The sequence below is a fragment of the Bos mutus genome, chromosome 12 (genome assembly GCF_027580195.1).
Source record: "Bos mutus isolate GX-2022 chromosome 12, NWIPB_WYAK_1.1, whole genome shotgun sequence".
Lineage (NCBI taxonomy): Eukaryota > Metazoa > Chordata > Mammalia > Artiodactyla > Bovidae > Bos > Bos mutus.
Window position 1 is genome coordinate 69060464 of NC_091628.1, and position 72089 is coordinate 69132552.

At 37.7% G+C, this 72089-nt stretch overlaps 2 protein-coding genes across 5 annotated transcripts; one reads left to right on the forward strand and one right to left on the reverse strand.

Annotated features, from left to right (window-relative positions):
- Positions 1–573: 573 nt before the first annotated feature.
- TGDS (TDP-glucose 4,6-dehydratase) lies at positions 574–24462 on the reverse strand. Of its 4 annotated transcripts, none has more exons than XM_070380661.1 (12): positions 24444–24462; positions 18300–18366; positions 17466–17534; positions 16219–16309; positions 11424–11566; positions 10210–10308; positions 8793–8852; positions 7520–7563; positions 6742–6907; positions 4443–4501; positions 3801–3898; positions 574–2227 (listed from the first exon to the last, which is right to left on the reverse strand). In XM_070380661.1, the coding sequence occupies exons 2-12, from the start codon at positions 18354–18356 to the stop codon at positions 2142–2144; spliced, it is 972 nt and encodes a 323-aa protein (XP_070236762.1). In that variant the 5' UTR covers positions 18357–18366; positions 24444–24462; the 3' UTR covers positions 574–2141. The 4 variants fall into 4 exon arrangements, with proteins under 4 accessions (XP_070236762.1, XP_070236761.1, XP_070236760.1 ...); XM_070380660.1 differs by lacking the exon at positions 24444–24462 and adding an exon at positions 23539–23705; XM_005909237.3 differs by lacking the exon at positions 24444–24462 and adding an exon at positions 20577–20789 and having other exon boundaries at positions 575–2227.
- Positions 24093–51761, forward strand: GPR180 (G protein-coupled receptor 180). The gene is made up of 9 exons (XM_005909236.2): positions 24093–24320; positions 26440–26598; positions 33224–33424; positions 39152–39332; positions 39475–39524; positions 42271–42428; positions 46053–46244; positions 48388–48465; positions 49477–51761. Exons 1-9 carry the CDS (start codon positions 24176–24178, stop codon positions 49633–49635), a joined length of 1323 nt encoding a protein of 440 aa, XP_005909298.2. The 5' UTR covers positions 24093–24175; the 3' UTR covers positions 49636–51761.
- Positions 51762–72089: the final 20328 nt, after the last annotated feature.

The window sequence follows — 72089 nt, forward strand, 5'->3', positions numbered from 1 at the left end:
CATGTGGGATCTTCCCTGATCAGGGATTGAACCCAGGCCTCCTGCATTGGCAGGCAGATTCGTAACCATCGGACCACCAGAGAAGTCCCAAAGTTGTTGTTTTTTAAGATGATTTTTTAGAGCAGTTTTTGGTTTACCACAAAACTGAAAGGGAGGAATAAAGATTTCTCATATACTCCCTGAGCCTACATATGTATAGCTCCCTTATTATCAACATGATTCATCAGAATGGTGCTTCTATTTTTTTTTTAACCAAGGATGAATCCAAATAGTTTATCTTAAGGTTCACTCTGGCTCTTACACATTCTCTGGCTTTGAAAGTGAAAGTCAATCTGTCGAGTCCAGCTCTCTGTGACGCCAGGGACTATACAGTCCATGGAATTCTCCTGGCCAGAATACTGGAGCGGGTAGCCTTCCCCTTCTCCAGGGGATCTTCCCAACCCAGGGATCGAACCCAGGTCTCCTGCATGGCAGGCAGATTCTTTACCAACTGAGCTACAAGGGAAGCCCTTGGATAGATATAAATTGACATATGGACATCATACCATCATACAGGGTATTTTCACTGAACGAAAAGATCAGAAACATACGTGCAAGAACAAAGGACACAGAATAAGTGTTTTTATTTTGTCATCCACCCTTAATGACCAAACTCCATCAAAGACAACTTGCTCTCAATTTGTTCCATTTTCTGCCTGTAACTTCCTACAGCCACTTCCCTGAGCTCTTACCCCAACTCCATTTTCTCCAGAGCTCCAAGAAGCACTCCTTCCCTACACAACTAAGACCAGAGGACCATCATGTCGGTTGTTCTCACTCAACTCTCTGGCCCTTGTGCCTCATACTATGCCCAACTCTGGCTCAGTCTATTCTTACAGCTCTAAGAATTCTGAAATGACAGTGTTTTAACTTCAGGGCATGTTTCATTCTTGTTTGGCAAGTGAAAGTGAAAAGTGAAAGTGAAAGTCACTCAGTTGTGTCTGACTCTTTGCGACCCCATGGGTTTAGTCCATGTAATTCTCCAGGTCAGAATACTGGAGTGGGTAGCCTTTTCCTTCTCCAGGGGATCTTCCCAACCCAGGGATTGAACCCAGGTTTCCCTCATTGCAGGTGGATTCTTTACTTGCTGAGCCACGAGGGGAGCTGTTTGGCAAGTCCCCTAACTAATTTTGGATCTGCTTACTACTCTTTTCCCCAGCTTCATGTTCTACACTCCTATTACCCATCCTCGACCACTTCTGAGTTAATAACCTCACTTTCACTCCACAGAGGAAACAAGCCACCACTCATACACTGAAGCCAGAAAGTTGGGCATAGCCTTTGACTCTTCCTTTTCTCGGTGTGATATCCAATCAGTTACCTTTTCCAATCATCTTAAAGACTTTAGGGGAGAGAGGAATTAAAAATACATGATAATCAAGTACTTTTAAAAATTCTGTACAGCAAAACGAAGACATACTTTTAAAAAAGCCACATGATACATTAAATACATGAAAATATTGATAATTTTATAAATAAAATCATTTTAAACAGTTAATACATGGTAAAATTTCTCTGATACAAGATGACTTATATAATTCCATGATCGATTTTGAAACTATAAAAACTATCTCTTTTATAACTTAATTTTATAAAAATTATCAAAAGTTAAAAAGTGCTAGATATGCTTCCATTTGTTCCATTTTTAAAGCAATTGTAGCACAACATCTGACCTTAAAAAGATAAATTAGGGCATAAGGTTCATCCTATATTGCCTAAAAGACTTTAGAGACTTTCTAGGCAGTGGGAAAAGCTGGAGAGTTCAATGTCAGCAAAGGCTGTCATCTGCCCAGAGCTACCTGTCCTTGTTCTCAGAAACAGGAGATTCATCCTTCCCGACCCACATCTACCAAGGAGTCTTTCTATGCATACTGGTTCCTAATTTTCAGGATAAAATGTTTCTGAGAGAATTATGATTATTTAAATCCTATGCTGATACTGAACCTCTTCTAAAGATTGAGGCATTTTACATTTGGATTTTATACACAAAGTCATAATCTAATTCCAAATGAAAAAGAAGATGCTTCATTTGGTCACTTGATTTCATATTACTTGTCGAGGTAGGTAGGATAATTTCCTTCTTTCTCTGAAAACTGTCCCGGCTATACAAATGGTGGTTGTACCGGAAAGGGTTCTAATGCTTTTTCTGCATTCTTCCAGTTGTGAAAATTCTCTCTGTACCACTCAACTGATAAGACAAAAGACAAAACAAATAAAAAAAACTAAACATCAGTTAACCATATTTACTGAGTTCCTACTAAATAAGAAAAGTCTTGCCCATCAGCTAATGTGTAGGCAAAGATTGCCTAATGATGAAAACAATTCGATTTTGAACCAATGATGTTAATCAGGAGATGTTTCATCACCTGGAAACTTAGATTTAAGAATCAACAATTTTGGGGGGAGAATGGATACATGAATATGTATGGCTGAGTCCCTTCGCTGTTCACCTGAAACTTTCACAACATGGTCAATTGGCTGTACCATACAAAATAAAAAGTTTAAATAAAAGAAAAAAAAAAGAATCAACATTTCTTTTTCTCTTTAACTTCAAAAGTCCTTCAATGCTGAATTTGCTGGTTAAAACATTCTGAATTTAGACAATTCAGGGGAAAAGGTAGCTAAGTCACTTGTGCTGGTTTTAAAGTCACAGGAAAAAAGTGTAGTGTTTTGTTCATGTAAATAAATGTCACAATATTGCATGATAGGCATAGTGAGATGACATGAACTTCCTTCTGTTAATATGCAAAATTACTTTATGCTGCTATCTATAACTTTATTAATAAAGTTTTTCAGTTGAAAAAAATGATAAATTATCTTTGAATTTGCTTTTTAGAACTCAATGTAAGTATTTTCTATGTCCAGTTCTGAACCAAGACTTTTTTCCTACACTTGGGTATCTTTTTTCATGAGTTCATTTCTAAACAGAATTTAACAGATATACATACATATACACAGATTTTATATAGACTTATTTTAATATATTTCTGCTGCACACATTAAATTTGTTTCCTATTTGTTTGTTTCAGTATAAAAAGACTCAAGAGACTCAAAGACTGCAACTGTCTCTATTTTACCAAATCTCAGATGCCTGATCTTAAGATGAACCATTACTTTACAGATTAGTAAGAAAGAAAAAAAGTTGAAACAAGAATTATCAGACACTGCTGCTGCTGCTGCTGCTAAGTCACTTCAGTCGTGTCCAACTCTGTGCGACCCCATAGACGGCAGCCCACCAGGCTCCCCCGTCCCTGGGGTTCTCCAGGCAAGAACACTGGAGTGGGTTGCCATTTCCTTCTCCAATGCATGAAACTGAAAAGTGAAAGTGAAGTCGCTCAGTCGTGTCCGACCGACTCTTAGCGACCCCATGGACTGCAGCCCACCAGGCTCCTCCATTCATGGGATTTTCCAGGCAAGAGTACTGGAGTGGGCTGCCATTGCCTTCTCCGTTATCAGACACTAGTGACTGTAAAACACATACCTCTGAAGGAGGTGAAAAAAGTGAAAAATGTGCATCTGAGAATCAATGAAATAGGTATCTGACAAATGCTAATAAGAAGAAGCCTGATCAGAAGTTAGTCTGTGAAGTTCAAGACACTTAATTACTAATGTTAGAAATACATTAAATGCAAAAATTTGAAAAGCGAAAGTGATTTACCATAACATTCTGCCAAATTTGTAGTGTCCTAAAAAACAAATTATTGTGCCTTAAAATTTTTCTGAATCTCCCCCTACCCTCAAAGGATCAATTTATAACATACTTGTTTTTTTTATTCCTTCTTTCCAAGGTACTTTAGGTCTCCATCCCAAGCCATGTATTTTTTCTGACTTCATTGGATATCTCATGTCATTGGTAGGTCTTAGAAAACAAAACAGATTTAAAATGACACTGTGGATATATATTTACAAATCTAAATACTTAAGAGAAATGAGTCCATAATTCAAATTTTTTTCTCAAAAATTTTCCCCTGATGACCCCATTATAGAAAATTTATAAAATAAAGTATATGTTAAAAACCATCTATAATTCAGATGCCTAACCCTCTGTGGCTTATCCTTTACTTATTTCAACCACATATAAACTTGTTAGGACTCTTTATGCTACATGTCCTGGGTCTGGTAGTTTATAGACATTAGAAATTATATTTTAAAATACTGCCATAGCAAGATGTTATTATCCCTATGTCACATTCAAAGAAATCTCAGAGTTGGAAAGGGTCAATAAACTTTAAGTCATACCAGTATTAACGTTATACTTTATTCTTATTACATTTATAGTTAGGAAAAAATATTTTAGCAGAAAACTGAAGAGGAAAACTTTTCTGGGTAAGGACATACATTTATAATCTTATAAGTACCTAAGACTTGAAAACTTTCCCCCAATTTTTTAACTTGTTACTCACCTATCATCAACATAATCAACCCAGTTTTCCATTTCAGACTCTGAATTGGTCTCTTTGATCTGTCAAAAAGGAGAAGACGTTTAAGTCAAATTATAAAATGAGATCAGTGAATAAAAATGGTATTCAACTGATTCAAACTACAAGAAAAACAGCCTCCTCCAAGTGGGGAAGGCAGCTAAGGTGAATAACATTTTTATTAACACTTTCTATACTTTATAATCTAAATTCTAGCTGAAGCTCAGAAAGATTACACTTTATAAAAACTATAGGAAAAAATGAATTTTTTGGCTTTTGATTATTACTGAGTGTGATATTATGATTTAAAATCAGAAACGTCTATGTGATGTTCATCCCTGTTCCTGGCACAGAGCTCCTAAAAATACCTAAGTGATGAAAGATAAAGGTGTTGTTTGCTATTTATAACAAGTCCCTTTCAACTACATCCAGTTTATGTTAATGAGTGATTTTTGGAAAGCCCCTAAGAATGAAGACTGGTTGCCAAGGGAACCAACCCAGCAGTTAGAGGATGGAACTCAGCCTCCCTGCTCCCACCTCCGGGAAGGAGAGGAGACTAGAAGTTGAACTAATCATCAGTGGCCATGATTTAATCCATCATGCCTACTTAATGAAGCCTCCATAAAGACCCCAAGAGGAAAGCTTCCAGGTGCTGGGAGGGCGGCACACACGGAGAGGGTAGGAAGCTCTATCTCCTTTCCCTCGTATCGTGTGCCCTATCAGATCAGATCAGTCGCTCAGTCGTGTCTGACTCTTTGCGACCCCATGAATCGCAGCACGCCAGGCCTCCCTGTCCATTACCAACTCCCGGAGTTCACTCAGACTCACGTCCATCGAGTCAGTGATGCCATCCAGCCATCTCATCCTCTGTCGTTCCCTTCTCCTCCTGCCCCCAATCCCTCCCAGCATCAGAGTCTTTTCCAATGAGTCAACTCTTCACATGAGGTAGCCAAAGTACTGGAGTTTCAGCTTTAGCATCATTCCTTCCAAAGAAATCCCAGGGCTGATCTCCTTCAGAATGGACTGGTTGGATCTCCTTGCAGTCCAAGGGACTCTCAAGAGTCTTCTCCAACACCACAGTTCAAAAGCATCAATTCTTCGGCGCTCAGCCTTCTTCACAGTCCAACTCACATCCATACATGACCACTGGAAAAACCATAGCCTTGACTAGATGAACCTTTGTTGGCAAAGTAATGTCTCTGCTTTTGAATATGCTATCTAGGTTGGTCATAACTTTCCTTCCAAGGAGTAAGCGTCTTTTAATTTCATGGCTGCAGTCACCATCTGCAGTGATCTTGGAGCCCAGAAAAATAAAGTCTGACACTGCTTCCACTGTTTCCCCATCCACTTCCCATGAAGAGATGGGACCGGATGCCATGATCTTTGTTTTCTGAATGTTGGGCTTTAAGCCAACTTTTTCACTCTCCACTTTCACTTTCATCAAGAGGCTTTTTAGTTCCTCTTCACTTTCTGCCATAAGGGTGGTATCATCTGCATATCTGAGGTTATTGATATTTCTCCCGGCAATCTCGATTCCAGCTTGTGTTTCTTCATGCGCCCTAAGGATCTCCTCTATTCTTTGTAATAAACCGGGAATCCAGTGGGCAAACTCTTTTCCTGAGTTCTGTGACTTCCTCTAACAGATTATCTCAGACTTATACCTGGCTGATCAGAAGCACAGGTGAGTCAAGTCTCGGAACTGACATGTGAAGTGAGGGCAGTCTTGTGGGACTGAACCCTTAACCTATGGGATCTGACACCATCTACAGGTAGATAATGTCAGAATTGAGTTAAACTGTAGGACCCTACTAAGCTGGTGTCTGAGAATTGCTGGGTGTGGAAAACCCACACATTTGGAGTATAGAAATGTTCTGTGAGTAGTGCAAAGGAAAACATGCTTTTCCATTTGCTCAGTCACTCTTTCTACTGCATCTTGAGATTTATAATTGATGCTCACTAATACATACAGAACTATTATTTATATATCGTTGTTTCTTGATTCTAGGGCACACGATTTAACATTTGATTTCTTGAACTTGATTATGTCTTATAATGCATATGTACATTTAATATAGTGGAATTTTTTTTCCTGGAAAGCTGTGATTGAATAAGTGATACACTTTCCAAAAATGACACATCTCAGCACATAATTATGAAGTTCTTTCTCTTACCTTTCACTTTTCCAGTGAGTAAATGGTAAATTGCTGATTTTGACAAAATTTGTGATTATTGTCACTAATTCGGTGACTTTTGAAAATATTACCCTTTTATAATATATACATACCAGCTGTATTAGTTCTTTGGCAAGCTGGAGAACTGACATTTCAAAATTGGTTCCAATGTTATAAATTTCACCTGGTTTTCCCTTCTTGAGGACAGTGAGAAATGCTTCTACTACATCAGTAGCATAAAGGAAATTTCTTGTTTGAAGCCCTGTCCCATGAATGCAGCTAAAAAGATGAAATGAAAAAGAGAATCATAAAGTGTAAAAAAGTAAGCTCTCCCAAATCCGGGTAATGCAATGACAGTACAATTTCAGAGAAGCCAATTCCCATAAAGATCCTAGATATCTCTTACTGAAAATACAAATTCTCATGACTTCTAAATTTTATCCATGATTCTTAACACATCTCCAAATCGTCTGTGGGTACTCATTAGGAAAGTGGCAAACACCTAAGTGACCCCTGCAGAAATAGTTATTCATCAATTCTATACCTTAAGTTCATTTTGAAGACTATCTATAGTTCTAGGAATTAAATACATCTTTTGAAAAAAATAAAATTACGTAAAGATAGATGACAAATTGTTTAATGCCATAACTCAAACTTTTAAGGTAGATTATTTAAGGATTAAAATTATTTTAGTAACCAAATTATAAAGATGAATTAACCATTATAATTATTTTAAAAACTATTACTACTAGTTGTAGAAGGCATTGTTAAATTTGTTGTGACACTAAACTCTAAGGCCTCCAACTCTACCGCTTTATGATTTTCAAGAAAGACTGACACTAAATACTCTAACATACCAGAAAAACATGCATATAAAGGTAAATAACATACCATTTCCTGTTGTGTTGTAGTAAAGATATAAATTTTGGAATAACCTAAAAGAATATTTAAATATCATTTCAGACTTTGGAAATTCATTCATAATTATAAACTTGAACTCATCATAACATTAAAAGAATATTATTGTTAAGAAACACACGTAAGGATAAATTTTAATTATCAGTTCACAAAATACCTATTGTAATTTTGATAAGTAAAAGAACTCTAAGATCATTTTCTATTTCATAAAACCAGTTATCGCTAGATTAAAATGAAGATAAAATGATATAAATAGTGAAAAAGAGTTCAGGTAAAGTCTTCACGAACAGTTTATTCTCACTGTAAGCTCACTTTTGTGTTGGTTTTCTATCGGCATGAATCATAGCTTACTTTTTACTTTATATACAGTATCTACACAATAAGTTATTGTGAAATTAATATAAAGCAATTCCAGTGCCACTGTATACAAAGAAAATTCATGTTAAACATGGTGAGACAAGAAATTATTAAATTAATAATATGCATGTTAAGAATATTCTAAAAATTAAGCCAACTATATATTAATATCAGCAAATTATGATATGGCCCTTTTCTTTGGGCACACAGATCAATGCAATAGCTAAGAAGTAAGAAAATCCAGCTCAAATGTTTAGCAGTAAGACTAGTAGTTACTTAACATTGAGCTTTATGTTACAGAATCAACCATATATACATTTTCAGCCTTTTAACAACACGTTGTATTTGCTAAACTACTTTCTGGAAGACTCAGGCCTGCATAGTACAGAGGAGTTGGGGAACAGTTAATCAGCAGACTATAAGACAAATTTATGTACAAGCTTCCTGCATCACTCTCTAACTAGTGTCTACCTTTCTTTACAGCCTGACATATGGCCTGACTGCAGACTAGGAAGGAGTCTTCACCGGCAAGATGTTAATGATGGGAGTATTCTATAGTGCTTTAGAATCCTGCAACGTACAAGGCATGTTCACATACATCATCTCACTGGATCTTTCAAAATTCTTCCTAAATATTATCATTACCCATCAAGTTAAAGATGATGCTCAAAGGGCCTAACTGAGGCCATTCCAGTAAGTATCAAGCTGAGACTTAAATCAAGTTGTCAAACTCCAAACCTACTGAGATTTGCATGTGGCCTATATAGCATTTATAATTATGGTTAATTACAACATAAATTATTTTGTACAAATCACTGAAGTGAGATTATTTTAAATCAGGAGAAGTTAAAATCACTAAAACACAACGTGAATTCAAAGTAAAATGTACCTTTTCTGGATATTGATGTGGTCCATAAACGTTACTGCTTCGTGTGATGACAACTGGAAACTTAAAGAGTATTTGACATTATGGTCACGGAAAGGTCCAATAATTGATTATCTAAAGACAAGTAGCTTTCTCTTTAGATAAAACTAAAAATATGGGCACTTTTGGCTAAATAATTCCACACACCTTTAGGACAGAAGCGAAGGGATTTTTTTCTAATGTAAGGTTCCTGAAAAGACAGGAGAGGATGAGATTCAGAAAAAGACAGAGGCTCCAAGAGAAAGTAGAAGTCTCTTTACTGGGACAAGGGAAGGATGAAAATAGATGGAGGCGGGTTTGTAGGTCTGATTGCAGAAACTAAAGACATTTCCACCTGATTATTTCAAAGACCACCTGAGATGTTAAACTTCCAAGCTGGCTTTCTCTGTGGGACCAGCCCTTACAAATGAAAAGAGCTACAAGACCAACACTACTGGACCACAGGAGGCTAGAGAACCTGAAGTAATTCCTCGCTTCTCCTGTCTGACCCAGTCCCGAATAACTGGAAGATCAGTGGGAAGTGAAGTGCAGGGATTCGAGCTGTTGATTCATAGTAGGCAAGGCTCCCGCAGGGACACTAACACAGCCAAGGGGACAAATCCAGCTCCATTCATGAGGGGCCGAGAGGAGCAGTGGCAGGTAAGGGAATCTCCTCTGCCTCTGTCTCCCTTCACTCTGAGGACTCCTTGGAATCAGGATTTTCCAACAGGGCTTTTCACTCTAGCTGTCATTAGCGAAGTAGAAACAACATATATACGAATTGCTCCTTTATTTTTTTATTTGCTGTTTTGGCCATACTGTGTGGCTTGCAGGATCTTGGTTCCCAGACCAGGGACTGAACCAAGGCCCATGGCAGTGAAAGCGCCAAGTCCTAACCACTGGACTGCCAGGGAAATCCCTAGAAATTGTTCCTTTAAATGACAGACTGGCTAAGAAGAAAGGTCAATGCTTTGTCCACAAAATGTTGAAAATTAGTTTTTTAGATTCCTTAATATATAACTTTTCTCAGTCTATGTCTTCTCATCTTAATTTTATTTTATTGTACTGGTTTTGCCATATATCAAAATGAATCTGCCACAGGTATACATGTGTTCCCCATCCTGAGCCCTCCTCTCTCCTCCCTCCCCATACCATCCCTCTGGGTCGTCCCAGTGCACCAGTCCCAACCATCCAGTATCGTGCATCGAACCTGGACTGGCGACTCGTTTCATATATGATATTATACATATTTCAATGCCATTCTCCCAAATCATCCCACCCTCTCCCTCTCCTACTATGTCTTCTACTCTAAAAATAAAAGGCTGGCTAATGATAACCTGGAGTTTTAATACCTAAGTCCAAAAAAACAAAAATGATTCCAGTTTCTGAAGCCAATTCTTACCTTATACTGTTCCCAATAAGACTGTACAAAACACTCAGCAGCTGCTTTAGATGATGCATAAGGATTTGTAGGTTGTTTGGGTGAAGATTCATCAAATTCCTAATTTTAAAGATATATTAAAAAAGTAAGTATTATGTACACTTGCTAAGTTGAAAAATCAGAGAACATATTACAAACTTGAAACGTTAACCACTTACATTTAAAAGACATTTATTGAAACCCAGCTATGTGCCTGGCACTTTTCTAAGCACTTTGTTTACATGTAATAACTTCTTTATAGTTCACAACAACCCTACAAGGAGGACAGGACAGCAAGTGCAAAGTCCCTGAGACAGAACTGAGTCCAGTGGAACTACAAGGAGGCTGGTGTTGGGGAAGAGAAATGTGAGATAAGGTTGGAAAGCTAGAGGCCAGAGCATGTGGAACCCTGAAGGCCTCTGTCAAAACACTGACGGGTTTTTGATCAGAATAACATCAAGATCTGACTTAGGTTTTAAAAAACATCCTGGCTACTGTGTCATATCTGATGTAGGTCGATGACAGTATAAGAAGGAAGAGGCTTGCTGATAAAAACTGCAGAGAGATTTTGCAAATGGTTGATTCTCAGAAGTGGGATGGGGCATTAAAAAGAAACGGCCAGGTCTGCTTTTTCTCACTATAAGTCTTTTCAAGCTACTTTTTTTTTTTCCATTCTATATGTGTTTTGGTAAATAAATATATTTTAAAAATAAAATGAGGTCACTGTAAACACTATGAAAAATAAAGACTGAACAATGGAGCCACTTTTTGTGTAAAAGTATAATGTTTACAAATGATTAACAGAGAACAGATTCCAGCTTCTATAACAATTTCACACTCACTCCTTGACAGTGCAATGTGCTTTTCTGAGCAGAAGATAAGGGAGACAGGCCTTACGCTGCAGCCTAACTTATACATGTGCTGGCCCATGGGAATGACATTCACGATGTAAGACTGGGTGGGCAGTAAGAGCTCACTTTCAAAACACTGTCAAATTATATAAAATCTGTACCAGACTAGGCTGTTGTTTCCTATGTGGGCTGGTATTACTTGATTTAAACAATGGAGTAACAGTCTGAAGAGTCCCACAAGTGTGTAAAATCAGAGGATTAAAAAAAAGTCTAGAGTATTTTCATCAGACAAGTTTGTATGGTGGTACAGGGTAAGTAGTTGAAACAGACATCTTCTAAGCTCACCTGATCAAGACTGCCTCCATAGACCTCATCCGTGCTGACGTAAATAAACTTCTCCACTCTGGCTTCATGAGCAGCACTTACCAACACATGAGTACCGTAAACATTAACATAGGTAAACTCAAAGGCACGGACAAATGAAAGGTCTAAAAAAAAGAAGAAAAATCCGGAACAGTTCCTTTCAAAGGACAAAGGAAATAGCAACCAGTAGACTCAGGCGTGGGCTTCCCTGGTGGCTCAGATGGTAAAGAATCCACCTGCAATGCGGGAGACTTGGGTTCAATCCTTGGGTTGGGAAGATCCCCTGGAGGAGGGCATGGCAACACACTCCAGTATTCTTGCCTGGAGAATCCCATAGACAGAGGAGCCTGGGGGGCTATAGTCCATGGGGTCTCAAAGAAGAGCTCTATTTACGTTTTTTCATTTACCATAACTGCAACAGTGGTAAAACTAACATAAAGGTGAAATGCTATTTATGACTTCTTCAAGCTTAAATTGCATACTACATGTACATTCTTAGAACCTAGAAAACTATCAGTGCTATTTTTATAGGAAAACCTTTTTGTTTTTAATTCTAAAAAGAAAAAGAAGACATGATACAGCTAAAATCTTAAGTGCTCCTAAATTTTAAAGGTTTTGGACCAACTAAAAGGTAGCAGGGTTTGCTTTGCTGGTATCAAGAATTATTATAAAGTTACAGTAATTAGAGTGTGGTAATGGCATAAGGATAGACAAAGACCAGTGAAACAGAACAGGAGCCCAGAAACAGAACCATGTGTATATGGGTACTTGAAGCTGGTTTTAGAAAAGGCAGAGGAACCAGAGATCAAATTGCCAACATCTGCTGGATCATCAAAAAAGGAAGAGAGTTCCAGAAAAACATCTATTTCTGCTTTCTTGACTATGCCAAAGCCTTTGACTGTGTGGACCACAATAAACTGTGGAAAATTCTGAAAGAGATGGGAATACCAGACCACCTGATCTGTCTCTTGATAAACCTGTATACAGGTCAGGAAACAACAGTTAGAACTGGACATGGAACAACAGACTGGTTCCAAATAGGAAAAGGAGTATGTTAAGGCTGTATATTGTCACCCTGCTTATTTAACTTATATGCAGAGTATAGCATGAGAAACGCTGGGCTGGAAGAAGCACAAGCTGGAATCAAGATTGAGGGGTGAAATATCAATAACCTTGGATAAGCAGATGACACCACCCTTATGGCAGAAAGTGAAGAACTAAAGAGCCTCTTGATGAAAGTGAAAAAGGAGAGTGAAAAATCTGGCTTAAAGCTCAACATTCAGAAAACTAAGATCATGGCATTTGGTCCCATCACTTCATGGGAAATAGATGGGGAAACAGTGGAAACAGTGTCAGACTTTATTTTTGGGGGCTCCAAAATCACTGCAGATGGTGATTGCAGCCATGAAATTAAAAGATGCTTACTCCTTGGAAGGAAATTTATGACCAACCTAGACATATTAAAAAACAGAGACATTACTTTGCCAACAAAGGTCCATCTAGTTAAGGCTATGGTTTTTCCAGTGGTCATGTATGGATGTGAGAGTTGGACTATAAAGAAAGCCAAGCGCAGAAGAATTGATGCTTTTGAACTGTGATGTTGGAGGAGACTCTTGAGAGTCCCTTGGACTGCAAGGAGATCCAACCAGTTCATCCTAAAGGAGATCAGTCCTGGGTGTTCACTGGAAGGACTGATGTTGAAGCTGAAACTCCAATACTTTGGCCACCTGATACAAAGAGATGACTCATTTGAAAAGACCTGATGCTGGGAAACATTGAGGGCAGGAGGAGAAGGGGACGACAGAGGATGAGATGGTTGGATGGCATCACCAACTCAATGGACATGGGTTTGGGTGGACTCCGGGAGTTGGTGATGGACAGGGAGGCCTGGAGTGCTGCAGTTCATGGGGTCGCAAAGAGTCAGACATGATTGAGTGACTGAACTGAACTGATCTCCAATAAAGGGGCAGTGGGAAAAGGCTGAGTCTTTTCAATAAACTGTGTTGGGTCAAACCAATATTGACATGCGGGAAAAAATCTGAATGTAGAAAGCAAAACAATGACTTTTATGAATAGAATATAAGAGAATATCTCCATGACCTTGGAGGTACGAAAAGAATTCTTACACAGATAACAAAGTGAACTAACCCTATAGGAAAAGGTAGACAAATGGACTACACTGAAGTGAAGAATTTCAACTGGTCAAAAGATACCTTTAAGAAAATGAAAAGGCCAATCACAGACTGAAAAACAGTAGTGGCAAAAGGCTTGAATTCAGAGTACATAAAGGACTTATAGAGGAATTCCCTGGTGGTACAGTGGTTAGCAGTAGGTGTTTTCACTGCTGTGGCCCCGGGATTCGATCTCTGGTCAGGGAACTAAGATTCCATAAGCCATGTGGTGAGGTCAGAAGTAAATAAATAAATATATGACTAATAAAAATCTTTAGTGGAAAAAACTGATAATTCTTTAGAAAATGGTATAGAGACTTACACAGAAACTTTCTAAAGACATACGAATAGGAAAGGGAGGAGAATATTCCAATAAACAAATGCAAAGGTTTTAACCTCATTCATAATCAAGGAAACATATAATAAAGTCACCAAACACTGACACGAGGAAGTAATGGTAAGCATCTCATAAACTGCTGGAAGGAAAACTGCTTTGTCATTAATCAAGTAAAAGAATTTGTTCTAACAGATATGAAAGATTAGTCAATATATTGTGTAATCAGCACAGGCACAGACAAATAGACAAATGGGGAGTTGAGAAACAGTTCCTTATATAAAGATACTTGATATATGACAGGGCAGTGAAAACTGATGAACTTTCCCATAAACAGAAGAGGTCCAATTAGTATTCAAAAATAAAACCGGATTCTCATCTTACACTGCATATAAAAATCTATTTCAGATGGATTACAAATCGAAATGTGAAAGGCGAAACTGCAAACCTTTTCAAAAATAATATAGGAGAATATATTCAAGACCTTGGGGTGAAAGAGAATTTCTTAAGACCCCCAAAACATTAACAATAACATAAAAGATACATAAATTAATTAAGAATTTATGTAAGAACATCTGTTCATCAAAACACACTAGCAAAAACATGGAAAGAAAAAAAAAAAAAACATGGAAAGATAAGCCACAGAGTGGGAGAAGATATCTGTAGTACATCCAACAAAGGACTAGCATCCCGTCTATACATATGTGTGTGTGTGTGTGTGTGTGTGTGTGTATACATACATATATGTATGAACAAACGTGAACGCGAATGTGAAGTCGCTCAGTTGTGTCTGACTCTTTGCGACCCCATGGACTGTAGCCTGCTACAGTCCAGGCTCCTCTGTCCATGGGATTTTCCAGGCAATAGTACTGGAGTGGATTGCCATTTCCTTCTCCAAGGGATCTTCCCAACCCAGGGACTGAACCCAGGTCTTCCGCATCATAGACAGACGCTTTACCATCTGAGCCACCAGGGAATATATATGTATATACTCCTAAAAATCAGTGAGAAAAAGGCAACTAACCCAATTTAAAAATAGGCAAAAGATTTCAATAGGATTTCACAAAACAAGAAATTTAAATTATTAAGAAACCTATAAAAGGTACACAGCTTCATTAGTAATCAGGGAAATACAAATTAAAACCATAATGAGATATCACTCTGCACACTACTCAGATCAACAAAAATGGAAAAAACTAACAAAACTAAGATTTGGTGACATCTGGAATAACAGGAGGTTTCCTATACTCCTGGAGAAGAAGAAATTCATACAGTTTCTTTGGGAACTAACTGGAAATTATCTCTACGTTGAAGTGTGCAGATCTTATGATGCCAGTGCTATACTGAGAGAAATGTGTATTAATGTGTACCCAGATGCATGTGTAAGAATGTTTTAATGGTAGTACTGTTCAAAATTCCCCCAAGTGCAAATAATCCAAATGACCAACAAGAGTAAAACAGACACAGGAAGTGTTATATACTTAAAGAGATGAATACTGTATGTCACTGACAGTGAAGAAATTATACCTCCACCTAACTGCAGGGATGAATCTACCAGCATGGAATATCAAGACCAAACACACCTCCATGTTATTTTATGTATGCCTTTTTATAAAATCTAAAAACAGGCAAAACTAACCTAAACTCTTTAGAGATAAATACAGAGATATTTAGAGATAAATAGAGATAGTAAAGCTGCAGAGAACACCAAGGGAGATTGTAACTTAAAAATCAAGTACTAAGGCAGTAGGAATACTACTTCCAAAGAGGGCTCAGCAACATTCTACCTTTTGTTTAGGTGATGGCTACCTGGGTATTTTATTATCATCATTTATTTAACCTTACTTCTAAATTCTTCTGAATATACGTTATATTTCACAATATAAAATACTAGACAAATTATTAGAAGATATCTCAGGACAAAACAGTATGGATAAAAATATAAGGTATCAACCATCCACCTTAAGAAAAACAATATAAAAATACAGCTGAAGGCCCATTTCCCCAGAAGGAATCACTGTTCTGGATTTGGTTAAACTCAGTTTTCAGATAGTGCTCAAGGTTACATTTTACCCTACACTAACACAGGTAATCTGGAAAGCACCAAGTATCCTGATGACAGAGTGACCATGGGCTTTTCTGATAAACACGGTATATGTTCCTTCACGTACGCTGAGTACCTATTTGTTGGACCCCATTACTGGACCTTGATTTTGGCTGGACACTGGAAAAAACTTCGCCTAACATAGCTGCAACATAAAACAGTGCTTACCTACATGTGTTTGTGCGGCAAAATGTAGTACTATGTCTATCTTCTCTGTTTCAAAAAGTAGTTTCACGAAGTGAGAATCACATATGTCACCCTATATTAAAAAGCAAACATGAAAAAACTAAGTTTCATCGAGCATTCTCCATCATAATAACCATTTTATTTCATGAACAAAAAAAATGATAAAAAAAAGGTAATCCCCACCCCAGGCATAGAAAAGAATATCTTGAAAATTCAATTGAAGGGTGAAGTACAGTAATGGGGTATTTCTCCTGCATTTTAGTATACAAGATATTCAATGCAAAATATGTTTTTGTAAGTAAGCATCTAAAACAGTATTTTTTTGAGCACCAACTACTACTATGGACTGTGGTACTTTTTTTTCCTTAATATTCTTGCCAACCTGAGGTAACTATGTTAGCAGGAAAAAATGTAAACATATTTTTAAAAGTTTGAGATAACCATTATTGAAGTATATTTAAAGTAAGTGTAACAACTGGAATTATGGATTTCACCATAAGTAAGTAAGTAAGATTTCACCATAACTAAGTAAATATTTTTAATGTTATATGTACATACTAGTTCTTCTAAAAATATGTATTCTTAACAATTCTTCAGTAACTGAAGGAAACAGTTTCACACAGGAGAAAAAAATTATGAAATGTTTGCCTAGTATAATTTTTATGATCTGCTGTTAAAAAGAGAGTTTGTACAATTACTTAAAAAACATAAATCACAAGGCAGTTCCATTTGACATTAAAATTTTCCTTTCTGAATTAGTGACAGGGTTTATTCTTTGGACTCTTCGAAGAGCGGCTAATAAGAATCAGCCTTCCAGGGCCAATTCATCAACTTCATGGGAAAAAACTACCATGGGCTGTAAGCTGGGCTTTTGATGACTCACTGACCTAAGTAACACCCCACTTTGTATCAGTCTCTTTAAGTCCTAGCAAGGCCTTATTTAGAAGGCTAGTGAGGACCTAAAAATTACATACCATGGAAGTTCAATCAGCTACTCATAGATCTGCCAAGGCACCAAAAATCAAATGTAACTATAATGCAGAATCAGTCTACAAGTATCAGTAATATTCTCTATAGCACATGTGCTTCTGAAATTAAAAAGGTCATGAATAAGCATGCTTTCCAAGCCTATATCACACAGGTTTATAAAGTAGAAAGCTATAGTAATGTCTGAATGACTAAGAGGCACAGTACAAAATAATTATATAATTATAAGAATACTTTCATACCTGTATAAATTTATAATTTTGTTTATTAGAAATGGTTTCAAGATTCTTCAAGCTTGCACAGTAATCCAACTTAAAATAAGTAAGGGGGGCAAAAATAACACAAAAAGTGATAATAAATAGCTTTTCTTATAAAATATCAATTTATTTTAAATACTATAGATCTAACCATAACATTATTAGCAAATCAGTGTATACCAATGGGGGAAAACTTACTGTCTGTGGTAGGCAGGCAAAAATAATTAAGACTTAAAGATTATTTTTTGTCTTTATATTTTTTTACTATTATGCTTTATGAAATTATAGTAACTAATTGTATCTTGTGCTTAAAGTCAACAATGCAATGATTATGAATCGTGGCTTTCAGAATCTCCAGGGAGATTACAATTATTACAGAAATATTCTCAAAACTAAATTAACTACACTTTAGTTTTTAAAATAAATATACAATTTTCAGGAGGTGGCAGTTATAAAACCATATAATAAAATAAAATAATCAGAATACCTTAATGCCAAAAAAGGTTAACAACCACAAGATTACACTAAATATTACACCAAATGTTGAATTTAGAGTGAAGACTTTCTTACAGTAAAAACACCATAGTTAAAACCTTTACATTATGGGCTATGATAACAAATTTAAAAGTATCAAGAGTTTATGTAAGATTAAAAACTTGTATGCTCACATGACTAGGTAGGCTAAGTTGCTAAAAATGACTAAATACAAAACTAAAATATCAGCATGACAGGATTCTAATACTTTTTAAAAATATAAATAAGTTTCAGTACACAGAGTTCATTTTCTTTTTACATGGAGCTCATTTTTGTCAAACTTACCTTGTCTAGATTTATGATCATATAATTTGGATAATCTTCTACTAAAGAGACAATCATATGTGATGCTCTATAGAAAAAAGCATATCTTGTTAGTAGAAATTTAACCTTTTCCTTAAATTTTCAAATGTTACCCTAAGCTATTGAGTATGAGCAAACTATTCAAAGATGCCATCAAATTATTGCAAGATAACAGAAAGAATAACGATGCTGAATATATGATCCACACTTTTCATTAATCTTCTCAACAGTATTGATATACAAGGTCTTACCTTCCCTTTCACACTATGGTGAAGAGAGAATTCATTGGTCCTGGATATAAAAAAATAATTAGCCAAAAGATGCTACCCATGCATGCTTTGAGTATGGGAGTAAAGCAATATCATAAATACAACAGGTGATGGTCAGTACAAATGGACTTAGAACTATAATGTGCTTTTGCAGAGACCGTAGGCATAACTATGCAAAAACTAAGCTCTTACGAGCATGGGAATTGTCCATGTTTAATGTAATCTTATTGCAATTTCTGCATGTCTACAGAAATCCTATTTCTTGATATAAGAATTTGATGGTGTAAAGTAGAATCCTGGGGGTGGGGAGAGAGGAAGGTCCTAGAGAAGTTCTAGGGTAAACCTTGGTTTCCAAGGCTAAGAACTGCTGAAACCATCCTGAGGTGAATATCCATAGTGGCATTATGGGTATCAGAGGACCCTGAAGTGGAGACAGAGGCATCTGTGAGATAATCCACCAGATTTTATCATATGCACCAAAACGTTGGGCTCCTAGGAACAAATTATGAATTCAGAGTTTGTACATGACAGCTCTTTCACATAATTTTCTAGGATGTACCTTTCCTGGGCCAGCACTTTACCACCCTTTTATGCCCACGCTTCCCTTTCACTAAAGAAAACTTGCCTAGTACCCTCCTCCAAGTCACTGACCCATTAGAAGAGGTGATCTAATGTACTAATGCAGTGGGAGCATTCTGCCAGGTGTTGAGGGAACCATAGTCTCTGCCTTCACCAGTTTACATCCTAGGATGCCAGGTGTTGAGGGAACCATAGTCTCTGCCTTCACCAGTTTACATCCTAGGATGTGAATGCAGACACTAAGTAAACACAAATATGCAATATTATTTCAGGTAGTGGTAAGTGTGTTAGTTGGGAGAAGGGCTACTTAGATAGGGTGGGCCAGGTGGAGGTGATGTCTGAGCAAACATCTGAACTGAGTTATGCAAAAACAAAGAGCGTCAGCAAAGAGGAAGCAAGGACCAACGCCTCAAAAAGCTAGCCTTCCATGTTTCAGGGGGTAAGGGTGGCAGGCACAGAAAAGCAAGAGGAAGAAAGACAGGAGATCAGGTTCCAGCTTGGGCCCCTGAGAGTCTTCTAGAAGTAACTAAGAGTCTGGATATTATTTTAAGCCTGAAATGAACCTTTGGAGTGAAATGAGACACCTGTTTACTTAACAAACACAGACTCTGTGCGTGAGAACAAATTCTAAGGGAAAAGGGTGAAAGTGATATGACTAATCAGGAGGTTACAGTAGTAGTCCAGGCAAAAGCAGACAGTAACAGGGTTTAGGGTCAAATGGGGAGGAAGGTGAAATGTGGTCGCTTAGGAAGTAGAGAGAGGACTTGCTGATTAAATACGGGTGTGAGACGGAAAGAGGCTTTCAGACGACTGCTGCTGCTGCCAAGTCACTTCAGTCGTGTCCGACTCTGTGCGACCCCATAGACGGCAGCCCAGCAGCCTCCCTCGTCCCTGGGATTCTCCAGGCAAGAACACTGGAGTGGGTTGCCATTGACTAGTATAGGTCAAAACACCGGCAGAGGATTATTAAGTCGGCTGCATAAATGAAACCTCTCTCACAATCCAAAAACCGTTTCATGAAGCCTACACGTACAAGGCCTGTGTTTCGAGGGGATGAAGGTAGGGTGGGAACCGGACCGGGCTTGGAGCAGTTGATGAGAAGCTTTCTGCAAAGCGGGAGTGCTCAAAAGAGAGACAGGTACATCTCCGGCCAGGTAGAAAGGGGGACAGTACCACGGCACTTCTGTTTTGATTGGGAGACGTTTAAAAGAAGTCGTAGTTTCAAAGGAGCCACGTCTTCGCAGGCCAGGAAAGGAGGAGAAGGTGGAATGATCCAGGTCGTGCGTTAAGACCCTCCCCCTGTCAATCAGATCCCCAAAGCTGGTCCCAAGTTGCCAAGTGCAAGCAGAGGCGCAGGAAAAGGCTGGGGTTTCTGGGGAGCCACTATTCGGCCAGCGGCGCCGTTACCTACATGAAACCAGCACCCCCGGTCACCAGGACCCGCTTCGCAAAGCTGTCGGGAGGACCCAAGGACTCGGCGCGGCCCGCAACCGACATCTCCCAGCTCAGCAGGGATTGGCACCGTAAAGTGCCAGGTCTGTAGATCGTAGGGAAGTTCCACCGCGACTTTTTGCGACGCGTCCCACTCCCCGCGACACGTTAAAGGAGCAGACAGCTGCCGCTTCCGGAGCTTAGACCGACTTGTCCCCGCCCACCGAGGGCTGGGCGGGGCCCTCCTGTGTGCGCGCCCAGGCACAGCCGAGAATCCTAGGACCGAGGAGCCTGGCAGTCTGCAGTCCATAGGGTCGCACAGAGTCAGACAGGACTGAAGCGACTTAGCACGCACGCAAGAAGAATGGGAATACTCAGTATACGTGGAAGGGTCTTTTTGTTACAGCCTTTTGGAGGGAAACAAGTAGTAACATATATGAAAATTTCAAACGCAGAGACGACTCTCAGTTCAGTTCAGTCGATCAGTCGTGTCCGACTCTTTGCTGCTGGACTGCCAGGCTTCCCTGTCCATCACCAACTCCCAGAGCTTACTCAAACTCATGTCCATCCAGTCGGTGATGCCATCCAACCATCTCATCCTTCGTCGTCCCCTCCTCCGCCCGCCTTCAATCTTGCCCGGCATCAGGGTCTTTTCCAATGAGTCAGTTCTTCACATCAGGTCGCCAAAGTATTGGAGTTTCAGCTTCAGCATCAGTCCTTCCAATGAATATTCTGGACTGATTTCCTTTAGGAAGGACTGGTTGGATCTCCTTACAGTCCAAGGGACTCTTAAGAGTCTTTTCCAACACCACAGTTCAAAAGCATCAATTCTTCTACACTCAGCCTTCTTTACAGTCCAACTCTCACATCCAAACATGACTACTGGAAAAACCATAGCTTTGACAGACCACTCTATGATCCCCAAATTTCATGATGTATAATATAGATATTGCAAAAAAAATATGTTCACTTCTATATTGCTTACAGTAACAAAAATCTGGATACAATGTATATACCTACAAGTATTGTCTCACTTTTTAAATGTAATGGGCTGATACAATTTAATGCAATGGGCTCATAAAATTTAATGTAATGCAATTGAATGACACTGCTGCTGCCGCTAAGTCACTTCAGTCGTGTCCGACTCTGTGCGACCCCATGAACTGCAGCCCACCAGGCTCCTCCGTCCATGGGATTTGCCAGGCAAGAGTACTGGAGTGGGGTGCCATTGCCTTCTCCAAATTGAATGATAATGGCCTTTAAAAAGGATGTTCCAACATGGAATGAATGCCAAAATACATTGCAGTGAACACTTATGGTTTTATCTGACCAGACTTCCCTACCTTTTATCATCTTCCCAAGTTACTCACCCAGGCAGCCCATAGAATGTGCATCTGACTCATCATACGCTAACTGAATCCTCTTCCTGGGATTTGGAATTGGGCTAAGGTTTTAGCATAGTCTGGTTGCTCTTATTGAACTCTGATGACCTATAAAAATTTGCGACTTGTTAGCTATACTCATTCAAATGAAATGAGGAAGCAAGAAGCCTGTCTTCAATGAGAGAAATGAAGTTGATCATGAAGATTAGAAAAAGAAGAAATCTCGCAGTATTCAAGGCCCATGTTCAGATTTTTTTCAGGACCAATTTTATTCCTCTCCTTGGTTTACCAACACCACCAATTTGTAAATGTAAGTCGTAAAGGATCCACCCTTAACTATTAACAAGGAGTTACATTTGGTATCAGTATGAGCAGGGAAATGAGGAAGTGAGAACTTCCATTTTTATCTTATACTTTTTGACTGAATTTTTTCTAAGCTGCATGAGTTACTTTTATAATTAAAAATAATGTTATTTTTTAAAACCTCATAATATTAATATCTCCAGTTTATTCCTAGTCGGCCAGAGTTCTAGAAAATGCCGGATACATGACATGAAGTTTTCCCTCAAGGTTTCCTTTTCTAAATTATGAGATCTGTTGTGAGAACTTGCTTATATGTAATAAAAGCTTGCTGTCAAATGAAAATAATTTATATATCTTTATTCATGAAATGATTTTGAGCTTCTACTCTAAAGATATAGTCTCTGACCAGCTGGAGCTTACAATATATTAAGGTATTCAGATAAATCAGTAGATATTTACAATATAGTGTGGTTAAGCATCCAGGTAGGGTAGTAAGAGATTCTGGTTCTTGGGGTATCTAACACAGATCTAAAGGCTTGAGAATGGCTTCTTACTTCTTAACGTGCCTTGGGAAAGTAGAGTAGGAAAATGAGATGAAGTGGGGGTTAAATAGTAGAATATGTGAAGTATTGCAGCCAGAGAGATCTGCAAATGCTATAGGCCCAGAGGGGAGTATTTGGAGTGTGCCTGGCAATCTGACAGTGGCTCCGTATAAGGATGGACCTCAAACATTGAGAGGTGGAAATATGAGAGGCTTGAAAGTCATATTCTGAAGAGTTTGAGTTGTGTGCTAAGGAGAGCGCCTCTGAAGCAAGTGATGCAGTCATACAGTGTTTCCCAAAGCTTTCTGTGGTTCTAGGGTAGAGATGGACTGTGTGTAAGCACTTGAAGAAAACTGTTCTCAGATCAGTTGTCATAGACCAAGTAAATGATGGTAAGGTGGTGGCCTGGGTAGTACAGTGGCTAGTACTTCTTAACCTAATCGTCTGGAAGAGGCGCTAATAAACTGTTTCTTTGAACTGATTGGATGCAGGGAGCTTAGGGATGGAGGTTAGGGTTGGGGTGAGGGGTTGTTACAATTCTCAGCTGTCTGGCCTGCTGGATAATGGCATAACACAAGAAGACAGGAAACCTAGGAGGGAAAAGTCGGTTGGAGGTGCCGAGTGGCCAGGCATGAAGCTGTGGACAGGGACAGTTTCCTGCCTTTGAGACATCAAATTGGGCACATAGGACTTTCTTGGGTGGAGCATTCCTCACCTCACCAGAAATGGTGTTGTTGTGTGTTTCTTCTTTCCGAAACCCACACATCACGGGAAAACCTTGCAGGCCGATGCCACGGGCAGGCGCATGCGCAGTGGCACCACGCGCGCGGCGAAGGCAATGGCACCCGACTCCAGTACTCTTGCCTGGCAAATCCCAGGGACGGGGGAGCCTGGTGGGCTGCCGTCTATGGGGTCTCACAGAGTCGGACACAACTGAAGCGACGCAGCAGCAGCAGCAGCAGCAGCAGCAGCAGCAGCAGCAGCAGCAGCAGCCACGCGCAGGCGCATGCGCAGTGGCACCACGCGCGCGGCGGAGAGGAGGGCAATAATTTTTCCGTAACCAGAAGCAACATCCCCCTGAGTTTCCATAAAAAAGGCGGGAACTAGCCAACAGGCCAGGGAGTGATGGGACTCCCGTATCTGCAGTCCCGCCCATGTTAGCCTCTGATTGGTGAATATCCTAGGCTCGTGGCGGAAGGGCCCACCTCATTTGCTGCTAGTTTCCTGGGGGCGGGCCCGCGATGCCGGTTCTTCTCCCATCATCCCCCTCCTCCCCATCTCAAGCTGTCGACGTGGGGCCGCGGCCGCGGGCGGTTAGGGGTTGGGGTGTGGGTACCGAGCAGGAGGCGGGGATGCGGGGGCTGCGGCTGCTGGCAGTGGCCCTCACCTGCTGCTGGTGGCCACCAGGCAGCCAGGGTAAGACGCTGCGGGGCAGCTTCAGTAGCGCCGCAGCCCGAGACGCTCAGGGCCAGAGCATCGGCCACTTCGAGTTCCACGGTAGGTTCGGGGCCGGGGAGAGGGATGAAGGCGCGTGGGCCATCCCGCGGGCCCTTCTCTCCCCGCCTCCCTTGGGGAGCCTGGAGCTGGCAGCGGCAAGGCTGGGGACTTTAGCCAGCTTACCTGCGCTTCCCCTGTCGCCGGTTGTCTCCCCTACCGCGGCTTCCCGGAATCGTGGGATGCTTTTATAGCCAACCCCTCTGTTGCAGCTCCCCAGATCCTCGTCAGCTCCCTCCCCCATGAGGGATTGTATCCTGCACCTAAAAGACCGTTTCCCCAATCCTCTCTTGCTGACGAATGTGCTGTTCTCTATCCTGCTGCAAGTTTCGAGATCCATCGTTCAAAGAAGCATCGTTTATTCACTCCTGTCAGTTTGATTGTGTACATGTGAACATAAGTTTCAGAACTGAGATTTTCTGGGTTTTGTCCTTTTTGTTGTAGTATAAATTTGCTAAAACCTGCTTGCAGCACAGAAATTTAGGATTCCCCTCCTCAACACGTCTTATAATTGTCACAATTGTGGGAATAGTTTGGTTACTCCCGTAGCTTTACTGTGGACCACGAGGCCTAGAATGAACTTGACAGAAATACACGCAAGTGCATCCTGGAAGCTTCTTAATTTGTATCCTATGTGACCCTTCTAAAATGAGATTGCATTTGATTCTTCACTTCTGGTCTCCCTCAAAAATCCATAGTTATTAAATGAATGAATCTGCTTTCATTCTAATTTTTGCTTCATTTGCACCTTCAAAGTTTGAGTGTTTTTCTTGATACTTACTCTTAGTACTCTTAATTTGACTACTACTATATTTTAAAAAATTATTTGCTTTGATGAGGTTAGGACCCTTATGTTATTTACTCATTTATTTTTTGGCTGTGCCGTGTGCAGCATGCTCAAGTGATAGCAATGTCACTACAATAAATGGCACAATCTGGACAGTGTCGGAAAATCTGGCATGTATGGAAGGTATGACATGGCTTATTCATAATTTGCAAATAGGCTTAGACAGCCCAGATATTTCACTGATGGTTACCTGATAGATACAGAGGAGAAACAAGTAATAAATCCAGATTTCTGAGAAAAGATTGAGGAACAGAGTGTTCCAAGTATATTAACATAGACACTTTCTCTTTTTGTGTGTGTTTTTACTATTATCAGTTTTCAGTGAATTCGAATTCAGTAAAATAATAGTACCAAGACCATACTTAGGAATTGTAATTCAGAACATGATTCAAAATGTTAATAGGGGATAGAATCACTTTTAAGGCTGTTGATAATTTATAATGTGATGAGTTTATGTCAGAGACTTAAATGATTTTTTGATACACACTATACATATAAATTTGTTTAAAATGTTTTGTCAAAGTGATAATAGTATAAAACAATAACAAGAGAATTAAAAGATCTTAAGATGAAAAAATTGTCCCTTGCTTCGCTTTTCCTTACTCAGAGTCCCTTTCCCTAACTCAGAGTCTTTCCCTAGAGGGACCTACTTTTTGCCTTTTTACCTACTTTTTGCCTCTTCTAGGCCTTAAATGTAGTTGTGGTGTGCAACGCAAGGCTCATTGTATAGTTGTCTTACAACATATATTGTTCTGAAAATTCCTATGTAAAAGTCGCAGATGTCAAATGTATCTGAAATTCATTTATTTAAACTTTCTTGCTATATTATATATGTTTGCTTTTTATAGTAAAATAATAATTAAATATTAGCATCCATGTTATATTAAAAACCAAAAGAAACTGGCAGGACATTTCTATAGATAATTTATAAACAAGTGTTACAGATTTGGAGTGGTTGTAAAATGAAGCGAAATTCTATTACAGTGCATGTCTATGTACAGCAGATGTTGCTGTTTATTCAGTGAAAAGCAATCAGTTATCAGCTGAAGTGTAAGGAAACACAACACATTGTTTTGCATAATTAATGTGAATAATCACTTGACTTGTGTCTGAATGGGATGGTCATTCTAATATGAAGTACCTAGTTAAAATGAGATTTAAGAAAAATTGTGCTCTTTCAATTGCCATTTTGATAAATAGAGTTATTGAGTTGTCCTACCATTTCAGTTCCATACAAGATCAAACAAGTTGATAATTTTTGTTTTAACGTCCCAGGTGACCACGCTCTTTTGTGTGTCAGAATCAACAACATAGCAGTAGCTGTTGGAAAGGAAGCTAAACTCTACCTGTTCCAAGCCCAGGAATGGCTGAAGCTGCAGGAAGGAGGTCCTGAGTATAGCTGTAGTGAAAAATTATCCAAAGCTCAGTTGACAAGTGAGTATTTCCCCTTTTCTTTGATCATTTTTTTTTTTTCCTCAATGTTAGGAGTATTTACATATCAAGATGTTTCATGGCACAGCATACACCACACTCTGCCTAATACATTTTAAGTTAAATTTTAAGGAAACTAATCTCTTTGGTCAAAAGATAGAATGCTTTTTTTCCCTCTTACTCAAAATCTTTGAAAAAAATATGCAGATAATTTATAAAGGTATACTTTCATTCATTCAGACTTCTTACAGGCCACATAATTCCTACCAATATGGCAGATGTATTTTGACCCAGTGGCAGCATGGAGTGAATGATTATATTTGTTGAATGCTTATTATCTGGTAGCTCTGAGCTAAAAACTAAGCATGCGTTATCTCAGTTAATTGTATAATTTACCCCAAGTGATGCTGTTTTGCAGTATGCTGTTGGCACACTTGGGACCTAGTCACACGGTGCCACAGTGTGTCATTTTGGACTATCCCAGGACCACATCATTTGTAAACCGCTGGAGAAGGCAATGGCACCCCACTCTAGTACTCTTGCCTGGCAAATCCCATGGATGGAGGAGCCTGGTGGGCTGCAGTCCATGGGGTCGCTGGGAGTCAGACACGACTGAACGACTTTACTTTCACTTTTCACTTTCATGCGTTGGAGAAGGCAATGGCAACCCACTCCAGTGTTCTTGCCTGGAGAATCCCAGGGATGGGGGAGCCTGGTGGGCTGCCGTCTATGGGGTTGCACAGAGTCGGACACGACTGAAGCGACTTAGCAGCAGCAGCAGCAGCAGCAGGTTCACCTCTGGAGAGGCTCTGCTTTTATTGTTCTGGTTACCTGAATCCTTGATCTCTTCTGTTGTCATCAACATTGTCCTGTGCGTTAAGGTGTTTGCCATCCAGAGTGAGTGCAGGTATTTTTAATGCAGAAATGAAGAGTCTATGCCATGCTACCCATCCTACCCCTTGGACGTTAACTGGTTATTAATTAGGAATGTGAAATATCCATGAGAAAAACTGGGAATTATCTTTCTCCCCTTTTGCCCTGTATTTCCTCTACCATGTTCTACATATTGATGAGCTTCTTTTAGTCTAGTCAGTCAAGAACTTCTATTTCTAAACATCCGTTCTTTGTTTATTAGATAACAAGGTCTTATTACACGTTACTAACAGTGATTCTCAGTTTAGCGGCCAGTCAGCAGATATGTGGTTCCCTCGTAGCCTGAGTAGGGATGAGAGTACAAGTCCCATATTATCGCTGCCTATTGTGGGGATCTCTTGTCTAGGTTTCTGAGACGACATTGATAGTCTGCTGAAGAAGCCTGAATGACTAGATTCAGATATCAAAGACACAGTTACTTATTTACCCCAACCCTGAATTATAGAACTTATCTGGGAAGTTCATACAAAAGGTCATTGTCAGTTTTCTTTGCCTTTCTACACCAATTTGCTCAGCTAAGTGTTCCTCACAAGTATAAGAAGTTCTGACCCTCAGCTCCCAGTTCTCGTAATGTCCGCCACCATGCCATCCAAACCTGGTCCTCTTCCAGTGTTCCCTGTTTGAGACACTGGCATCACCCTCTATCTAGTGAGGAAGCTAGAAACCAAGGAGTCTTCCAACACTCCTCTCTTTAACCTCTCTATCCCCTTCCTGTCTAGTAAGTTTCCTCTAAATACCCCCTTCCTGTCTAGGAAGTTTCCTCTAAATAGCTCTTGAATTCATCTACTTTTCTTCATCTTAACCCCATCATATTATTCCAGGAGGCCGTAGTCTCTTGCCTGGCCACTGCAGCTATGTTGCTCCCCCTCTGTAACCAGAGTTACAGAATAGCAGGTTTGATCGTCTCACCTTTACACCCTCACCACACCCTTAAATACTGTAGAAGGTTCCTACTGCTCAAGGAGAGATGACCCTCCTAACCTGATCAGGAAAGCCATCTGAGTCTGGCTGATGATAACCCCGCTACCCCCCAGCTTCATCTCACAGTATTGCCCACTTTGGCCTCATTTTCTTTGTAGTGCTGGTTTTGTTTCAGAGCTCCCCTGGGCCTTTGCACCGGCTTTTCCTCTGTTTGCTCTTCTTCTTTGACTCTTCCATCCACTAAGTTAACACTTGAGGTTTTATAGCCTATTTTTTTCCACAGCACTTGTTATAGTTACAAGTTTATATTTATTTGATATAAAATCAATCAGTGAGAGCAGAAGGACTCTTTTGACCTATTCATTCATTCATTCACAATACTTCCCATACTATGCTAGGCACTAGTGATAAATCAAGGGACCAAAATCCTGACACTCTCCACAGCGCTTAGGCTGCTAAGGGTATGGATCAGGTCACTGTGAGTAAATGCAAAACTGAGGTTGTGATAAGAAGTATGAGTGTTAGTTACTTTTATGATTGAGAGAGGGTAAGAATTTATAATCACCATAGGCTCAGTTAAGCATTGGCTAAGTATTTGTAGGATGAATTGTCACGCAGCTTAGTGCTTGAGGGGTTTTTGGTTAGTAGGTCATTTCCTTTGTATTTGGCACCTTAAAGTCTTTTTGCTTGTCTGTTAAAAATTGATCGGACAGTTTAAAGCTTTGAGCTGTAGGAATCGATTTATTTTCTTATATTACGTGGTCAATGTTATACCATATTGTATATACACTTGCAAAAACATAATTTTTATATCAGTCAAATACCTTCAGTCACAGAACTTACGTATATGGAGAGACTTGGTGCACTGGAAAGACCGCTAAACTGAGAATCACTGTTAGTAACTTGTGATAAGATCTGGTTATCTTTCACCTGCACTTTACCTGTCTGGTCAACAAGGAAGTTGGACTAGTTTTCTCCAAGGTTCCTAAAAGTCTAAAATGCTGTGATTCTAATTATGACCCTTTAGGTGGAGTTGCATGTGTAGAGAGCTATAATTTATAAAACCTCTTGCTGTTGTTTCTTTTTCTATTCTCCCTTCCTCTTCCTTCTCTGTTATGTGAAGGGTATTCTTTGAAATTGCTGGAACGAAAGATCTCAGGAAACAGGAATTTTTGAAGAATGAAGATTGTTTTGTTAAATTTGAAGGTCTGAAATAAATTAAGTACTGATGGCATATATATATTCCTTTCTACATATTTAATCAGTTCTTTTTCCAGTAACGAAAGCCAAGTCTTAACAAAATCTGTATTCTCTTTCGCGTATTATTTTCATATTTATAGTATGTTGTTATCTAGAAGCTTTGATGTATTGAAACAAAAAGCATATCCTTAAATTCATGACAGTGTAGTAGTATCACATATTTGAAGATAATTCCTTGTAAAAAAAATTCTTATTTCCTGACCATTAATGAGACTTTTAAGTATTAATAGCCTTTCACCTGCTTGGTGATGAGCTCATTAACTGTGCCTGATTCCTATGTAAAACCTTATTGCTGCCATGAACTATGAAAAGATTAGTAGATTTGAAAAATCTCAGTGTTGAATGTTGCTTTGATTATACGTTTTCCCCAAATTAATGTTTGAAGAATTATTTTTCAGTCTTCCTTTTTTCTCTTTCAGTAATGACATAAACCATCAGATTTTTTTAAATGGTGAAAAGTATTTTGTAGGGTTTTTTTTTTTAGAGCAACCAAATAAGATATTTAAAGCACAGAAAATGAGTTTTATGCGAAAGAAATTTGCTGTCAGATAAGAATTAAATGTAATTTTGTATATAAAACATTTTCAGTATTGTCTTTTTATATCATATGCATATATTTCCTTTTGTACATTTGATATATTTTATTAATTGCTTAAAAGTGTTAGTATCTTATTATTTTGAGTAATTTTGTGAACAGTATTCATTTCATTTTATAATTCTATTGGGCAATTAGCCATTCAACACCATTCTCTGCAATTCAAGTTTTGTTAATATTTGAGGTACTAATTGCATCAGCATACAATAAGCGTGCTGTGCTGTAGTCTTTTGTTTCAAAAACAATGAACATGCAGTTTTGTCAAGAGGCTTATTTCCTAGGCTTACTGAAAAAGGCAGCAAGACAAAAACTCAAGCCAGTATCTGTTTATGATGTGATAATTTTAAATGAACACATAATTTAAAATGAAGCATCAAAAAGTATATTGATGAAAATATAATGGTTAAATTCTTATATTATTTTATCTAAGAGAAAAAATGGAAGTGATAAAAACTCAACACAGCAGAGCTTTTATATAATAAGCCCAGATTATATAATTGCAAGCTGCACATTTCAAAAGCCTTATTTCTGAACTGCTTATTGATCGTGTATTGAATTCTTATTAAAGGTCTTCAAATATTTAACAGAAATTTGAGTCCTTGCTACTTTTCCCCAGAAGCTGTGCCTTAAGAAAAACAGTATAAATGTCAGCTAAATTAAGACAGCAAAAAAAAAAAACAAACCAATGCTATGGTATTCTTAACAAAATCATCTTGTCCCTTTTAACTACTATTAGTGAAATTCCCAAATGTAAAGTTTTAAGTCCTCCAAATTTGAATCCTGTCTAGATAAGTCCCTGTCTCAGTGATAAAGACAACTTACAAATAATGTTTTTCCAACTTTTTATTAGGAAAATTTTCAGTTATACATACAAATTGAAAACAGTACAACCAGCATCTGAATATTCTTGGCTTAGGTTTAATACTGTTAATATTTTGTTACATTTGCTTTATGTTTGTGTGTGTGTGTGATTTTTGTTTTGAACCGAAATGAAAATAAGCTGTGGGTGTGTTGAGCAATTCACCATATTTCAGCAGACGTCTCATAAGAGTAAGGACATTCTTCTCCATAAATATTACCATAACAATACCATCACTGCATCTAAGAAAATGAACGATTTCATAGTATCCTCTAAAATCTTTTCCATATGCAAATTTCCACAGTTATCTCAAGAAATGTCTTTTATTTATTAAGAAGTTTTGTGTTTTCACTTGAGGAAAAGATCAAGACTAGCTGGCATGCAGTGAGGGCAGTCTGGACTTGGGAATTGGGCCCATCATATATTTTCTATATTTTATGAACATATATATGTTCTATATTTTAAGAACACTTTGTGTAGAATCAGACTCTTCACTTAGGATTTTCATATACCATCTCCTTTGCTCCTCCCAAGGATTCTGAGTCAGACAGGGCAAGTGTCTTTAAGTTTTCTACTGAAGAAACACATGTAGAGAGGTTAAGTGTTGTATTTATATGATGAGTCCCAAGGTTATAAGACTGCTCCTCTAACTCTCCTACTGTCTTTATTACACATGGTGTTTGAGACTTCACTCTCCTACCACACTTACGGTGGTACTGAGTTTCTCTTAGGTCAGAATCATAGTTTTAGATCGAGAAGGGATCTCAGACATCATTTAGTGTTTCTCAAAGGGAGTGCTATTGGCATTTTGGGTAGGAACAAGTCTTTATCATGGGAGACTATGTTGGGTTGCATGAGATTTAGCACTGCCCTGCTTCAAGTACGTTCTCAACTGCTATGACAGCGAAACTGTCCCTATACATTTTCAAATGCTCTACAAGAGAGTACAAGAGTTAGGCACTCAGTCGTGTCCGACTCTTTCCGACCCCATGGACTGTAGCCCTCCAGGCTCCTCTGTCCATGGGATTCTCCAGGCAAGAACACTGGAGTGGGTTGTCATTCCCTTCTCCACAAATGCTCTACAGGGGAATAGAATTACCCTGGATTGAGAACCATTGATTAGTGTAATCACTTTATTTTAAAGAAAGGAAAAGGACAACTTGTATTCAGCAACCATGCTAAGTGTATAACTTAGTGCTTGCATTGGCTCTTTGCTCTAAGTATTATCTTCATTTTATGGATGGAGAAAGTGAGTGTCATTGCTTATGTAACTTGCCCAAAGTCATATAGAAGGTAAATATTGGAGGCAAGATTCAAGCACAGGTCTGTGTGAGGCCAACATTATGTAGATCTGACCCAGTGTAACAACTCTTATATTCCTGTAATTTCTATTTTTCTGCTTTGAGTACCTTTTAAAGGAATAACCAAACAGGAAGAGATTTTGGACAATCTTTTGAAGGTGTTTGTTGGCCATAGTTTTTCGATATAATAGTTTCCAAAGTTTAATGCTCCATATTTAAATATAACTCAAGTAATTTTCAGAAATGTCACCATGATGGTTCACACAGCATTGTGAATATACTTAACACAGAGCCGTACACCTAAAAATGATTAAAATGATAACTTTTGTGTTGTACACATTTTACCACTGCAACAAAAAAATTTTTAGTATTGCTCACTGACTTGAAAACTTTGGAAATATTTAATTGAAATTCAGGATTTCAATGAAAGCTTCCTAGTCAGTTGTGGTATTTCATAGAACGTTTTGCTTTGGAGTATAGCCGATTAACAGTGTTGTGATAGTTTCAGGTGCACAGCAGAGTGACTCAGTGTACATATTTTCATATAACTTTTATAGTGATTCCTTTGGTCGGTTAAATACAATATTTTAACCTGCTTTTTGACTTACAGAATTTATTCCAGTACTACATCAGGGTTTGGATTGCTGAGGCGATCAGAACTAAACAAAAGAATTCTAATTTCAAATTGATTGTGTGACTAAAACAATGAATACATTTGAGAGTTTTGCTTTGAAAGTGCTATTTTTTTTTTCTTTGAAGTGGCCGTGAATCAGACGGAACATAACCTGACAGTGTCCCAGATTCCGTATCCGCAAAAGTGGCACGTGTTCTATGCAGACAAGTACACGTGCAGAGAGGGCGGTGAGGAGTCTCAGATGGAAGATGTCCCATTTGAAATGATGTTACTAAACCCGGATGCTGAAGGGAACCCATTTGATCATTTCAGTGCTGGAGAATCTGGTAAGAATATGTATTTAGATATCCTAAGTGTAGAAAAAGATTTATGCCCAAGAATCTTCATGTTGTGTTATTTGAATACCAAAAAATTAAAAACAACTTGTGTCCAACAGTAGAGAAATGGTTAAATAAACCTTCTTATGGAATTGTAACAGCTGTACTATTAAGTTTAAAAGCAGAACTGGAAATTTTATGTTGTATGATTTCAATTATGTTACAAAATGCAGAGAACAACAGAAAGAAGTACAAAAATATGAACAGATTGTTTCCATACTTTGGCTGGTAGGATTATGGATAGTTTATAGGTTCTGCATTCTAAAATCTGTTTTTATGATAAGCTAGCTTAATTTTTATAAACAGAAGAATGTTGATAAACTGAGCAGTCTAAATTGGCAACCCAGTGATTAAGTAGGATAGAAACTCCATCACTTCATATAGCTGTCCTTCACTAGGGTATTTGAATATTTTTAGGAGTTGCCTTCATTGGAGCTTGCATTCATTTTAGGAATGATCAAAATTGATGGAGTTTTCTGAAATAAAATCTACTCCCATAAAATATTTCGTCAGAATTTTAGGTTGACAGAATTTGAAGTTCTGACTCAGTCCTTACTTAGTCCTGACTCCTTCTGATCTGTCTTCTGCTGTGACTGATTTTGATTTGATACTTACAGTGTGTTTAAAATCTGTCTTTCTTTTGCTCAAGTGGGGAATGTTACTTTGGTCATGTCACCAAGACTATTTAAATGAAGGGGAAAAAAATCTCACTGTAATACGGATTTCCATTAAGCATGGGATTCTTTGCAAGGCTATTATGTGGGGATTGATTTTTAAAAAGTGCCGTAAGTACTTAAAAGTATTCATTGCTAGGTAGCTGGTGTAACTTCCAAGGATCTCATCATTTCTTTCTTTAAATACCTAGATACCTTAAAATCTGAATAATTCTACATTGAGGGATTAATTCATTAATTCTCAACCCACCGCTTGGGTTGTATCTGGAGAGCTTAAGGAAAAATATAGATGTCCACCCCCAGAGACTGAGATAGACTTGATTTTGGAGTGGAAGTGAGGCATTTAGCTAATTCTACTGTGTAGACCCACTTATCTAGAAGTCCATAGTCCGTGTTGTTTTAGAAATGTGTTGGTTTTAACATAAAGCCTGCAGAAGGATTCTTCCTAGTCTGTAGCCTCAGGTATGGAATTTGTTTCCAGGGAATAATTCCCAATTAGTTCGGTTTAGAAACTTTTCCTCATTTGACTAATTTTCTGCCCTGAGTAGAGAAAATTGATTTGCTATGCTTTTTACTCAGAATAGACTGTTAAACCATGTATCTTAGAGGTTCAAGTTAGAATAACCTGGTGCAAAAAGCGACAATTAATGTTACATGTTACTCTGATTAAATTTTATAGTTTCCTTTCAAATCAATTAGGTATTTTATATATCTACCAGACTTCAGTTACTCCTATATTTTACAGACATAGGAACTTAGGGGTTTTTTTTTAATATTGACTGAGGCAAGTTTGATGCTATTTGACAAAACACTACGTAGGAATATCATGCCTCAAGGTAGAATAGAATAAAATCACCTCTTAAAAAATTAGAATCCTTGTTAATTACTTGTAGTTGGTAGAGACCAAAAGAAGTGCACAGAGTCCTGAGAGTTAAATCATCATTGTCTAAAGTAGACTTGATTTTTCTTGGAATAATATTATAGGCTCTTCCACATCTGCCATCTCACTGTCTTTAAGACTTCAGATATGTTTATTTTCTCTTGTTCCTTTTTTTCTCTCTGTTATCGATCTTACTTTTAGCTCTGTAACTTTAATGGGAAACTCTACTGCAAGTAGTATAGACAGTGCTGCTAAGTCGCTTCAGTCGTGTCCGACTCTGTGTGACCCCATAGACGGCAGCCCACCAGGCTCCCCCGTCCCTGGGATTCTCTAGGCAAGAACACTGGAGTGGGTTGCCATTTCCTTTTCCAATGCATGAAAGTGAAAAGTGAAAGTGAAGTCGCTCAGTCGTGTTTGACTGTTCGTGACCCCATGGACTGCAGCCCACCAGACTCCTCCGTCCATGGGATTTTCCAGGCAAGAGTACTGGAGTGGGGTGTCATTGCCTTCTCCAAGTATAGACAGTAAGGAAATTAATTCTCTTGCATAACAATAACATCTGAGATTTCTTCAAAGCAGTTTATATAGCATTTCTCTACCCTCATATCCCCTGACTGTCAGCTTTGTTAGCTCCCTCATATTCACGGTTAACTGCAGTTATCTGGTCCTTGTATCTAGACAATGGCCAAATTTAGTGTCTCTTTGTTAAGAGCAAGGAAACTTTTCCCAGAAGGTCCCTCATCACATTTCATTGGCCAGAACTCTACACATGACCTTGTTATAACATGGTAAGAGAAATGTTAAGTGAAGGTATCAGAAAGGAGATAAAGGTAAACCAACAAGTCAAAGTAAAGGGTTAGGGTTAGGCGTACATATTTGGGCAAAGAGAGTATTGAAATTTCTCTAATTGGTTTACACTCATCAGGAGGTATCTTGAGACCCTGCGGGTGGGATGGACCTTGGGTTCTGAGACCGCAGACATCACTGGTAGGCCAGACTGTTCCAGGGGCTGCCCCGTGACCCACTGACTCTCTCCTTCTCTTACCCTCTTTTTTCCCATCTCCCATCATTTAGCCGGAGGTAAATTTTTTTAAAGCTGTCCTAAAAGTTTTCTTCCCACTGAATTTTACTAATGCTTCTTCCCATTAAGTTTGCCTTAAAATCTACTCATTCCCTTATAAGTCTTTGTCACCCATTGCATGGTGATTTAAGAGTATTTTTCTTCTTTTGTGTATAGGCAAGACTTAATACCTAGTATCCACCTGTTTTAAAATTAGATTTTAGTTTCAAGGTGAACATAAATTGCTCTCCTCTGAGGGATGTTGGCAGAACAAAGTAAAGTTGAAGAGGAAAGAAACAGACTTTTTTCCTCGAGGTGGTTTGTTTAAAAGAAGCCTGAGTGCAAAAGCAGAGTTTTATCTTTAAAGAATTAAAGTCAAGGTAAATAATTTATGCAAAATGCAATGAGCAAAGTATAGGACAAATGTCCTTGTTCAAGTTACTTAATATATTATCTCAATGAAGTAATTTGTTGGTTACAGTGTTAGCTTTTTATGGAAAATACATTTAGTCTTGAATAATCTGAAAACATTTTTTGCTAGTGACATGTCTTATTTTTAAAAGTCCTTTCCTCTATTATTCTGGTCGCAGTTGTTGTTTAGTCTCTGAGTCGTGTCCAACTCTTTTGTGACCCCATGGACTGTAGCCCACCAGTCCATGTTTCTCAGGCAAGATTTCCCACTCTTGCCTGGGAAACCCCATCGGATTCTCCAGGCAAGACTGCTGGAGTGGGTTGCCATTTCCTTCTCCAGGGATCTTCCCGACCCAGGGATTGAACTTGTGTCTCCTGCTTGGCAGGCAGAGTCTTTGCCACAGAGCCACCTGGGAGGCTCACTGTTCTGGTTACTCAATAAATAGTCTGAGAATGTTCTTTTTCTAGTGCATTTCTAACCTAACAGAGCCTGGAACCTTAACTTGTAATGAACATTCTGTAAAGTATTATAAATAAATAAAAATTTAAGTAGAATACCATATTTAATTCTTTATACTAAGAAGGAAAGACAAAAGCAGATTCAGAACACAGGATAGCATCAAGACTTTTACTGACCCACAGTTATAATGCTGTGCTTAGTTGCTCAGTCGTGTCTGACTATTTGCAACCCCATTGACTGTAGCCCACCAGGCTCCTCTGTCCATGGGGATTCTCCAGGCAAGAACACTGGATGGGTTGCCATGCCCTCCAGGGGATCGTCCCAACCCAGGGATCGAATCCAGGTCTCCCTCATTGCAAGTGGATTCTTTACCAACTGAGCTACCAGGGAAGCCCACAGTTATATGTTTAGCTTATTTTCTGCCTTGTTCTATCTATTAGTCTAACAATCGCAGGCTTATGGTCCTATTATTTCTAAAACTAGAATACTCTACTTCTCTATGTCAGGAATCTTAAAAGAACATACACCCATTCTGTTATTTGATATTCTCTTCCTGAAGTCTGAACGTGCTTTCTCACCTGGACTAGCGAAGTGGACGATCAGCATTTATGTACGAAGAGCAGGAGAGACACCCAGTGGCTGAAAGACTTTCTGTTTTCTCCTAACCATGCCTAAAACATGATTGAGATTGAACTGTTTATTGAGTATTTTTCCTACTATTTGTATCTCCTGAATTACTTTTCCAAAATGATTTTCCATATAATGGAAACATTTCCTTCTGTTGTTTCAAGTTTATCCCACATGGGAAATTGGAGCATGTTCAGGGGTCATAGCTGGGTAAAAGTGAGTGCAGTTTAGACTGTTCATTCACAGATTCAATAGAGACAGCTGTCTTCATAGCCACTGTCACGGTGTCCAGTGTTATTTAGATAGAATATAAAAGCCCTAATGTTAGGGACTAACTTTCAGTGTAACCGAGTAAATGTAAACTGTTAAACTCAGAGCTTGCCCTGGTTTGGTATAGAAATTTTCTGAAAGTTCTGAAAAACGAAGACACAGTCAAAAGATTCCACGTAACGCAGAAAAGGGGGTGTTTATCTTGAGAATGTGTGAAGACCGTCCTGAAAAGTTGCTGGTAGAAACTAGAGGTCGCTAAATGCCTAGCACCTGTAAAAAATTCTGCACATTTACTTTGTTCTTGTCTTTACCAGCCAACTCCCTTTGCTCATTCAAAATTTCTGCTCACTGAGAATTTTTATTTCAGTGTGGCCTGGCTTGACTCCTGTGACCTGCCCTAGCATCAGTTCTTTCCAACTTCAGTTTTTCTTGCTTCATCCTTTCTGTGTTTTGTGGTTTGATGTCCCAGGAGAATGTGCTTAGCCTCTTTGAGAACCAAGTGGTGCTGTTGGCCAGTGACCAGTCTTTGGACCGGTAGCCCTTTGGTCAGGTGCTTTAGTCTCAGTCGCCTGTGGAGTGGAATCACGTGGTCTCCACAGGTTTTCCTCTTTGACAGAATGAAAGCTCTTTGCTTCAGAAGGAGGCTCTGGTCATGACACATATTGTGACACTTTGTCCTAGTAGGAATTTAAGGCTTCCATCCATACCAGAGCTGTGGCTCTCAGGCTTTAGCTGCATCAGAGTCACTGAAGGACTTTTTCAAACCCAGAGTGCTGGTCCCCACTCTCAGGGTCTCTGAGACCCTAGATACAGGATGAGTCCCAAATGTGCATTTCTAACTAGGTCCCTAGTGCTGGTGCTGCTCCTGGCCCAGGGCTCACACTTCGAGAGGCATTGTCAGGGAATGTAAACTATTATTGACTGACTAAGTCTATTTTTAAACGTCTTATAGAAGAAACCCATTTTGGGGGTAAGAAACATATGTAACTGAATGTTGAAATCATTGTTTTTTCGAACAAAACTATTATTTTGTGGTTAGCCTGTGGGCTTATTTCCTGACCAATATTTTTTTTTTTTAATAGATTGACCTTAGTTTAAGCTGTGCTCTTACAGTTAAGGCTTTATTCCAGAGTAGAAGATTATTTGAGTTTCAATGGGTTTTTCTTTTTTTCTCTTGCAAAAGTAAATAAAGGCTATGACTCCAATTAAAAGACAAGTTCTGAAAATATATTGATGGGAAGATTTGAAAGCAACCCAACACTGTAACTGGCTTGTTCCTTTCTTCTCTTCACAGGGTTACATGAGTTCTTTTTCCTCCTAGTCCTAGTGTACTTTGTGATTGCTTGCATTTATGCTCAATCATTGTGGCAGGCTATTAAGAAAGGAGGACCCATGCACATGGTTTTAAAGGTTCTGACAACTGCATTGCTGTTACAAGCTGGTTCAGCTTTCGCTAATTACATTCATTTCTCCAGGTAACTCAAAACCATTAAAACTGTGTTCATCATTATGTCTAATTAATCCTAATTAGTCCACCAAAGTTATGTTTGCTTTGATTATGAATAATTTTGTTCACATTTGTAATTTATGCTAATATTCTCCTCTTCAATTCCTCAGTTACTCCAAAGATGGAATAGGGGTACCTTTTATGGGAAGTTTGGCAGAATGTGAGTATCTTACTAAGCATTTCTTTAAAACATAAACTTACTATCTGCTTCTTGTATGTTTTCCTTTTTCATCACTTATTTTCTGTCATAATACAGTTTTTTTAATCTGAGGTTGATTAGATTTGGCTCAACTAAAAATAAGATTACAGATTTAGTTTCCACATATCCTGTTTAGTTTCTGTAGGGATAGATAATGTGTTTAGCTATTCATTGTCTTTAGAGCATATTTATGCCCTTTCTGTCATTTTTATCCTCAATAAAGACTCAGTGAAGTAGATATGCTTATCCCTATTTTGCAGATAAAGAATCTGGGCTCAGTGACAGGAAATACATTTCCAAATGTCAGTCGTCTGGTAGATGGTAGAGCCAAGACTTAGACCTAATTTTCTGACCACAAAGCTAAAGATTTTTTTTTTTCCCTTTTATCATCCCCTTTTTGACTTTTTCTCTATGTTTCTAACCTGGAGCCATAGAATAAACCTATAATTGAGCTGACTTCTCAGCTTTGTTCTTTGATTTATAAGAGGAACTCTTATGAGGTAATTATTCAATTAAACATGATGGTGAAAAAATAAAATTTCCTATAATCATAACTTTTAAAAGAGAACTTAAGAGGTACATCAGGTCATATGCCATTCTCAGTTCTGAAAAACAAGTTAAGATTTGCTCTAAAAAAGCAGGTCCTGAATACACAGCCATTCTAGGATTTACTTTCCTTATATTTTCCATGTTTCTCTTCTAGTCTCCTCACTCTTTAATAGGGTGTCTTACAGTAATCTCTGTAATCATCTCAGGACCCGCTTATCCTGATGCTGCCTATTTTAAGATTCTAAAACTTCTGTAGCCTCTCCTTTTCCTTGTGAAGAGGATGTGTATACTGTTCACCTCTTGGGCATGAGCAAAAGTTGACTCTCTTTCTTTTGACACTACCAGAACCCTTCTTTGTCCCCCTGTTTTCTCTTAGATGACTCAGGATGTTTATAATAGAGTCCTAGAGTTTTAAAGCTGGACAGAACATAGAAATAATTTAGCTCATGCATTTTAGATGAGGAAATTGTGGTCCAGAGAGGCAAAGCATACAGAGGCCCATCAGTAGCAAAGCTATTACTAAAATCAAGGACTTTTGAAGTTTTGTGAGTATCTACTGTATACAAAACAGTTTCAGGTTGTCTGGCATCTTCATGGTAGGTTAAAAGCAAAAGTCTTTTTTAAAAAAACTACAGTAAATCAACATTGATCATTTTTGGTAGTTCTGACAACAGGTTTATTAAATGATAAAATTTCTTTTTAAAAAAAATTTTGGCTGCCTTACATGGCATGTGGGATCTAATTAACAGTTCCCAGACCAGGGATCAAACCTCTGCCCTTTGCAGTGGAAGTGCGGAGTCTTAACCACAGGACCACCAGAGAAGCCCCTAAAATTTCAAGATTTTTAATTAAATTCCACAGGATGGGGTTTTTGTGTGATCTGTGTACTTTGTCTATAATTAGTTACTTTTCCAAGAACAGATAAGCTGTGTTCTGCCTGTCGTCACAGTTACAGTATATTATATCAATATGTGCATTAGTTAGTACACATATAAATGAACCAGAAAATCTATGTACCCCCCCACACCCTGTATTTGTAAAAACAAATAGCAAAAGCTAAGTAGCAACTTATGTAGGTATATTCCTTTGGCTGACTTCTTTAAGTAACTGAATATGTATTTGTAAAATGTTTAATAAAAATAATTAGCATCACAGTCTAAATCTCTGGTGAAAGTAAAAAAGTTTATACTTTGTATAAAAACAGTAAAAGAAGACATCAAAGTCATACATGGCAATTGAAAGGAAGTTTTATTTTGTTAAATTGTGATCAAACGTTTATTCCAAAATCCACATAGAAATATACTTTGATGAAAGGTTATATTTTTTAAAATCAAAAAATAGGACTTCCGAAAAAAATACACGTGTAAGTGGAGGTAAACGACTGATGGTTGTTTACCAGTAGCGCTGAACTGGACGCCGGGCGGTTTTGTTGTGTCCTTTCCACAGCAGCGGACCTCCCTGAAGTGTGAGTGATGGCCGCCTGGTGGCGCTTCACACCAATGCATGGAGCACTTCATCTGACTTCAGGACTCACACTAAGGCCAGCATAATTGGATGCTACAGTAGCTCTGCGTTTCTTTATTGTCATGCTATTTCTTACTAATAGTTTCAGCAACTGTTCTTCACATTGTGATTCAGCCATCAAAAAAACATTAACAACCCAGAAATATGTAGTGTTCTCCACACTGCAGAAGTTATATTTAAAATGGTTTTCGTAAGTGGTGAGTTATAGATTGTAGTTAGAAAAACTAAGAAAAATAAGGAACACAGATTTAAAGCTGGCCTTAAAAATATGTACAGGTATATATATATTTTTAAAAATAGGAGTTTTGCCATTGTGTTAGCTATTTTCAGAAATGTTTACAAATTTAATGGCAGAATTCTTTAGATTTATTATTGAATTTCTGTAGTTTCTATTTGAAAGTGCCTGTCTTTTGTGCTTAATAAGATAATTATGTTCTCAATGCAAAAAGGATAAAATTTGGGAATTCCCTGGTGGTCCTGTGGTTAGGACTCTGAGCTTTCACTGCCCAGAGCGCGGGTTCATTCTTCAGTTGGGGAGCTAAGATCCCACAAACTGTGTGGCATGGCCACAAAAAAAAAGGAGATTTGTTGTATTGCAAAAGCTCAGCTGACTTTGGTTTTCATTTCCCATTAGTTTTTGACATCGCTTCCCAAATTCAAATGCTATATCTACTTCTGAGTCTGTGCATGGGTTGGACAATAGTCAGAATGAAGAAGTCTCAGAGCAGACCTCTCCAGTGGGACTCTACTCCTGCATCTACTGGTATTGCTGTATTCATGGTCATAACACAGGTGTGTAGTGAAACCAAATATTTCTGTTCTATACTATTCAAAAATGCAGACTTGAACACATCTCCTGTCAAAATTGAACCCCAGGACCCATGAGAAATTTGTGTCGTTTTAAACTATGAGTTTAAAGTGTGATAGATCATAAGTGAAGTAAATCAGAAAGAGAAAGACAGATACTATACGGTATCACTTACATGTGGAACCTAAAATATGACACAAGTGAAATTATCTATGAAGCAGAGTTTATTCTCAGACATAGAAAACAAATTTATGGTTACCAAAGGGAAAAGAGGGTGGAGGAGGGATAAATTAGGAGCTTGGGATTAGCAGATACACACTGCTATGTATTAAATAAACAGCAAGGTCCTACTGTATAGCACTGGGAACTATATTCACAATCCTGTAATAAGCCACAATGGAAAAGAATATGAGAAAGAGTATGTATATATGTGTAACTGAATCACTTTGTTGTACATCAGAAACTAAGACAACATTGTAAATCACTTATAGTTCAATTTTTTAAAAACACAGAAAAAAAGAGTGATGGATCAAATAACCTGTTAATTTTCTGAGTGCTAGTATATGTAAATTGTAAAATTTCATTGTAATTTACCTGAATCTGAGCTTCCTATCAGCTTATTTAAGCACAGTATGTTTAATATTCAGTTAGATTCTCATTTTCTAATTAAGAGCTTTCTTTCATATTTTCTAACACTTTGTAAGTACTCAGTATTAAATCAGTCAATGAATGAAGATTCATTCATTGGCAGGAATCTACTTTATACATGAAAGAATTCAAGTGAATATCAGATTAAAGAAAAAACCAAAATGTAGAATAAAAAAGAAGGGGATCTTGTTTTTGAAATCAAATACACCCATGGCAACCCATTCCAGTGTTCTTGCCTGGAGAATCCCAGGGACGGGGGAGCCTGGTGGGCTGCCATCTGTGGGGTCACACAGAGTCGGACACGACTGAAGCGACTTAGCAGCAGCAGCAGCAGCAGCACACCCAAAACAAATTTGGTCTTTTAGAAGGGTCCTCTCTGCTCTTGTTTTGTTTTCCTCTGTTGTAATATGTAGACATTCTAGACTCTCTGTGTACTTATATGCAATGGATTTATAAAAATTTAGATGAAAGATATAAACATAAAAATTTGTACTGAATTTGTGACCAGTATAAGTTACAGATGAAAATGAAATATACACTTGGGTTCTATGTAGGACATCATAATTTGTTTTAATGCATTAAATAAATGGAAAAACTCAGTAGTGGAGGGTAAAGCCTGTGCTTTATTCATCTCTGTACCTCTAGTACTTACTTAGGACTGTAAGTGCCGAGTGACGGTCTATTGAATTTACATGATTGATTTAGAAAGGGGCCATATCATAGGTATTTATATTTAAAAAGAAAATAATGCCAGGAAGGGAGAGCTAATGAGAAAGAACTGAATTGGAGGTGATTAAAATAAGGACAAGATCCTACCAACTTAACATTTCTGATCCAGGGTTTAGGGAGAATAATGTTACATCAAGTTCAAGTCTCATTTCTCAGTAGCCTTTTTTAAAAACTGAATTTTCATTATTTCACTATAATTTAAATTCATTATCATAAACATACAAATTGAGATTATAACTCTACATTAGACTTTCTGTGAACATTTGTGAAGACTGTGTTAGACATGGCACTGATCCTCAGCAACAACCAGACTAGGAGGACGAGACAGGCAAACAGAGATCATGTAAATATGTACACTGTATTCCACAGGTCACACATTAACATATGTATGTGAAAATATGGGAGTGCTGTGCTTAGTTGCTTCAGTTGTGTCTGACTCTTTGCTACCCCATGGACTGTAGCCCACCAGGCTTCTCTGTCCATGGGGATTCCAGGCAAGAATTCTGGAGTGGGTTGCCATGCCCTCCTCCAGGGCATCTTCGCAACCCAGAGATTGAACTCAGGTCTCCCACATTGCAGGCGGATTCTTTACTACCTAAGCCACCAGGAAAGCATTTGTGAACAATGTGTTAGACATGGCACTGATCCTCAACAACAACCAGACGAGGTGGATGAGACAGGCAAAGAGAGATCATGTAAATATGTACACTGTATTCCACAGATCACGCCTTAGCATACATATGTGAAAATATGGGCGTATGAATATGTAAAAATGTGAATCATGGGAAATGGTTATTTTTTTCTGCTTTGTTGGATTATAATTGAAAACCAGAAATTGTATAGATTCAAGCTACATAAGTTGATGTTTTGGTATATATACATTTTGAAATGATCACCAAAACCTAGCCAGTTAATATCCATCACCTCATGTAGCAGGAGATAATAGTTCTATGATAGCACTTTTTTGTGGTAAAAAGTCAAGTTTAGAAATGCATGTTGAGGAATCAGATGGGTATAATTTGGTGGGGTAGAAGAATAACTTTAAGTGAAAAAAAGATCGAATATTTGGTCCAAGAAGGAAATTCATCTGTGCAAGAGGAGAACAGAGTTCACCTAGCAAGAATGTAGCAGGAGTAAAATTAGGGTGGAAGATTCAAGAATGAGGAAAGGAGGTGGTTGCTGGTAAACCCCATAAAGCCTAAAATTAGATTTAGTAATGGAGTTTTCATCTAAATCTTTTGGAAGCCACTGAAGACTCAATTCTGAGGGCTGAGTTGGTAAATGAAGGGAGAACAGAGGACCAATGACTTGTGTGATGGTAAAAATTATCATAATTTAAGTGATTGATGTTTAGTAAAGATGGAGAGTATGTGGGCACTGATTTCTACTGAATAGCAATAAACAACAGCTTAATCAGGAACTTGCTGAGCTTTTCACTGGTGTAGTAATCATGGGGGAGAAAAGGTGAACAAACACATAAGGAAAGTAACTCTGCCCTGGGTGCCATAATGAATATTAAAAATCCACTCTCCTTGGGACTTCCTTGGTGGTCCAGTGGTTAGCACTTACCTTCCAATGCAAGGAGTATGCCTTCAATCCCTGGTCAGAGAGCTAAGATCCCACCAGAAGCAATATTGTAACAAATTGAGTAAAGACTTTAAAAATGGTCAACATCAAAAAAAAAAAAAAAAGAAAATCTTAAAAAAATCTACTCTCCTTTAACCAGAGAGGTTAACGTGGGAAAAAAGAGTGAAATCAACAATTCAGACTTGCTAGTTTGTGGATTATAAAACATACTGAGATATTTGAAACTTTATCCTGAGATAACAGGCTTGAATACAGAACAGTTTGATTCATAGTAAGGTGTTGAAGTAAGAAAGAGATTGATTTAGAAGAAACTTTGTGCTTATTCTGTGCCTCTTTTCAACTTATTTTCATCATAAGAGATGTGTTACTTGAATTGTGGTAGCAGTAGTATTTTTTATCTCTGATACATAGTCTCATTTGATAGCAAGCCCCTTCCTCCAGCTTCGGGGTGTCAGTGAGGGGAAAAACTGCCCATACTTTATCAACACCTTATATAGTTTGATAAATCTTAGAACCTCTTAGGAATGAATGTACTGTTTAGGGGGATATATAAAAGAGTTGAATAAAGTACTTTATTGTAAGTAGATAAGACTTTTTTCTCTAAAAATATGTATTTATTATTATTATTAATTTTTTTTTTGCAGAGTATTTTGCTACTTTGGGAACAGTTTGAAGAAACCAGTTCTCACAGCCACCATTCGCACCACAGCTTAGCAGGGATCCTTCTTATCGTTTTAAGAATTTGCCTAGCGTTGTCCTTAGGCTGTGGACTCTACCAAATCATCACAGTGGAGAGAAGTACACTCAAAAGGGAGTTCTACATCACCTTTGCCAAAGTATGGGTTTGCTTAGAAAATGACTTCTTTGCATTGTCAACTTCATTCTGCATTACTGGGAAGTTAGTATGCAACCCTACGCTTATACTTCATAAACTTTTATTATGTGCTAGGCACCACTCTTAAGCCCATTATGTGCTTCAGCTCATTTAATCTTCACAATTTATGAGCTGCAGATGATACTATCCCCATGTTACAGAGCCCATGGAACAGTAGTTTCCATGTAATCTTTGGCAGACAGAATTGTAATTTCTTGATCAATAGGGATTTTACATTCTTTTCTATAGTATCAGAACTTTTTAATAAAAAAATAGATTACTGTTTGCATTTCTCAAAAAAGCAGTTTGTAATTGACTATGAACTGTTTACTCCCAGAATTATGCAATGTTTTATAACGAATCATGAAGAGCCATCCTTCAGCGTAAGCAGAGGGACCCAGGAGACTGAGTACACGCTACACTTCAGCCATTTCATGGCATCCATACGAGATCGCGTTGACTTCATTCCCCCTTTCCATGTCCTTCCTATGCCAGTGAGAGCCAAAGGCAGATGGATTTTTTTTTTTTTCTGTACCCATTTAATAAAGGAAAAGATCAGGAGAGAGGTTGGGGCAGTCACATTACAGAAGCCTCCCTCCCTGGAAGGTAATACTTTTGGTATACAGGTGGAGAGAATCCATAACCTATCCTCTTGGCAACTCTAAACCGCTTCTGACAAGCTGTGTGGTCACCCACCCTAGTCCACAGTCTCAGAAGAGTGAGGCTGCTGTGGACAGAGGGCCATGATTCCTTCTTTATTCCTGAGGTGGAGCTTTGGCAAGCTGCTGCCACAGGCCTCTCGTGTACCAAACAGGCAAGGATATGCCTTTCACATTGGAATTCTTCACAGATACAGTAGTGCCTGTTGTCTGAAACGTTAGTGTATACTTCAGTTGTATGAAAACTAAATTTTTTCTTTTCAATGTTATAAACAGTACCAAAATTTTTCTTAAAGTGAAATTTTTATATGTTTTCCTATAACTATTTGAATAGGTTCAGACATGCAGAAGCATTTAAAGAGTAGCAAACACATTCTCACCTCTCTCCCATCTATGCAGTTATCACCTCCTTACATATTCACAACTATTAATTCCTAATTTATTTTTCAGAGAATTAAAAATATATATTATTAAATATTTTATATTTCCTTTTGCATTTATACAGATAGTAACATACTAAACACATATTTATACATCTTGTTTATTTTTCTTACAACATCAAGGTACTAACCCTGTCAAGAGCTAGTAGTATTAACTTATTATTTTATTTCAAATTTAATTTTGGAAAAGGATATTTTGCCATGTTCTAGGAAAAATAGAAAATATATATTTGAAAATATAAGTGTTAAAAAGTTTCCCATTCCTACTTAACTAATTCCAGTGTCTTTTGTACTAAATCTCAAACAAGTAGCCACTGTTAATCAGTTTTTTGTGTTATTCTTATAGAATTTCTTTGTGTATCTGTATGAAACTATAAATGAATATTCTTATGTCTTTTACAGAAATATTGCACATTTGTACCTTGATTTTCTCAATTATCAATTTGTTACTTGTTTAAACATGTTCTGCTGCTGCTGCTAAGTCGCTTCAGTCGTGTCCGACTCTGTGCGACCCATAGACAGCAGCCCACCAGGCTTCCCGTCCCTGGGATTCTCCAGGCAAGAACACTGGAGTGGGTTGCCATTTCCTTCTCCAATGCATGAAAGTGAAAAGTGAAAGTGAAGTCGCTCAGTCGTGTCCGACTCTAGCGACCCCATGGACTGCAGCCTACAAGGCTCCTCCATCCATGGGATTTTCTAGGCAAAAGTACTGGAGTGGGGTGCCATTGCCTTCTCCGTTAAACATGTTCATAGTGTATCAAAATGTGTATATGTGAAAGATGAAAGATTTTAAATACTCCTAAAAAACCCATTTGATTAGAAACGAAGTATCATTGTCACAACAATAGCAAACTTATTTCTATTTTTTATTGCAGTTTCTACTGTACAGGCCAATTGAGATCAATCAAGACCTCCTAAATAGGCTAGTAATGTTTTCTGTCTGGTACATTATGAAAACAGAGCTTTCACAACTGCGCTTATTCAACGTATTTTTCATTTGTTTCAGGGCTGCATCTTGTGGTTTTTGTGCCATCCAGGTCTTGCGTGCATTTCTGTCATTTTTGATGACTACCAAAGAGATAAGGTAAATAATATATGTGATCAAATAGTTTTATTTGTAGTCTTTATTGGGAAATTAAGTAGGAAAAACCTATTTATCCACTCAGTAGTTTCTTTGGATTCTGTGAAATAAAACTTGGAAACAAAATATTAAACCAGTGAGTATTTCAATTTAGTTTATAAGCAAAATGATGGAAAAATAGCTTTTGTTATTCCTATTTTAACCTATCTTATAGTACTATTTTATAAATTAACTTTTAGAATGTATAAACACAGCTTTGTTAAGAAAAAATGATTAAAAATGTTCACTACATAATGTTAAATATCAAGATTGCTTTAAAAAAAAATCAGTCTGGTTGCTTTAACACCCTGCAGACTGGAGTGCCATGCTCACGTATGTCACATTTTGGTTGCGTTGATACCTACCATCTTAGGTGAATGACTCCATCATTTCAAAGTGGAGTTCTGCCAGGAGCTCTTTACAAGCAATGCCATATGTGCTTGAACACAGAAGTGTGTCTTGAACCTGAGGTATTTACAGAGGGTAAATAGATAGGAAGGTAGTCTACAAAGACAGAGAAGCGACCTGAGAATTTCTGAAAGGGCTTTTAGAGTACTCGTCAAGATTCAGGTAGGGGCACTCTTTATTCCTATTACTAGATTAGCCAGGAGCCTGATTTTTCTTATTACTTTCTTATCACTTATTACTTTTGTCAGTACATGCACCCTGAGGAGAGAATGGTTTCGTAAATTATTCTTTTGTGTCTTGTGGCATCTATAAACTGCTAAAAGAATTTTACTTTTGAACAATTACAGTCCTGAACATTAGTTGTATTTTTCTATTGAAAATTTCTTTTTAAAAATTTACCCTCAGTAAAGATGGGGAAGATATAATTTTTATTTATATATATTAAAGTATATATAAGTTTATGTATGATGTTTATGTATGTATAAAGCATATATAGGTTCATAATAAATTGAATACAATTTCTCTGTTTTTGCATGCAGTAAAGCATTCCCTTTCTTTTGTTTTCAGGTCATTACAATAGGTGTTATCCTTTGCCAGTCTGTTGCCATGGTCATTCTCTACAGACTCTTTCTATCCCATAGTCTGTACTGGGAAGTTTCTTCACTTTCCTCAGTAACACTACCACTGACCATATCATCTGGACACAAAACTCGGCCTCACTTCTGATACTTGCTTTTCTCTAAGGAAAAGTGAATTGATTCACCAGAGTGCAATAAGGATCCAAATACAGTGACTTTTTTTTCATACTTGTGGTATGAAAAATTGAACAGAGAAGGCAGAGCATGTTATATATATATAACTGCATTTAAGCAGTACCAAACTGAAAACTGAAAAAAAGGTAACAAATGTTTTGAAATATACTTAATAAACTTTCAAGAAAGAGCATTGTTATAAGGTGATTTATACAATTTCCATATGGAAATAAAGCTGAAAAGAATTGTATAATATTTTTATAAGAGACTCACCACTTAAAATGCCTCATCCTACATCAGTAGTTAACTCAGGTTTGATAGTCCAAAAAAAGTGATCAGTTAAATGATTACTTACTTATATGTATCTAAACTAAGTCCAGTTATGAAATCAGTATAATACACTGGTTAAAAACTGCTTCTTTTTATGCTTTAAGGAAAATGCATTTCATATTGGAGTTTAAAGATATTGAAAATTAAGTTACTTAAGAAAATTAATATAAAATATATTTGTAGTTAAGTGAATAAGCTTTTGTTTATTTGTGGATGGGGTTATTCTCCATTTTCTTCTATTACTTTTCGCTCTCTAGTTAGGATTTAGCTTGATTAGCAAAGGGTTTTTGGCAGATAATTTATGAAAACTTAGATACATTGCAGCGGTTATACAAAGGATTTTAAAATCTGAGCACTTAGGTGAAGGGACAAGCAGGTTAACATGTTTAAAAAGAAAGAAGGAAAAAGTACTCTATGATATGGTTACTAAAATTTTAATCCTGATATAATTCATTTCTCTTACATTGAATCCCCAATCATAATTAAGCTGTATACACAGATTAAATTAACAGAAGCATTTCACATAAATGTTGGTTTCAGTCATCAACTACCCATGAATTCCTGCCCAAGGATACTTAATCAGGATTAAATTTTCTATGAATAATTGGAAAACAAAATACTCACTGGATTTGTTATAATCCGTGTTGGCACTGGATTCTAAGTGGTTGCCATCTTGAATCCTTTGTAATAAAGCCATATTTTTTGCGAATGATGCCCTGGTATTGAGTATTCAAATACTCTATCAAGTGCCTGTTAAAAAAATTGCTACATTGTTGTTGGTACTTGCAGTCTAAAATGACTATTCCCATTAAGAGTCACTGATCACAGATTATTCTGTCTTGCAAGTCCTTCAGGCCTTTTCATTTTTACCTCTGGCTTATTTTAAAGATTTTTCTTTTTTAATCTACTTTCAAAGGTGTTATGTTTTTAAGCAAGAAATAGTGCACTGATCTGGTAATTAACCTTTTTTAATTAAATGTAGTTAAAGTAACATAGCAGAACTTTAAAAATATCTATTTTGTCTTTGTTTTTCCTTTGCATCTAGTCTCATTGAAAGTGAATAGTATTCTGCTTCATTTTAAAGGCAAAACACATGTGTTCGTGACTAGCAAAATGGCAGAATGACAAAGTTCAACCTGCTCATTAAATCATCAACAGCTCTTTGTAAATTATTTAATAAATGAGAGCTACAGGTTGAGACTAGAAAGTCAACAATATGTTTTAGATTTATGTGATCTTCTGAGTGGTCATGACCTTTTATTTTACTACATCTCACATCTAATAACCCCAGTTATTGTCTGTTGTATTCAACTGAAGTGCAGTTAATTGAGCTGAAAAAAAAGACTGAAGCCTTTTCAAAAGTTTTGTTAACTTGCAACAATGGGAAGAGAATAATCTTTGTGTTACCTACACAAAGAACATGGAAACTGTAATCAACATGTATGAAATATATTACTGTGCTTGCATTTATGAGGCTTGAGCAATTTATTTTTTACTTTTATTTTTTAATTTATGGTTGAATTTACTGATAATTTATTTTGTTATTCAAGAGCCATTGTTAAATGAAGGAAGACAGTTTGTTAATAAATGTATAAAACAGCTGTGAATAATTAGTAATCCAAGTTCAGAATTCATAGTTTGTAAGTCATGACATGGTATCCTCTGTTTTTTCTCTTCCTGAGTGTTTACATGGAGATTTGTTACCACAGATTACAGAAAGATAACTGTATACTGCAAACTCTAATTAAAGATCAGAACTTTGCTACTTTCTTTATTTGTCAGATAATGCGTTTTTTTTTTTTTTTTTAATCTATTTTACATTTTTTCTTGGAGAAGTTGAATGGTCTTTCCACAGCTTTTTTTTTTTCCAGAAGCATTTTCTTTCTTCATGTACTAAGGTATGTGTGCTCAGATGCTCAGTTGTACCTGACTCTTTGTGACCCCATGGACTGTAGCCCGCCAGGCTCCTCTGTCCATGGGGATTCTCCAGGCAAGAATAGTGGAGTGGGTTGCCATTTCCTTCTCCTGGGGCTCTTCCTGACTTACAGATCGAAACTGTGTCTCCAGTCTCCTGCATTGGCAGGCAGATTCTTTTCCTCTAGCACCACTTGGGAAGCGCTATATAGGAAGGTATATGAAGGTGTTTTTATTGATATGTATAATCAGTACATATCACTCTAAGTGCTAGTGTGATAATCATGGTCCCCTGTAACTTGAGTATGAAACAGAGAATAAATGATTCCCCATAGTCACCTGACTTCTCTTTCACTTTTCTACTTTACCCTCATGATTTAATGAGCACCTATTATGTATTGTGTTAAATTTTAGTGAGAAAGAATGGCTAGCCATAGTTAACTTTCACTGTTGGTTTTTAACAGTAAACCTGAAATTGTGCTGAAAGTTAGAAATGAGCTTGAATATCTCTGTGTACCTCAGCTCACTTCAATATTTGAACCTTGGCTTTCAGCCAGATAGTGTTGCTAGCAGGGAGAGATAATCCAGGCAGAAGAACTTGCTTTAGGAAAAAAAATTTTCATGATCTCAAGTAAAGTAAGCCATGTCTGATGAAAATGGGAGATATACGAGTCTAAGGCCGATTCTAACATAAGGAAACTAGAATCTATATATCAGCATGAACATTGGCCCCTTCAACGTTTCCCTCAGGAGGCTGTGCATGTTCTCTGAAAATTCTTTGGAAATCTGGAATTATTTGTGAAACATTCATTTTAAATAGCTTCAGTGGTGTCAAATCTTTGAGGTTCTTTGTTTTTGAGAAGTGAAATGATACAGCCAATCAGTTTGAGACTAGATCTGAAGGGGTAGCAACTGATTTTTGTTTCAACGTGTGTTTATAAATTGAGACTAAAATAATGACATTGGTTTTCCCATGAGATCTGAAAATTAGTGCATGAACTCATGCAGTGGTTTTCTAATAGTGCTGCTTCCACACTTGGGCACCTTCTCTGCACAACTCCAAGGGCATTGTGCTATAGGAGTGATATGAGTCCCTTCAGTTGTGTTTGGCTCTGTGCGACCTTATGGACCATAGCCCGCCAGACTCCTCTGTCCATGGGATTCTCCAGGCAAGAATACTGGAGTGGGTTGCTATGCCCTCCAGGGGATCTTTTCAACCCAGGAATCAAACCTGCATCTCTTACGACTCCTGCATTGGCAGGCGGGTTCTTTTCCACTATAGCCACCTGGAAAGTACCCTAGGGATGACAGTTACATAAGAATAGCAGGAAGCCTGGAGTTGCAGAAGGAATGATCCTGCTCTCTACAGCCCGGTCTCCACATAGCAAAGGGAAATCAGCTGGATGATGGAATTCTTCATGCTAACTGTATGCCTTTTGTATATTTGAAATTATTTTAAAATTTAGAAATGTAAATGAGCTCAAAGTGACTGTCTTATTAAAACTCTATTTGCTTCCCATTGCACTTGGGAAAAAGTGACTCATGCTCATGACTATGTTTTACAAGGCCCCACGTAATCAGGGCCTTTTCTTTATGTCTAATCTCATTTCTAATCTCTTCTCACCATGCCCCGGCCTTATCCTCCCAAAATACCTCATTTACGTCACTGCCTCAGAGCCTTTGCATTAGCTATTTCTTCTGCCTGCAATATTCTCTTCCAAATCTTGATGTGGTTCATGGTTGAATTCTCATCATTCAAGTTCTCAGAGAAAATATCTTTCAGAGACCTCTGACCATCTGTGGTGAATTTATACGGGGCCAATATAGCTAAGCTGCTCATAGGTTCCTCTGAATTACGTCTGCATAATTCCAGAATAGTGTGGGTCAAAGAGATGTTTGGCATGAGACTTAGAGGACTAAGGGAAAGTAACCAGATCCAGATTCTTTTGATAATTGAAAGGTGCAAGCAAGGCATGCACTGTTGTTGCCCACCTGGTTTTTTGCTTATGTGCTGGTTCACCTTCTTGGTTTGAGGACCAACAGGCAGGCCCACAGAACACCAGTTCCAGGTGGGTCACCTCCTTCAGCTTCTTTAACTCCTGGGCCAGATGTGTGTATTGTTCTGTGACAAAGGGTGCTGGGTTCTGCAGGACAACCCCGTCATCGAGGTTGGAGACTTGAAGTCAATGAGACTGGCCTGGGTTCCGGTGCACCCTCATGAGTTCCACTCACTTCTTGTGGGTCTCCTCATCCTGGCAGGTCCCAGTGCATCCTTGCTTTCCCCACTTCACATCCATCTTCCCTTCTCAATTCAGTTCAGTCGCTCAGTTGTGTCCGACTTTTTGTGACCCCATGTACTGCAGCATACCAGGCTTCCCTTTCCTTTACTATCTCCCAGAGTTTGCTCAAACTCATGTCCATTGAGTCAGTGATGCCATCCAAACATCTCATCCTCTGTCGTCCCCTTCCCCTCCCACCTTCAATCTTTCCAAGCATCAGGGTCTTTTCAAATGAGTCAGTTCTTCGCATCAGGTTGCCAAAGTATTGGAGTTTCAGTTTCAGCATCAGTCCTTCCAGTGAATATTCTGGACTGATTTCCTTTAGAATGGACTGATTGGATCTCCTTGCAGTCCAAGGGACTCTGAAGAGTCTTCCCCAACACCACAGTTCAAAAGCATCAATTCTTCTCCGCTGAGCTTTCTTTATAGTCCAACTCTCACATCCATACATGACTACTGGAAAAACCACAGCCTCGACTAGACGGACATTTGTTGGCAGACTAATGTCTCTACTTTTAATAGGCTGTCTAGGTTGGTCATAACTTTTCTTCCAAGGAGTAAGTATCTTTTAATTTCATGGCTTCAGTCACCATCTGCAGTGATTTTGAAGCCCCCCAAAATAAAGTCTCTCACTGTTTCCACTGTTTCCCCATCTATTTGCCATGAAGTGATGGGACCAGGTGCCATGATCTTCGTTTTCTGAATGTTGGGTTTTAAGCCAACTTTTTCACTCTCTTCTTTCACTTTCATTAAGAGGCTCCTTAGTTCTTTGTCGCTTTCGGGCCATAAAGGTGGTGTCATCTGCATATTTGAGGTTATTGATATTTCTCCCAGCAATCTGCATTCCAGCTTGTGCTTCATCCAGCCCAGCGTTTCTCATGATGTACTCTGCATATAAGTTAAATAAGCCGGGTGACAATATACAGCCTTGACATACTCCTTTTCCTATTTGGAACCAGTCTGTTGTTCTATGTCCAGTTCTAACTTGCTTCCTGACCTGCATACAGATTTCTCAAGAAGCCAGTCAGGTGGTCTAGTATTCCCATCTCTTCCAGAATTTTTCACAGTTTATTGTGATCCACACAGTCAAAGGCTTTGGCATAGTCAATAAAGCAGAAATAGATGTTTTTCTGGAACTTTCTTGCCTTTTCCATGATCCAGTGGATGTTGGCAATTTGATCTCTGGTTCCTCTACCTTTTCTAAAACCAGTTTGAACATCTGAAAGTTCACAGTTCACATACTGTTGAAGCCTGGCTTGGGGAATTTTGAGCATTACTTTACTAGCATGTGAGATGAGTGCAATTGTGTGGTAGTTTGAGCATTCTTTGGCATTGCCTTTCTTTGGGATTGGGATGGCCTCCTATAAGAAAATCCTTATAATAAATACCTTATTTTGTATATTAAAAATGGAATGTGTGTGTTGGGGGGGGATGTCCTAGTGGTATTCGTTTTGTGACTAGACCCTACAGATACACCATCCTATTTAATGCTGTTCCCCATCCTAATATCTATTACATTATTTTCTTTTTATAGTACTGCTTTCTCTTTGCCATCGCCTCTCTCCTCAATTAGATTGTAAATTCTGAGGGAGTTTGGCCCATTGTATTGTTTATTGCTGTATCCCTAGGACCTAGAACATTCTTTGATTGGTGTACTCTAGATGCTCAAAAATACTTTTGAATCAATGGATAAAAGAAATTCTGAAAAAGTTTTAAACATATATTTAGCAATTGTGCTATTCTTTGAAAGTGAAAGTAAAAGCCCCTCAGTTGTGTCCAACTCTGTGACCCCATGGACTATACAGTCTATGGGCTTCTTCAGGCCAGAATACTGGAGTGGGTAGCCTATCCCTTCTCCAGCAGATCTTCCTGACCCAGGAATCGAACCAGGGTCTTCTGCATTGCAGGCAGATTCTTTACCAGCTGAGCTACCAGGGAAGCCAACATGCTATTCTTTAATAAGTTACTAAAATATGGAACTGAGAATGTGTAAAAATCTTGAGTAATCAAGTAGTTATTAATAAAGTCTAATCTCTAAAATTCATCAATTGTAAAAGGATTTTTCAAGTTATCAGAAAACCAGTTTCTCCCTCTTTTAAATAGAGAGACCATGTGACCCGCATCTTAGTCCACCACAACTAAAAGCATCGATTTAAAAGATGTTTAAGTTAACTAGGGGAAGGAATGTTGACAGTAGTCTGAAGCATCTGGGAGAAGACAGAAAAAGTATAAATGACCCTAACACTCAAATTCCAGCAGCCTGGGGTCATTTAGTGTGGGTGAAAACAGCCCTGCATGCCTTGATAGACACTTAGAGCTTTGTTGTTCAATATAGCTCATGACAGGAATTCCCTGGTGGTCCAGTGGTTAGGACTCTGTGTTGTCACTGCCAAGGGCCTTCTCTTGATCCCTGGTCAAGGAGCTAAGATGCCACGAGTTGTGCAGCCTGGCCTATATATAAATATATATATATACATACACACATGTATCATGGTAATAATCCTTAATATTCAAAGATTAAATAATGTTCAGTATTCTCATAGAAATGTTCAAGTACACTGTTAATGTTTTATCCTTGTTAAATTGGTAATACATGTACACTTATTGTACAAAAATTAAAAGTTTGAAAAGAGTAAAAAATTAAGAAATTAAGTCCCTATGGCCACTTATTTCCCTCCCCTGGATTCAGCCTCTACTACCAGTTTCTTGTGTATTTTTCTAGAGATGGCCCCATGTATATGTAAACATATGTGAAACGTAAATTGGAGCATCCCATACAGATTGTTACGCACATTCAGCAGTTTGTTTTATATCCCTACTTACTGCATCACCCCATCTTTTCACTGATTGCTTAGAATTTCATTATATGAATGAATCTTTTTTAAGTTAGTGATTCAATTAGTGATTTTGAATTAAATGAATTTTTAAAAATAATCCTCCGTTACTGGGATCTGTTGGTTTCAAGCCTTTTGCTATTACAGGTAGCCCCCTAAACTTTTGGAATAAAAAATTTGCCTGGCACTCTTCCCCTATTCCCAGACCCTCCCTGCCCTCCCTGTCTCACTTTCCAGGATCTAAATCATTGAAATTTCCAGAGTTATAGAAGTGTTTTTGTTATTCATGGTGGAAACTGATATTTTGTGCTAATGAGATGACTCAGTATGAGGGTTGACCACACCAGAAAGGCCAAACATGTGATTAGAGGGCTGGGGCTTTGAGTCACGAAAACTTCAGCCTGATCTCCAAGGAGGGAAGAGGCAATGAGGATTAAGTTCAGCCTTGTGGCCAGTGAGCCAATCTATCATGCCCATGTAGTGAAATCCCAACAAAAACTTTGCACACTGAAGTTCAGATGAGCTTATAGATTTTTTAAAATACAGGTAGAATTAAAAGCATTTGATTAATGGTCACTGTGTTCTACCTGTGTCATAGGTAGAAAAGCCTTACCTTTTGGAGATTATGTTTAAACCCCCATATTTTCCTCTAGCAGTCTTATTTTTTTATGTTTAAAGTTTTGATCCACTTGAAATTAATTTTGCTGTGAAATATGAACTAGGGATACAACTTAGTTTTTTTCAGATGGTTGCCCACTTATTACAACATCATTTATTGTGTAATCCACCTTTTATTTATTGATTTGTAGCTAGTCTATTTTGAAACTTTTAGGCCTTTCAGTAAACTCTATTCATGGTCTAATACCACACTGTTTTAATTATTGTAGCTTTAAAATATGCCTTACTGTCTGGTTGGGATAATTTCTTGCTAGTACACTTGTTTTTCATCATTTTTTATTATTCTTGCCATTTTTTCCATATGAGCTTTAGAATCAATTTTTTTTCTGATTTTTTTCAAAAGAAAAACAAATCTGCTTTCAGTTTTTAGTGGAGTGAATTAAATTTCCATATTAATTTAGGGAGATTTTACTTACTTAACATGTTGGATGTTGATTTCACAGATGGTAGCTCGTCCTTGTGGCTCCTTAGCCAAGCATGTCATCAACTCTCTGAATTGTGGTTGCTTCCATAGTGATCCAAGAAACTGGTATGAAATACCTTTCTATTTCTTTCTAATGTGAGCATTATTTGTCATCACTTTTTAAAGCCTTTTTTATATAGAACTTGAACGTTCCTTGATAATCCCTAGATATTTTAATGTTTTCTTTCACTTTATGTTGCATATGACTGTTGTTTTATATGTGAAGACTGTTGGTTTCTATATTTTAATTTTGCTCCAATCACCCAACTGAAATCTCCTAACAGTTGTAATAACTTTTTAGTTGGCTCTCTGGTACTTTCTAGATAAACAATCATGATATCTGCAAAGAATGATCATTTAAATTCTCTTTTCCCTTTGTACCCCTCATTTTCACTCCTTATTACTAGTATCTCCAGAACAAGAATAATTAGTTTTGGTAATGTGGTGTTACTGTTCCTACATGCCACATTAGGTGGTTCCAAGAGACTTTGAAAAATTAAATATGTATACTGTAATGCCTAGAATAACAACTAAGAAAAAAACCAAGTTATATATTTTGTCAAAATGCATAGGAAAATTGAAGTAAAATAATAAAAAATGTTCCAAAAAAAAGAGAGGAAAGAGGAAACAAAGAAATTAAAGACAGAGAAAAAGAGAAAAGCAGAAAACAACAAAATGATAGACCTAAATACAGACACATCAATAATTACATTAAATGTAAATGTTTAGAATACACCAATTAAAAGAGAATAGGCTTTTTAAAAATGTCCCAACTATATGCTATCTATAAGAAATACTTCAAGTATGATACAGGTGTGTGTGTGTGCATGCTCAGTCACTTCAGTCATGTCCGACTCTTTGCAACCCCATGGATGTCACCCACCAGTCTCCTCTCTCCATGAACTTTTTCAGGCAAGAATACTGGAGTGGGTTGCCATGCCCAATAATGGGAAAGATATATACATGCAAACAACAATCAACTGAAGATTGTTACTACTGTTGTTGTTTAGTCACTGAGTTGTGTCTGATTCTTTGTGATTCCATGGACTACAGCATGTCAAGCTCCCCTGAGCGTGGAGTTTTCTAGGCAAGAATACTGGAGTGGGTTGCCATGCACAATAATAGGAAAGTTACACACGTGCAAGCAGCAATCAATTGAAAACTGGAATTACTATTGTTGTTGTTGTTCAGTCGCTAAGTTGTCTCTTTGCGGCCCTGTAGACTGTATTGGACTTCCCTGGTGTCCCAGACGCTAAAGCGTCTGCCTACAATGCGGGAGACCCGGCTTCAATCCCTGCATCGGGAAGATCTCCTGGAGAAGGAAAGGGCAACCCATTCCAGTATTCTTGCCTGGAAAATCCCATGGACAGAGGAGCCTGGTAGGCTACAGTCCATGGGGTCACAAAGAGTCAGGCACAACTAAGCGACTTCATTTCAGACTGAATGCAGCTTGTCTGGCTCCCCTGTCCTCCACTATCTTCCCAAGTTTGCTCAAATTCATTCAAGTCCATTGAATTACTATATTAAGATCAAAGTAGACTTCAGAGTAATGAAAATTGCCAGGGATAAAGGATGAAAAAATAAAAGGGTCAATTCACTAAGACAACATTGCAGTCTTAAGTGTATGTATCAAACAATAGATCTTCAAAATACATATTTCAAAAACTGGCAGAACTGAAAGGAGAAATAGTCAAAGCTCAATTTGGAGACTTCAACACTCTTCTCTCAGTGATCAACAGAACTAGTAAAAAAAAAATAATCAGCTAGAATATAGAAATGAACACCACCACCAATCAAGCAGATCTAGTTGATATTTATAGATCACTCAACCCAACAGCAGAAAAATATACATTCTTTTCAGGTGCACATGGACCATTCATTAAGATAGACTATATCCTGGTTCATAAACCATAACAAATCTAAAAGAATTGAATTTATACAAAATATACTCTCTGATCATAATCAGGAACAGACAGATAACTGGAAAATCTACAAACACTTGAAAACTAAATACTTTTTAAATGAACCATGGCTTACCAAATATATTTTGAATTGACAGAAAATGAAAATACAGCATATGAAAATTTGCGGGAAGAAGCAAGTGTGTTTCTTAGAAGAAAGTTTATAAAAGCTTGTGCATAAAAGAAGAAAAGTCCCAAATTAATAACTTCCGCTTCCAACTGAAGAAAATAAAAAAGAAGTGAAAAATAACCCCTCTTTTTGACCCTATGGACTGTAGCCCACCAGGCTCCTCTATCTAAGGGATTCTCCAGGCAAGAATACTGGAGTGAGCTGCCATGCCCTCCTCCAGGGGATCTTCCTGACCCAGGGATCTAATTCACGGTCTCCTAGGTCTCCTGCATTGGCAGGCGGGTTCTTTACCCCTAGCGCCACCTGGGAATCCCATTTAGCCATTTGGGAAATATAAAGGGCACAGTGATAAAAGAATCTGCCTGCCAATGCAGGAGACGTGAGTTTGATCCCTGGGTCAGGAAGATCCCCTGTCCATGGGCATGGACAGAGGAGCCTGGAAGGCTGCAGCCCATGGGGTAACAAAGAGTCGGACACAGCTGTGCATGAGCATGCACACCAGATATGCAAATTGAAATTGTGGTGAGAAATACCACTAGATACCTATTAGAATGCTAAAATAAAAATGATGAAAATAACAAGTCCTACCAGGGATGTGGAGTGTCTGTTACTCTCCTATATTGCTGATGGAATTGCAAAATGGCACGGCCGTTCTATTGCAGTTGCTTATAATGTTGAATAAATTACTGTATCACACAGCAATCCTACCTCTGAGTATTAACCCTAGAGAAGGGAAAACATACTTGCATAAAAATCTGTACACAGACTTCCCTGGGAGTCCAGTGGTTAAAACTCCACCCTTCCACTGCAGGGAGCACAGGTTCTATCCCTGGTGAGGGAGCTAAGATCCCACATGCTATATAGCACAGCCACAAACAAACAAAAAGTCTGTACACAAATGTTGGTAGTAGCTCTATTCACAGTCACAAAAAACTGGAAACAACCCACATGCCCTGGATTTACAAAGTAGGATATATCCATGCAAAGGAATACTGTTGGTAATAAAAAGAAACAAACTGTTGATTCACACAACTTGGATGAGTCACAAAAGCATTCCAGTCTTAAAAGGTTATATACTATATGATCCCATTTAGATGGCATTTTCAAATAGGGATTCCCTAGTGGCTCAGTTGGCCAAGAATCTGCTTGTAGTCACGGAGAAAAGATCAGTGGTTGCCAGGAGTTACAGGTGGGAGAAGGGTATGACTGTGAAGGGGTAAGACGACGGAGTTAATTTGGACGTGATGGAACCTTTCTGTATCCCAGTTGTGGTTGTGGCTACATCAGTCTGTACACGTGTTAAGATTCAAAGAGCTGCACACTGAAAAGGTCAATTTTACTGGGTCATAATTTAGAGACAAAAATAAATTTTACAAAGTGGATGTTGGATGTTGTCTAATGCCTTTCAGCATTTAAGAATATGATATGATTTTCTCTTTTGTTCTATTAAATAGTGAGTAGTATTAACAGATTTCCTGAAGAAGAACCGTCATTCAGTACATTTTTTAAAGTTTTACTATCCCAAACCAATGAGATTTTTAAAACTGGGATAATTAACAGGGTATAAACTTGAGCAGTTTGAAGAATGAAAATATTCAGATTCTCTTATTCTTTGAGGATGTCTTAGAAAGACAAGACTCATATGTGTTTGTTCTGAAAAGTGCATTTAAAATCAGTTGATTTATTTTGATTTTTTGCTTTATGCATCACTTATATTTCAGGGGTTTTGCCACTAGATGCTTTATAGAGCTGGTTAGTTGTAAAAGATGCCAAAATCTGTCATATTTAGAAAGTATTATTATCTACTAGAAAGAGCAGAGACTTTTTGACAAGACAGTCTGATTTCAAATCTTGGCTCTGCCAGTTTTCAATCATTTTCTTGTATGTAATCTTGTTTTGGAATGAACAGTGATTCCTTTAGTGTGGCAAAGGGGTCATACTGAACAAAGTGAGGAGTGTTCAGATGTGAGAGATGGGTTCTGATGTTACTGACTCATGGGACTGGTGTAAAGATTACGTATTGTGCTCGAACGGTGCATTGTTCTTTATTTATAGGCTTGAAGGTTGTGTGCAAAACTTTCAGTGAACCAGAGGTTCTTCCTAATCTATTCACTCACAAAGATAATATTTAAATGTCCATGAGATGAAAGTGTGTGTTTTAAATAATGGTACATATGTGGTTAGAACAGAAAGTAGGTGTGATTGGAATATATTCAAGATTCTATCTAATTCACACACGACTACATTCCAACATACACCCACACAAAATAAACTTTTAAATCTCTTGCCTAGCCTGTGAGCCTTAAAGATCTTTCAGAAGATTAGCTTTTAAGACTTACCCAGAAGTTAAAGCATTTGTGAAAGATTTGGTGGTGGAGGGGGGTAGGCAGAGAGGTGTTGAAGTGCAAAGTGGTTTATTCTCAGATATACCAATTTCTGTGACCAAAGTTCCTTATCAATTTAGTAAATTATAGTATTCTTTTGTTCCTTTTGTGAAGACATCAGGTTCTGTAGAAGTAAATGACATTCCATAGTTTGTTAAAGTTTACTATTTCCAAACTAACAATCTTGTTAAACCCCTGTAAATTCTATCTTTGTTCCCAAATGCATAGAGAGTGGTTCATACTTCATTTAAGAATTCAGGATGGAAGGCCTTCTAGATGTAGTAGAGTTAGGTTTTACGAACAGTATCAAAAGTCACGAATTACGGCTGCTATGTAGATTTCAAGGTCATAGGTATCTCACCTTTTAAAATATGAATTCCTTTCCAGAGAGCAACATTTCACTGCCTGCCCTTCAGCTTCCAAGATCCTGTCTCTCTCACTTTATCCAGTAGGACCCCTTCCTTATGCTGAAAGAATCCCTTTGCTCTGAACCAGATGTTTTCCCCCAGGGCTCGGCTTTAAGTCGGTAAGGCAATATTTCCTGCCCTTTGTCTTCTCATTTCTTGTGCTTCTACTCTTTATCATAATGTTGTTTTGGTGTTTCTAGTTCTTGATGATACACCACTGTCAGCCCAAGCGCACGCTATGAGTTTCAACAGCTGTGACATGTCTAAACTGCATTATCTTGAAAGTGTTGGCACCAGTGAAAAATAGAAAGGAGCCAAATTAATAAAACAAAACATTTCAAAGGGTTCCTATGGATACACCCTGAAACCAGGAAGTACCCATTGGGCTGAGTTGACTCATTCCTCCTGTAATCGCCTCTCCTAGCCTTGCTGCATCATTTATGTCCACACCGTATAATGCATGCTTGAGGAAAGTCGGAGCATCTGATGATTGCAATCACATCACCAAAGGTGTGCCTCTTTGCCTATAAAATCCATTCTTAAATGGGTTATTGTGTTTGAAGTGATTGATTACAGTCTTTAGAGATAAAATATGAATACTGTACAAGGGGTGTGGAAACCAAGGTACAAAAATGGTATGCTTTATGTAAAGGAGTAATCAGAAAATAATGAGTATGCATTCTAATGAAGGTAAAGTCACCGCAGCAGATTGAAAAGACTTCCTTTTATTGCGAGTAGAACCTGTGCAGAACCCGGCTCAGGCAGTAATAACGCGGTGTTACGTTCCTTTATATCTGATTTTATGAGACCTTTAAGTGTCGGTGCTACTCTCCTCTTTATGTATTCGTATTTTAGTTTTAATATATTTGCTTAGAGTTTGATTTTTTTTAATGAGTTGAAGCTTCAGGGTATAAATGTGAACGCCTCTGAGTTATGAGTGGCAGGAGAGGAGTCAGGAAAGGAAGGATATAGTCTGAAGTAAAGATCAGTTTATTTTTCATTTAAAAAGGAAATGCTTTTTATCTCCATATGTGTAGTGACTTTTTTTTTTTCTGAGTGATTTACCTATACTTGACCTTTTCTATTTAGTTCTTCATCATTCCCTTTATACTTTCTAAGAGCTTTGCCTATAATGCATATTGAAAATTTTTCCTTGTTTGTGATTTGCTTTTCCATTTAGTTTGTGATTTTTTTGGCATTTGAAAATGCAGTTTTCACATAGTTAAATATGTGAATATTTCCCTTTGATGTTTCTACCTTTAGTGTTCTTTAGTACCCTAAAGATTATATATACAGTTATTTTTTTATTCACTAATTCCATGGTTTGTTTTGTTTCGTTGCAATCAATTTCTTATCTACTTGGAATTTATCTTGATGTAAAACAATACTTCTCATCCGGGGCTGTGCATTAGAATTACGTGAGAAAAACATTTGTGTGTCTAGCTAGATGCCGTCCAGACTAATTCATTTAGACTTTCTGAGGGTGGGGTCTGGCCATTGTATTTTTCTTAGAATTTCTGCAAGTGATTTGTAATTTATAACCAGGGTCAAGAAACACTGTTTAAAGAATCAGGTATGGATGCAACGTTTTGTTTTCCATATTGTTTCAATACACATTACAAAGATGTTTTTGAAGACTATTTGCGAATATGAAAATGGTGATGATAAAATGTGCGTAAGTGAAAAAAATTGACATAAACTTTATACATGTGTGTCGAATATACCAATACCCCCTTATTCCAACTTTACACTAATGTATATAACATTATACAAAAAACTGAGAAAATACATTTAAATCTTTAAATACATCTAAATCAGAGATTTAAATCTCTGATGATTGTCTCAGAGTGGTGGAATTCAAATGTTCTTATTATTCTTTTCTGCATTTTCCAAATTCTCTACAAGGAGAATTATCATAAGAAAAATCAGTTGCAGAAGGACTTTACTTTTTTAAAAGATTAATTTCTAGTCGTTCTTTTTAAACAGTACATCGAAGAGTATGGGAGATGTTTCGGCTGTGACAGTTTACATTAGATTAGATCTGTGGCTTGTGAGATAAGGACATTGCACTTGCATACCTAGGTTTTACTGTTTGCTGCTTTTATTTTATAAACAAAAACATGTTTATTTTATAGACATATACTGATTTAAATTATAACCGATTTTAAGTTTATGAAATGTTTGCTTTTTAGCATTAATTTATCTCTGAGAATAAAACACAATTTTGGAAAGACTGATAAAAATAATCTGTAGAGTTCAGCATCTGATTTCTTTGGCCAGTAAGGAAATCACAGTGGCCAGTATGGTTTTATCTTAGCTTGTGTTAGCACATTTCCTCATTCTACAGAAGAGATTCAATTTAACTAAGATCTTGCATTCATGTAGGACTTCTGTAGACATTAGAAACTAAGAACTTTAGACCATATTCAGAATATTTAGAATATTCATCATTTAGATGAATTCATCATTTAGAATATTCATCATTTAGAATATTCAACATTTAGAATATTCATCCATTCTCCTGATGACAAAAACAATATCTTTAAAATTGAAGTGTAGTTGATTTGCAATATTGTGTTAGCTGCAAGTATACAGCAAAGTGATTCAGCTTTTCAGAATCTTTTCCATTATAGGTTATGTCAAGGTATGGAATAGAGTTCCCTGTGCTATACAGAGGTCCTTGTTTATGTTGACAATTGAGAAGACTGTTTGAAGGCCATTTATTTCACTGGAGCCTTACAAAAGTTCTTGTATTCGGTTGGTGGGATTTGATGGTGTGTAATTGAATCTAGGGTTTCATTGCTTTTAAGATTTACCATTAATTTTACCAAGAAGCAAATTATAACAAAATGTTTTCCAATCACATTGACTATTAAATACATTCAATTTCAGGATCTTAAAATCTGAAACACATATGCATCTTAGAATCAAAACACAAGCATTTTTCTCTTTAAATGAGAATACAGGAAGATGAGGAGACTTTCTTTTCCAATAAATCCAGGATTTAAACTTTAACATTTCTATGTTCTATACCATACATACAATTAATCTGTAGATGTTATAACAGATTAGTGAACAAAGGATGTGTATGATCATTTTTTGAGGAGATGTATTCAGTCCAAGTGATAACAGTATTATTGTGGGAGGTCAACCTAAGAAGGATCAGAAGCCACGTCTTCCTGCCAATCCAAGGGACACTGGATTTCTGCCATATGAAGTGTGATATCTTATGGCTAGTGAGAGTTCTTCTACACAAGTTTTCTAATTAGCTAAATGACTCAGGCCCTACTTTGCTATAGCTTTGGCATCTTCCCTAAGTGCTAGAGGGGAATGAGGGGATGTATAAGTATTTAACTAGTTAGATCTGAGCAGAGTAGCAATTACATGACTCAGTCAAATTTTACAGTTATAGTTTTGAAAAGGAATCTTAAAGATTCTCCTAAAACAGTCCCCTCATTTTGAAGAAAGGAATCTAGAGGCTCTGGACAGAGGCGAGGGGGTGTAAATAATTTGCTCAAAATCACATGGTCACATAGAGGCAGACCCAAGCCTGGAATCCAGGCCCCAGGCTCCCAGTCTTATACGCCCTTTCCACTGTTACACATTCCCCATATTCAAGGATATGAAGATGGTGTGTTTTAAGTAATTTTAAGCACACTGAATTTATAAACTATGTGCTGATTTTGGCATATTTGTTTTGTAAGTGTTTGCTTCATCTGCTTTGGGAAAATCCAAAAAGGAAACTGGCAGTGATGACTTATTTATCACTCACAGAGTTCAAGGCAGGGCCAAGTACTTTTTCTAATATAATCCTCTCAACAACCTTGAGAGGGAATGAGTTCAAACAGATAAAGTAATTTACCCAAAGTTACACTGTTAAGTGACAGAACTGAGAGTGTATCAGGCTCTAAAGAGTATTAACTGCTACACTCAACTCCTTTCTTTGATAAAGTCAAACTTCAAGTGAAGTATTTTATACTGCACAGAAGGTGGACACCCTGAGCCTCTCATATTTGCAGAGGATACTTTGACAGACTTGCCAGAACATTCATAGCCCCAGCTGGGAGAGGAGTAGGAAAGGCAGCTTCTGTTGGGAGAAAACTTTCACTGATGCTGTTGTGTTACATTTTCGGGGACGGGAAAGAAAAGGCCTTCAGATCTCCCAGATCAATCAAACTGATAAGCTGATTTTTTGTTGGTAGCATAGCATCTTTCTCATCAACCAGATTATCACTCATTTTTATTAAATAATATGGATTTGCTGAAGTGTATTAAAGAAAATAAAAATCTTTATATTTTTATTATAAGTTGTAAATTTGCTTATCCCATTATTAAGTGTAATTTTTAAGCATTTTTTATCCCTTTGCAAATATATGCCATAAAAAAGTATTAAGCATGACCTCAAAAATAGGTGTGTCCTTGGTAAGAGCTGTAAAATGCTTTCTTCAGGAATAGTAGTAGCATTAACACATTGCTCTCTCATCACAACTTTTTCTTTAAAAAATTTTTTTAATGAAATTCTAAAATTTGAGTCCAAGTTTGTTCTCTTCACGCACATTCCTGAATGATTTTTTTTTTCTTGGTTTATTGAGATATAATTGACATGTAGTACTGTATAAGCTTAAGGCGTACAGCATAATAATTTGACTTACATATACTGTGAAATGATTATCATTACCATAATAAGTTTAATTAACCTCCATAGATACAAAAGAAAAAAGCAAGATGGCAAATGAAAAAAATCATTTTTTGCTAATGAAAACAGCAAAATGTTGAAGAGAGCTCTTAGGAGGTACTCTCTTAACAGTTTTCAAATATAGCATAGAGCAGTGTTAACAGTGGTCATCATGTTGTATGTTATGTCTTCAGTACTTACCTATCTTAAAACTGCAGGTTTGTATCTTTTGACATCCAATTCCCTGTCTCTCCATCCTCCACCTCTGATAACCACAAATCTGATCTCTTTTTCTGTGACTTTGGTTTTATTGTCATGTTATTGTTTTAGATTTCACATATAAATAAAATCATACAGTGTTGGTCTTTCTCTGATTTATTTCACTTAGCATAATGCCCTCAAGGTCAATCCTTGTTTTCTGCAAATAGCAAGATTTCCTTCTTTTTTATAGCTGAATAATATATATATAGGTAGATAGATAGATGTAGAGATATATATAGATATATATATATAATCGCCATTCATCTATTGATGAACACTTAGGCTGTCTCCATGTCTTGGCTGTTATAAATTAAGCTGCTGTGAACATGGAGGCACAGAAATCTCTCCTTGAATGATTTTATGTACACTTGTCAACATAGGGTATAAGACTACTAATCTATTTAAGGGGCTTCCCAGGTGATGGTAGTGGTAAAGAATCCGCCTGCCAATGCAGGAGATGTAAGAGATGCAGATTCGATTCCTGGGTCAGGCAGATCCCCTGGAGGAGGGCATGGAAATCCACTCCGGTATTCTTGCCTAGAGAATCCCATGGACAGAGGAGCTTGGTGGGCTATAATCCATGGAGTTGCAAAGAGTCAGACATGACTGAAGTGACTTAGCTCACAATCTAAACAGACTTGTCAAGACCCTCATGACAAAGAGGGATTGTGTTGGCTGTTGTTTTGTTGGCCAAAAGCTGTGTCTTGAAATGTTTTGTTTTAGAAAAATTGACTTTTTCCAAAAGTTACATTTATTAATATTAAACAATATATAATTTTAAAGGTACTGGGAGTTAGCATCCCACATGCCTCATGGCCAAAAAACCAAAACATAAAACAGAAGCAATATTGTAACAAATTTCAATGAAGATTTTAAAAATGGTACACATCAAAAATCTAAAAAAAAAAAAAAAGGCAGAGGGGACTTCCCTTGTGCTTCAGGGGGCTAAGACTCCACAGTCCCAGTGCAGGGGACCTGGGTTAGATCCCTGGTCAGGAAACTAGATGCCACAACTAAAAAGTTCACCTGCCTCAACTGCTCAACTCAAGATCCCTTGTACTGAAAGGAAAGGCTTCCCAGGTGGTGCTGGTTGTAAAGAACTCGCCTAAAGAATGCAGGAGACTCCAGATACACAGCTTCGGTCCCTAAGCCGGGAAGATCCCCTGGAGAAGGAAATGGCAACCCACTCCAGTATTCTTGCCTGGGAAATCCCATGAACAAAGGAACCTGGTGGGCTATACTCCATGGGGTCATAAAGAGTCGGACACGACTGAGCGTCTGAATACATACATACTGAGACTAGAAAGATCCTGCATGCTGCAACTAAGACCCAGAGCAGCCAAATAAATAAATAAATAAAATAAAATAAATTTTTTTAAATCACAAACAAAAAGGATGTAGTCAAAATATTCTTGAAAAATAAGAATAAAATTAGACTCACATGACTTGATTTTAAGACCTATATAGTTACAGTAATCAAGATGAGATGGTTTTGGTGTGAAGATACAGATCAATGGAACAGAATATAGAACCCAAAATTGACCCACACTTACATAATCAATGTTTTACATTGATTATTTTGATTTGATTATTTGATTAATACATTTGATTATTACATTGATTATTACAATGTTTTACAACAATCATGTCAAGGCAATTAAATGAGGAAAGGAAAGTCTTTGCAACAAATGATACCAAAATGACTGGATAGATATATGTAAATAATAATGAACTAATGAAACTTGAACCCCCTACCTCATACCAAACCTCAAAAATTAATTTGAGAGGAATAATAGGTCTAAGATATAAAAACTAAAATTACAAAACTTCTAGAAGAAAACATTGTGACTTTGGGGCAGGAAAAAAATTTCTTAAGACACAAAAAGCACTAAGCATCAGAGAGAGTGACTTCGTCAAAATCAAAACTTTTGCTTTTCAAAAGATATCATGAAAAAATGAGTGGCAAGACATAGATCAGTAGAAAATATTCACAATGCATGCAGCCAAAAAAGGACTTTATCCAGACTAAAGAAGCCTTATAATCAAATAAGAAAAGCACAACCTAATTTGTAAAAATGGGCAAAAATCTTGAACACAAAAAAGATAAATGAATGATTAATAAGCCCATGGAAATATGTCCAACATCATTATCATCAGAGAAATAGTAATGCAAATCAAAGCTGAATACCACTTCACACCCACTAGAATGTCTGAAATTAATAAGGCTGTTTCCAAACAATGAGGCTGTGGAGCAGTTCAAATTCATATACATTAAATTACTATTAGGAGTATAAACTAATACACTCCCTTTGGAACATTTATTGCCAGTTTCTTATATGGTTAAACAAACATACATTGATCCTAGAACCCAGCAATTCCACTCCTAGGTCTTTATCTTGAAGAAAAAATATATGTCCACAAGACATTTGGTTTAAGTAAGAATGTTCAGAATGGCCAAATCCTGGGAACAACCCAAATATCTGTAAATAGGGGAATGAATTAATAAACAGTGCTAGCTTCATGTAATCAAATATCACGCAGCAATAAAAGAGAATGAACTATGACATATGCAACAACATGAATGAATCACTAAAGCATTATGTTAAACAAAAGAAGCCATACATGAAGGAGTATGCCCAAATTCATACGAAGTTTTAGAGCAGGCAAAGCTAATGTACAGTGATGGAAACATAAACAGTGAGAACTGCTTAGAAGGAGACAGAGAACTCTGTGGGGTACTAGACATAGCCTTGGACTTCCCAAGTGGTACAATAGTAAAGAATCCACCTGCCAATGCAGAAGACGCAGCTTCAATCCCTGGGTGGGAAAGATCCCCTGGAGAAGAAAATGGAAACCCACTCCAGTATTCTTGCCTGGACAATCCCATTGACAGAGGAGCCTGGCAGGCTACAGTCCTTGGGGTCACAAAGAGCTGGACACAGCTTAGCAACTGAGCACCAGACATATCCTTATCTTGATTGGATGTTTGTTACATGGATATGCAGGTTTATCAAAATTCACCAAATTGTACACTTAAGATCCATGCATTCTAGTCTGTATAAATTTTACCAAGAAGTATTTTTAAAAGATGCCATTGTATTCATAGCTATGAAGGTAGCTAACAAAATTGTTTCTCATAAAATAGGGGCATAGTTAAGTATACACAGGGTATAGAAGAAAAATTCTTATTGGACTGCTACTGAATATTACTAAGCAATGGAGTATATTTTACTCTGCAAAACCTATATGTACTAAATAGAAACATCACGCGGAAGAGCTGGAAATGTGTTATTTGTTACTGAAACAGGTTTGATTGAATTGTAGTATTTTGAGAGGACTATGGATATATTGGGGCTTCCCAAGTGGCTCAGTGGTTAAGAATGTGCCTGCCAGTGTAGGAGACATAGGAAATGCAGGTTTAATCTCTGGATTGGGAAGATCCCCTGAAATAGGAAATGGCAACCCACTCCAGTATTCTTGCCTGGAGAATTCCATGATCAGAGGAGCCTGGTGGGACAGTTCCTTGGGGTTAAGAGTCAGACACAAACTAAGTGACTGAGCAGCAGCATGTATGTATTGAAGAGGATAGAAGACAAAGCAAGGTGAAATAGATTCTTTGAGAAAATGTGAAATGAGTGAGAGTTACAGGATTCAAAAAATGGCAGAAAGGGATCTTTAAAAAGCAAACAAAAATGTGAATAAAGGAGCATGTGGAAGAAATACCTCTTTTTATTTCACAGCTGACATTATATGTAATAATTCAAAACTATCATAAGAGCAATTTAGTTTAGACTTTTAGAAAGAAATTCGTGATTGAACAAGCTCACACCAGCCAAAGGTCAGACACTGGAGCCTTGAAAGTTCAGTGTTGGTGCTGCCTGCAAGCTCATGGAGAACTACCAGCAAGTGGAGAGCCCCTCTTGCTCCTAAACTGGAGAACTCAGGACATCTGGGCTCAGTCAAAGGAAACCCCTAAGCCAGTACACATCCTCATTCATTTCAGTTCTCATGAACTATGGAATAAAGGAAGATGTTTGTTAACATTTTTCATTAAGAAGAATCCCCCAACTTTTGATCTTTGGGATTCAGCCAAAACATCAGCTCCTATGATG

What these genes read in the sequence shown, in the direction of transcription:
- TGDS (XM_005909237.3), bottom strand. Translation starts at nt 20,662, where the DNA reads ATGTCGGTTGCGGGCCGCGCCGAGTCCTTGGGTCCTCCCGACAGCTTT. An exon ending in CTACAACACAACAGGAAATG is followed by an intron (nt 6,908 to 7,519) that starts GTATGTTATTTA and finishes TCATCTTTTTAG; the next exon opens with CTGCATTCATGGGACAGGGC. An exon ending in GTTGATTATGTTGATGATAG is followed by an intron (nt 3,899 to 4,442) that starts GTGAGTAACAAG and finishes TTGTTTTCTAAG; the next exon opens with ACCTACCAATGACATGAGAT.
- GPR180 (XM_005909236.2), top strand. Translation starts at nt 24,176, where the DNA reads ATGCGGGGGCTGCGGCTGCTGGCAGTGGCCCTCACCTGCTGCTGGTGG. An exon ending in CGGCCACTTCGAGTTCCACG is followed by an intron (nt 24,321 to 26,439) that starts GTAGGTTCGGGG and finishes TTAACGTCCCAG; the next exon opens with GTGACCACGCTCTTTTGTGT. An exon ending in TCTACATCACCTTTGCCAAA is followed by an intron (nt 46,245 to 48,387) that starts GTATGGGTTTGC and finishes CATTTGTTTCAG; the next exon opens with GGCTGCATCTTGTGGTTTTT.